Source organism: Rutidosis leptorrhynchoides, chromosome 5 (assembly GCF_046630445.1).
Source record: "Rutidosis leptorrhynchoides isolate AG116_Rl617_1_P2 chromosome 5, CSIRO_AGI_Rlap_v1, whole genome shotgun sequence".
NCBI classification, from domain to species: Eukaryota; Viridiplantae; Streptophyta; class Magnoliopsida; order Asterales; family Asteraceae; genus Rutidosis; species Rutidosis leptorrhynchoides.
This window is the reverse complement of record NC_092337.1, coordinates 32,345,366-32,417,454: the sequence shown is the minus strand read 5'-3', so window position 1 is coordinate 32,417,454 and position 72,089 is coordinate 32,345,366. Positions and strand designations below refer to the sequence as shown.

At 33.7% G+C, this 72,089-nt stretch overlaps 1 protein-coding gene across 1 annotated transcript; it reads left to right on the top strand.

Annotated features, from left to right (window-relative positions):
• The first annotated feature begins 30,309 nt into the window (after window positions 1-30,309).
• LOC139848507 (uncharacterized) lies at window positions 30,310-30,786 on the top strand. The gene has a single exon (XM_071838236.1). The coding sequence runs from the start codon at window positions 30,310-30,312 to the stop codon at window positions 30,784-30,786; it is 477 nt and encodes a 158-aa protein (XP_071694337.1).
• Window positions 30,787-72,089: the final 41,303 nt, after the last annotated feature.

Sequence of the window (72,089 nt, the reverse complement as noted above, 5' to 3'; positions counted from 1 at the left end):
TTTCGCAATGCGAATTAGTTTTTTTTTTAATCTATGTAATCGTCAATCTATGTACTTTTAAATTCTTATAAAAAATTAATTATGTATTTTTTTTATTAATGTTATTTATTTTATTTTGTTGTATTTATTTACCATTTTAATGTAATTTATTTTATTTTGTTGTATTTATTTACCATTTTAAATCATTTGAAAAAAAACAAAAAACCTGGTGGACCCTACTGAATTTGACACTGGCATTTGACATTTGGGTTATTGGGGGGTCAAAATTTGACACTGCCATGTCACAGGCAGATGCACTTTTTGAGCCAAAAAGTACAAATCTGCCTGTAATATCACAGGCAGGGTTAGAAACAGTCTAAAAGGGATTGTTGTGTTGTTGTGGTGTTGTGAGGGGTGAAATTTTTGCTGACGTGTCATTGTTGTGAGACTGAGAGGGCGCGGTAATAAATGTATTGTTGTGATCTTGTTTGGTGCTGATGTGACATTTATTTTTCATTTTTTATTAATTTAATTAGACAATAGACATTAGATATTATAATTAAATAGATAAGTAAATATAATTAAAAACACTCAAATTTATTAAATTAAAATCCTAAAAAGAAAAAAAAAATACATAATTTAAATTTAAAACTTAAAAAAAAGTACAAAAGATTCGTCAAACTCATACGGTGATGTCTTACTTCCCAAACGCCAAAATGCCAAAACATTGGGTGTCCCAAACACGAAAAGATTCGTCATGTTTGTTTCGGAAAAAATAATCGAATTTGTTAGTAAAAAATGAAAGGTTTTGACTATTGAGGAATTGATTCTTTGAATTTTCTTGATTATCAGATGACGAAGCCATTTTGATTATTTGAAAAATGGAGGAATGTTTACGAAAAAATGAATGAAAGAATGTTTAAGAAAAATGAATGAAAGAGTGTATATATAGAAATAAAGATTTAATTTAATTTTTTTTTTATTTTTTTTTATTTTATTAGAATTTGAATTTGGTTCAACGGTAGGAATTTTAGAAACTGGTCAAACCTCAAAACCAATCCTACACTATGTATGGCTTAATGGAGCGTTGTATGTTTCGTGGTTCCAACCGACAACGACACAACGAACGAGGACACAGCGGCTCCATAGAGCCCGTTGTGATCGTTGTGGTGCAACGAAAGTGACTCGTTGTGCAACGTAGGGAATGGCCTATACACGTGTTACAAAAAACACTCACGTGAAGAACCGGTTATCTAAATGATGTTTTACTGATGGCCGATGGGAGTCCAATTGAAAATGACGATGTATGTATCATATATTCATTATATTGAGAGCAAATTGAGGGCCTTCATGTATTTTCTTGCTCTTTTCCATGATCTATTCACTGCAAATCTAAATACTGACACAAATGCAATGAACATTATTTATTCATTATGAGTGCATGGGCTCATAAATATTTAAATATTATATTTCATAAAAAATGCACAAATTATTCATGCTTCTATACATTTAAAGACACTTAATATGCCAGCTTAAAACAAGTTTAACTCTAGTGATGAACCAAATAAACAATTGCCGATCATCTTGTTGGGGATAATCGGTTAACGGCTTCAAACTAAAGTTCCACATTTGGACATAAAAGAAGCTAATATATACATATAAGCTTATGATAATTAACCTCCCTCTATCACCAATTAGAATTAGTTTTAGAGTACAACGGAATAAATTTATTTGTAGCACATGATTTTGGTTTAAGAACAATCCTACAGATGGTAAGGGGGCATATTTGATATCTTTATCTTTATACAACATTCAACCAAATTGTTTGTATTAAATTTTTACATATATGTACAAGTTTTAGACACTCCTGGATATATAAAAGTTTAAATAATCTCAACGTGGTCATTTGAATCTTAAAGACAGATTTCATCAAAGAAATCGTGATTAAAATAATCACATCATATCACATACTCCGTATCATATCATACAAAGTAAACATGAAAATGGCTACTACATGTGGTAATGGGAGGTATGTAGTAATGTTTTTAATAGTTTTATTTGAGAAGCTTATAAATTATAATGGATAATGGCTCTCATTTTCAAGAAACATAGGAGAATAACTCATGTTTTAGGGTCAAACCTTTTTTTATGTGGTAGTGGGGGTGGCGGTTTAATTAAGCCTAACATGATGACTTGTATTCTTAAAATTTAAAAGAGTAAAAAAAAGGATGTCCTTTTAATTATGAATTAAGGTCAAGCAACCATGTTTTTTTAACGGCAGGTCAAGCAACTATGTATTTCAATCTATTATAATACTATTGACGTTTAAAGAAAATGATTTACATTGATATAAATTATAATTATAATTCATTGTAAGTTGGTCGATCAGTTACATACATCTGAATGCCGTTAATAAAAAGTTACATACATCTGAAAAAAAAATATTCGTCTTTTTAGATAACTTAACCTAAAAGAATGAAGACATCATTCGTTTACCTTTTTTTCTTTGCAAAGTTAACATATAGGATTTCAATATCCAGTTGAATTTTTTGTGTCGTGATCTAGCTAGTTATAATGGTGTGTAAAGTTAAAATTATTATTTCTAAAGTTTAGAATATGGAATAGAAGTTAAAATGATGATAATGAAGTATAAGTTCACCCATGGGTTATCATGAACGGGTGTCAACAAGCTATAATTGACCCATGTCACCACATGAAATTGTAAAATATGGGGACAACATGAACTAGCTACGCAACTAGCTATTGATTGTAGTGTCGGTCCTGAAAATTTAATTATCTAAAATGAGGTGGAAAAAAGTCATTATCTCATAACGAATAATATAAGCCTTTTAGAAAGACGCCCTTGAGCTTTTCTAGAATGCTATGAGACTTTGGTTTTTTTAATGGGGCCTTTGATGTTGTTTTTGGGCCTATTATACTTCATCTTCGCTGTTCCGATCGCGTTGCCCTAGTTTTCATGTTTCTCAAATATCTAAATATATCTGTATATATAAAAAAGATTAGACCCCTAAAAACCTTGTGCTTCGAATGGTCGATCGAGTTGCTCCCCTCCGAGCCTCCCCTGAAAATTTAGTTAGGTATTGAAGGTACACGTCATATTTCAATCCGTAACAATTTGAGACCGTCGGTTAAATTCTGAAAAAAGAATAAATAATATTAATAATTAATAATAATAATAATCTTAAAGATGTTTAAATATGATACAATACAAATTATGAAATGATCTCTACTTAAGTGCTCATGAAAAAAACATAAAAGGTGATTTGATCGTTTCATATTTTACATTTACATTTGCACCTATGTGAGATAGATTAATGGTAAAAACATGCTTTTGTGTTACTTTTATGATGATTGAAGATTCAAGAATAACTCTTAAAAAAGATGTAAAATTGAAGAGAAAGTGCATTTTTATCAAAACCATAAAAATATGGTTATGGCCGTATGTATATGGCTTTGGTAAAAAGAAAATCAAGACAAAGCTATTTGGGCCATATCTATACAGCTCTGGTATACGATTTGGGCTTCAAATCGTATGCATACGGTTCTGGACCGTATGTATACAGTCGGGTAATTTTGGTGATGTTCAATTTTTAAGGGATTTTAACTTAGGGGATAAGTTATCTCACATCTGTAAACACCAGTCCCTAAGCCAGGGGCGGAGCTAGGATATTCGGTCGATGGTGTCACTAAAATGTCTTTATGATTTTTCTTTTGTTGATAAATCGAAAATTCATAAAAAGTTTTTCATGAATGCTATTTTTTGTTGTAAAAATTACTGCACAAATATAAATAAATGGTTTTTTTTTTGACAGCGATTGGACAAATATAAATAAATGGTTATTTGATAAGCATTAAGTGTTAAGTTGCAATTCATTAGTACTAAAATTTAGGTGTGACCCCATAGCTTACTTTTGAAAATATATAAGTGGGATCCATTTATGTAGGAGTCTAAAATTTGAATGAAACTACATAGTAACTATGTAAAAATAGTTTGACAAAAACTATACAGAAAAAGTCTAAACTACATAGTAACTATGTAAAAATAGTTTGACAAAAACTATACAGAAAAAGTCTAAGTGTTAAGTTGCAATTCATTAGTACTAAAATTTAGGTGTGACCCCATAGCTTACTTTTGAAAATATATAAGTGGGATCCATTTATGTAGGAGTCTAAAATTTGAATGAAACTACATAGTAACTATGTAAAAATAGTTTGACAAAAACTATACAGAAAAAGTCTCGAACTAGAGAGTTTGCATTCATTCACTTAGATCTCAAACCAGTCAGCTAGCATGACATATCATTACGTTTATAACATGTATATTATATATCTAATCAAAATTTGAGTGGGGTCACTTGACCCCATAAGTTTACAAGTGCCTCCGCCCCTGCTCTAAGCCACAAATTTTATCACATACTCCGTACCTTTTATCATTTTTGAAGTTAGAAATCAAACCCTAACACAAACATACTAAACTTTTCAAAATTCAAAGCGTGTTCATCATTCTACTTCAAAGGCTCATACTGTTTATCATCACAAGCATATGCTTGGCTAACTTTTCTTTCTTTATTTCTTTCAATTAACAATTGATGTATGTTTATTCATTCAAATACTTATGTTGTTTCATTATTTTGTAAGGATTATATCTTTTGAGTTATGATATTGTAAATCGTTCAATTTAATGTTTAATGCAATTTGTTTTTATTATTGCAAGAAGTGTTATTGTGATTTAATAAGTGTGGTTGATTCAACTTAGTGTTAATTTAGATTACGGGTAAAGACAAAGTGTTAAGGTTGCATAATCATGTACAAGATAATTACTTTAACGAATTTAAGAATTGATGTCTAGTAATCTATAACTTCTATTAAATCTCTAAAATGATGATGTCATCATTTCACAATTTAACTCTTTATTTTGCTAAAAATTGTCATTTATAAAAATATGGATGATATCATTAATCTTAATTAATTTATAATTAAAATATAATTATTTACTAAAAATCTATCTATACTATATAATAAATCTCTATAATGATAATGTCATAAATAAAGATTATTCAAGCTTAAACAAAATTCAAAAATAAAATGAAAAATTCTAAAACTCACATGATGATGTTGTTAAAATAATTAATTGTATTTAATAATAATATTAACATGTCAATTGTATAATACATGAAGCATTATGTATAACCTTATGATAAAAACCTCTATAACCATATGTACAATATTTGAAGTATTATGTACACTCTTATAATTTTTTTTTTTTTTTGAAAAGCAAAATATATTATTATTAATGGAATATTTAATTACAAGATCCTATACTCATCTATACAATGAAATGGAGATACATGTTGTGGGGAACTAAATTATGAGGGTAGCCGTCGGATACCATAAAGACTAGCGAGGGCATAAGAACTTGAAAAAACAAGCCGGGGTAGAGAGAGGAACAGTGACGATCAAGCGCCAACAAAGTTACTACAGACTAACCCGATTAATCGAACCCTCAGTAGAAGATATAGTATTCGAGGGCTACGCTTGAGAGTAGGAGCGTATCAACCGATGCCGACACGATATGGGGGATCCGCCACAAAGAATGAAGGATTGATGAGCCATTGGTGCCATATGATAGGTTTCTTTTTACTCAATCTTTTGGAGATCCAGCTAAAACTTTGAGATTGAATTTCGGAGAGGATCGATGCAATGGACCAGACTTTTTTGGAGAATACTTTTGCGTTTCTATGTTTCCATAACATGTAACATGTAATCCATTTGGTTGCTTGCCATATTGAAGAGCCGAGATTGTTGTGTGTGAAAGTTTGCTTATTGATGATAGCGTCATTAAGGTTTGAAATTAGTGAGTGGTCTTGGTTCCACCAATCTAGTACGTGTTTCCATATTTGGGCCGATTTTGGACAAAGAACAAGAGAATGCTCAATGGTTTCTATGTCCGATTCGCATAAAGGGCAAAGGATGGAGTCGAGATCAATACCACGTTTGTCTAATTCGAATCTAGTAGGTATCTTTTTTTGAAATGCTCGCCATATGAAAATGAAGACTTTTTGTGGTAGTAGATTGTTGCGGGGAATCGTCATGTTGAGGGTATTACCACCAAGCTTAAGGGAGTTTATCAAGTGTGCCATAGATTTGGTGGTGTAAGTGCCCGAAGGGTCGAGAGAACATTTCCAAGAGTCGGGTTTTTCGGACAATGTCACGGAGGAAATTATATTGTTTAGTTCAGTTAATTCATTGAGAACACGGCCGTATGGAGATCGTGACCAGCACCAATTACCGAGTGAAAGTCCATTATTTTGCGTGATTCTTTCAGCGACTGTTGCTTCTTTATTGGACTCGAGCATGTATAACCTGTGGAAAAGTGTGCTGAAACGTTCCGACCCAAACCAAATGTCATTCCAAAATTTAATAGAGTCACCATTTCCGAGGCATTTTGTGATGGCAGTAGAGAAGGAAGTCCCGCATTTGTTCGCAACCTTGCCAGCTTTGATGATTTCTTTCCAAACTGTGCGACCTGAAATATTCCTGCAAGAAACGTCAAATTCCAACCCCCCCCTTTCCCGTATATACTTGTGATAATTTTAACCCAAAGCGCATTTTCCTCGTTTTTAAAACGCCACCACCATTTGCATAGTAGTGAGATATTTTTGCTAAATAGGGAACCCACGTTTAACCCACCGTTTTCGTAAGGAAGTAGAATTTGATCCCATTTTACCCAATTAATTTTGTTTTCAGAGGATGTCCCACCCCAAAAGAATTTGCGTCTTTTGGCCTCAAGGAGATTAAGGATGGAGGTAGGTGCATGGAAGAGAGAGAAGTAGTAGAGCGGTATACTACTTAGTATGGATTTAATGAGGGTGAGTCGACCTCCGAAAGATACGGTTTTGGCAGCCCAATCGGAAAGCCTTTTATCAAACTTTTCCACAATAGGATGCCAAGATGAAGGGTGTGATGAGGGGATACCGATAGGAAGGCCGAGATATGTGAAGGGAGTGATACCGGTAGAACAGTTAATGTAGTTTGCCATTTCTTCGGTTTCGGGAGGGGAAGTTCCGATACCGAAAAGTTTACTTTTTCGGAAATTGACTTTGAGTCCAGAGATTTTCTCGAAGCATTTAAGGAGTTTGGAAATGTTTTTGGCGTTCCTTTTACTCCATTCCCCGAAAAAGATGGTGTCGTCGGCATACTGTAGGTGGGTGACCGTGACGTTGTCATTCCCTACATTGATACCATGAATATGGCCATTAGAAAGTGCCCGTTTAGTAAGAATGTTGAGTCCTTCCGCGACGATGATAAAGAGAAAAGGTGAGATGGGATCACCTTGGCGAATGCCCCTTTCAGGGGAGAATTCCATTGTGGGAGAGCCATTAACAAGGATGGAAATGGATGAGGACGAAAGGCACGCACGAATGAGATTAATCCATTTCGGACCAAATCCCATATAGTGCATGGTATTAAACAGAAAGTTCCATTCGATGCAGTCAAAAGCTTTTTCAAAATCAACTTTAAAAATCAGACCTTTGCATTTTTTTCGTTTAAGTTCGTCGATAATTTCGTTTGCAATAAGAACGTTGTCTAGGATGTTGCGACCTTTGAGGAAGGCTGTTTGTTCTACCCCAATGACCTTGTGGATGACTTTGGCGAGGCGATTAGAGAGGATTTTGGTTAGAATTTTATAATAACTGCCGATAAGACAAATAGGACGGTATTCGTTCAAACCGATGGGATTAGGTTTTTTGGGTATGAGGGTGAAGAAAGATGCATTGCAGCCTTTGGAGATTTCGGAATTGGTCCAAAACCATTCGAGTGCTTTAATGAGATCGTGTTTAATAAGGTCCCAGTATTTCTTAAAGAATTTCATATTAAAGCCGTCGGGACCGGGCGCCTTAGAGCTATCACAATTGGAGAGTGCGTCCCAGATTTCTTTTTCGTTGAGTTCATATTCGAGTATGAGATTATCCTGGGGGGAGATGTATTGAAGGTGGGGAGCATTATCGAAGGGGCAATGGTTATTAAGGTTATTGGATTTGAAGAGGTTTTTGTAGTAGAGGTATGTTTCTTGTTTTATGACGTTGGGGTCTTCGATCCAGGATCCGTTAATGGCTATGCCGTGTATGTTGTTTTTACTTGTGCGTTTTTTAATGTAATTATGGAAGTATTTTGAGTTTTCATCGCCTTCGAGGGCCCATTTAATTCTTGATTTTTGTTTTAGCATGTTGGTTTTAGTTTTTTCTTTTTCGAGGTGAGAGAATTTTTCATTTAACCAATTATTTTTCTCTGTTTCGGACAAAGGTCTAGATTCAGCAATGGCTTCCCATTCGTTGATTGCATTAAAGTGATCTTGGATTTGGGAGTCGATGTTATCAAGTTGTGTACTATGTTTTTTGAGTTCCATTTTTACATTTTTGAGTTTGTTACGAAATACACAGTCAGGGCGGTTTCCAGTCGTTGGGAGTGACCATGCCCGAGTAATGACGGAATCAGCATCTTTAAGGTCGAGCCATGTGTTAAAAACGCGAATAGGTTTAGGTCCGGAGTCAGCAAAGGTATTCCTAAGGAGTATGGGGCAGTGGTCCGAGAGGTCACGGTCAAGAGTTTTGGAGGAGATGTTAGGCCACAGTTTGAGGATTTCATCGGAGACAAGGAATCTGTCTAGTTTACTAAACTTCATTCTTTTTATACAGATTCGAGTGAATTTTTTTCCGCCGAGTGGCAGATCAATGAGACCGGAATTGCTAATGAAATTGTTAAAGTTATTAGCCCAATGTTGATTAAATTCACAGTTCATGCGTTCAGAAGTATTTCTGACTTCATTAAAATCACCGAAGATGATGAATGGGAACGTGAGAGAGTTTACGAGAGAGGATAGTTCTGACCATAGTCTAATTTTCTTGGATGGGGAATGTGGGCCGTAGACGTTGATAAGAGCGATCTTTGAGTCATACCCCGCCCATGACCCGCATATAGCAAGGAAAAATTCTCCCTCGATAGCATAATCGAAGGAGAATATATTACAATCCCATATCGTAATGATACCCCCTGAAGCACCAACCGAATCTTTTTGTACGAATTTGAAATCCGAGTTTCCCCAGAATGATTCAATGATATTATCTTGGGTTTGTTCGCATTTAGTTTCTTGTAGCCCTAGAATTGTGGGTTTCTCTTTATTACAAATACGCTGTAGCCAACTGATTTTACCCATTTGCCCAATACCCCGGATATTAAGAGAGATCGTACACATTTATAACAAAAAATTATGAACGAGGAGTAAGGAACGAGATTACCTTGAGTTCCAACGGATACCGATGCTTTGCCCGAATTCGTTTGTGTCGAGGCTAGCGTCTCTTGAGGAACCTGCTGAGGCTTTGGTGTTGATACGCCTAGAAGTGTTCTCCGAGCTGTGGGTTGGAATTTTGCCGCGATTCGATAATTGAGAAAACCTTAATTTTTGTCCACTCCTGGCAAGGTGTTTGATATAGAGCATGTTCGATCTAGGACGAGTTTTTGGATTAGGATGAGGGGCCACAGGTGGGATATGGTTCGAGGTGTTCTTCTTAAGGATATCGTCTTTGATACATCTTTTGAAAGGGTGATCTTTATCTTTTGGGATCAAGATGGATTTTGCACGTGCAGTGGATTTTTGTTTCGTTTTGGTTCTGGCTTTGCCAATGGAGAGTAATTCGTCTAGGTTAAATGGATCAGAGGATTGTGTAGGAGGTGGGTCAGGCATGAGGTTCACAGGCGAGATGTGCTGATGCTGTTTCGGGGAGTTATGATCGTTTGTAATTGATTCAGGGTTAGGAGTGTCTGGATAAGGTGGGTCGATAGTGCTCGGGATGGTGGGAATAACAGGGATGTGGTTTGATGGGCTATTGTTATTGGGGTGTGGGGTGTTGGGTGAAATGTCCCGTTCTTATTGATTAAAAACGTTCCATATTAATTGATTTCGTTGCGAGGTTTTGACCTCTATATGAGACGTTTTTCAAAGACTGCATTCATTTTTAAACAAACCATAACCTTTATTTCATCAATAAAGGTTTAAAAAGCTTTACGTAGATTATCAAATAATGATAATCTAAAATATCCTGTTTACACACGACCATTACATAATGGTTTACAATACAAATATGTTACAACAAAATAAGTTTCTTGAATGCAGTTTTTACACAATATCATACAAGCATGGACTCCAAATCTTGTCCTTATTTAAGTATGCGACAGCGGAAGCTCTTAATAATCACCTGAGAATAAACATGCTTAAAACGTCAACAAAAATGTTGGTAAGTTATAGGTTTAACCTATATATATCAAATCGTAACAATAGACCACAAGATTTCATATTTCAATACACATCCCATACATAGAGATAAAAATCATTCATATGGTGAACACCTGGTAACCGACAATAACAAGATGCATATATAAGAATATCCCCATCATTCCGGGACACCCTTCGGATATGATATAAATTTCGAAGTACTAAAGCATCCGGTACTTTGGATGGGGTTTGTTAGGCCCAATAGATCTATCTTTAGGATTCGCGTCAATTAGGGTGTCTGTTCCCTAATTCTTAGATTACCAGACTTAATAAAAAGGGGCATATTCGATTTCGATAATTCAACCATAGAATGTAGTTTCACGTACTTGTGTCTATTTTGTAAATCATTTATAAAACCTGCATGTATTCTCATCCCAAAAATATTAGATTTTAAAAGTGGGACTATAACTCACTTTCACAGATTTTTACTTCGCCGGGAAGTAAGACTTGGCCACTGGTTGATTCACGAACCTATAACAATATATACATATATATCAAAGTATGTTCAAAATATATTTACAACACTTTTAATATATTTTGATGTTTAAAGTTTATTAAGTCAGCTGTCCTCGTTAGTAACCTACAACTAGTTGTCCACAGTTAGATGTACAGAAATAAATCGATAAATATTATCTTGAATCAATCCACGACCCAGTGTATACGTATCTCAGTATTGATCACAACTCAAACTATATATATTTTGGAATCAACCTCAACCCTGTATAGCTAACTCCAACATTCACATATAGAGTGTCTATGGTTGTTCCGAAATATATATAGATGTGTCGACATGATAGGTCGAAACATTGTATACGTGTCTATGGTATCTCAAGATTACATAATATATAATACAAGTTGATTAAGTTATGGTTGGAATAGATTTGTTACCAATTTTCACGTAGCTAAAATGAGAAAAATTATCCAATCTTGTTTTACCCATAACTTCTTCATTTTAAATCCGTTTTGAGTGAATCAAATTGCTATGGTTTCATATTGAACTCTATTTTATGAATCTAAACAAAAAAAAGTATAGGTTTCTATTCGGAAAAATAAGTTACAAGTCGTTTTTGTAAAGGTAGTCATTTCAGTCGAAAGAACGACGTCTAGATGACCATTTTAGAAAACATACTTCCACTTTGAGTTTAACCATAATTTTTGGATATAGTTTCATGTTCATAATAAAAATCATTTTCTCAGAATAACAACTTTTAAATCAAAGTTTATCATAGTTTTTAATTAACTAACCCAAAACAGCCCGCGGTGTTACTACGACGGCGTAAATCCGGTTTTACGGTGTTTTTCGTGTTTCCAGGTTTTAAATCATTAAGTTAGCATATCATATAGATATAGAACATGTGTTTAGTTGATTTTAAAAGTCAAGTTAGAAGGATTAACTTTTGTTTGCGAACAAGTTTAGAATTAACTAAACTATGTTCTAGTGATTACAAGTTTAAACCTTCGAATAAGATAGCTTTATATGTATGAATCGAATGATGTTATGAACATCATTACTACCTTAAGTTCCTTGGATGAACCTACTGGAAAAGAGAAAAATGGATCTAGCTTCAATGGATCCTTGGATGGCTCAAAGTTCTTGAAGCAAAATCATGACACGAAAACAAGTTCAAGTAAGATCATCACTTGAAATAAGATTGTTATAGTTATAGAAATTGAACCAAAGTTTGAATATGATTATTACCTTGTATTAGAATGATAACCTACTGTAAGAAACAAAAATTTCTTGAGGTTGGATGATCACCTTACAAGATTGGAAGTGAGCTAGCAAACTTGAAAGTATTCTTGATTTTATGAAACTAGAACTTTTGGAATTTATGAAGAACACTTAGAACTTGAAGATAGAACTTGAGAGAGTTCAATTAGATGAAGAAAATTGAAGAATGAAAGTGTTTGTAGGTGTTTTTGGTCGTTGGTGTATGGATTAGATATAAAGGATATGTAATTTTGTTTTCATGTAAATAAGTCATGAATGATTACTCATATTTTTGTAATCTTATGAGATATTTCATGCTAGTTGCCAAATGATGGTTCCCACATGTGTTAGGTGACTCACATGGGCTGCTAAGAGCTGATCATTGGAGTGTATATACCAATAGTACATACATCTAAAAGCTGTGTATTGTACGAGTACGAATACGGGTGCATACGAGTAGAATTGTTGATGAAACTGAACGAGAATGTAATTGTAAGCATTTTTGTTAAGTAGAAGTATTTTGATAAGTGTATTGAAGTCTTTCAAAAGTGTATAAATACATATTAAAACACTACATGTATATACATTTTAACTGAGTCGTTAAGTCATCGTTAGTCGTTACATGTAAGTGTTGTTTTGAAACCTTTAGGTTAACGATCTTGTTAAATGTTGTTAACCCAATGTTTATAATAACAAAAGAGATTTTAATTTATTATATTATCATGATATTATGATGTACGAATATCTCTTAATATGATATATATACATTAAATGTCGTTACAACGATAAACGTTACATATATGTCTCGTTTCAAAATCATTAAGTTAGTAGTCTTGTTTTTACATATGTAGTTCATTGTTAATATAATTAATGATATGTTTACTTATCATAATATCATGTTAACTATATATATAACCATATATATGTCATCATATAGTTTTTTTACAAGTTTTAACGTTCGTGAATCACCGGTCAACTTGGGTGGTCAATTGTCTATATGAAACCTATTTCAATTAATCAAGTCTTAACAAGTTTGATTGCTTAACATGTTGGAAACATTTAATCATGTAAAAATCAATCTCAATTAATATATATAAACATGGAAAAGTTCGGGTCACTACAGTACCTACCCGTTAAATAAATTTCGTCCCGAAATTTTAAGCTGTTGAAGGTGTTGACGAATCTTCTGGAAATAGATGCGGGTATTTCTTCTTCATCTGATCTTCACGCTCCCAGGTGAACTCGGGTCCTCTACGAGCATTCCATCGAACCTTAACAATTGGTATCTTGTTTTGCTTAAGTCTTTTAACCTCACGATCCATTATTTCGACGGGTTCTTCGATGAATTGGAGTTTTTCGTTGATTTGGATTTCATCTAACGGAATAGTGAGATCTTCTTTAGCAAAACATTTCTTCAAATTCGAGACGTGGAAAGTGTTATGTACAGCCGCGAGTAGTTGAGGTAACTCAAGTCGGTAAGCTACTGGTCCGACACGATCAATAATCTTGAATGGTCCAATATACCTTGGATTTAATTTCCCTCGTTTACCAAATCGAACAACGCCTTTCCAAGGTGAAACTTTAAGCATGACCATCTCTCCAATTTCAAATTCTATATCTTTTCTTTTAATGTCAGCGTAGCTCTTTTGTCGACTTTGGGCGGTTTTCAACCGTTGTTGAATTTGGATGATCTTCTCGGTAGTTTCTTGTATAATCTCCGGACCCGTAATCTGTCTATCCCCTACCTCACTCCAACAAATCGGAGACCTGCAATTTCTACCATAAAGTGCTTCAAACGGCGCCATCTCAATGCTTGAATGGTAGTTGTTGTTGTAGGAAAATTCTGCTAACGGTAGATGTCGATCCCAACTGTTTCCGAAATCAATAACACATGCTCGTAGCATGTCTTCAAGCGTTTGTATCGTCCTTTCGCTCTGCCCATCAGTTTGTGGATGATAGGCAGTACTCATGTCTAGACGAGTTCCTAATGCTTGCTGTAATGTCTGCCAGAATCTTGAAATAAATCTGCCATCCCTATCAGAGATAATAGAGATTGGTATTCCATGTCTGGAGACGAATTCCTTCAAATACAGTCGTGCTAACTTCTCCATCTTGTCATCTTCTCTTATTGGTAGGAAGTGTGCTGATTTGGTGAGACGATCAACTATTACCCAAATAGTATCAAAACCACTTGCAGTCCTTGGCAATTTAGTGATGAAATCCATGGTAATGTTTTCCCATTTCCATTCCGGGATTTCGGGTTGTTGAAGTAGACCTGATGGTTTCTGATGCTCAGCTTTGACCTTAGAACACGTCAAACATTCTCCTACGTATTTAGCAACATCGGCTTTCATACCCGGCCACCAAAAATGTTTCTTGAGATCCTTGTACATCTTCCCCGTTCCAGGATGTATTGAGTATCTGGTTTTATGAGCTTCTCTAAGTACCATTTCTCTCATATCTCCAAATTTTGGTACCCAAATCCTTTCAGCCCTATACCGGGTTCCGTCTTCCCGAATATTAAGATGTTTCTCCGATCCTTTGGGTATTTCATCCTTTAAATTTCCCTCTTTTAAAACTCCTTGTTGCGCCTCCTTTATTTGAGTAGTAATGTTATTATGAATCATTATATTCATAGATTTTACTCGAATGGGTTCTCTATCCTTCCTGCTCAAGGCATCGGCTACCACATTTGCCTTCCCCGGGTGGTAACGAATCTCAAAATCGTAATCATTCAATAATTCAATCCACCTACGCTGCCTCATATTCAGTTGTTTCTGATTAAATATGTGTTGAAGACTTTTGTGGTCGGTATATATAATACTTTTGACCCCATATAAGTAGTGCCTCCAAGTCTTTAATGCAAAAACAACCGCGCCTAATTCCAAATCATGCGTCGTATAATTTTGTTCGTGAATCTTCAATTGTCTAGACGCATAAGCAATCACCTTCGTTCGTTGCATTAATACACAACCGAGACCTTGCTTTGATGCGTCACAATAAATCACAAAATCATCATTCCCTTCAGGCAATGACAATATAGGTGCCGTAGTTAGCTTTTTCTTCAATAACTGAAACGCTTTCTCTTGTTCATCATTCCATTCAAATTTCTTCCCTTTATGCGTTAATGCAGTCAAGGGTTTTGCTATTCTGGAAAAGTCTTGGATGAACCTTCTGTAGTAACCAGCTAGTCCTAAAAACTGGCGAATGTGTTTCGGAGTTTTCGGGGTTTCCCACTTTTCAACAGTTTCTATCTTTGCCGGATCCACCTTAATACCTTCTTTGTTCACTATGTGACCGAGGAATTGAACTTCTTCCAACCAAAATGCACACTTTGAAAACTTAGCGTACAATTCTTCCTTCCTCAATACTTCTAACACTTTTCTCAAATGTTCACCGTGTTCTTGGTCATTCTTTGAGTAAATAAGTATGTCATCAATGAAAACAATGACAAATTTGTCAAGGTATGGTCCACACACTCGGTTCATAAGGTCCATGAACACAGCTGGTGCATTAGTTAAACCAAACGGCATGACCATAAACTCGTAATGACCGTAACGTGTTCTGAAAGCAGTCTTTGGAATATCATCTTCTTTCACCCGCATTTGATGATACCCGGAACGTAAGTCAATCTTTGAATAAACAGACGAGCCTTGTAGTTGATCAAATAAGTCGTCGATTCTCGGTAGTGGGTAGCGGTTCTTGATGGTAAGTTTGTTCAACTCTCGGTAGTCGATACACAACCTGAATGTACCATCTTTCTTCTTGACAAACAAAACAGGAGCTCCCCACGGTGATGTGCTTGGTCGAATGAAACCACGCTCTAAAAGTTCTTGTAATTGGCTTTGCAGTTCTTTCATCTCGCTGGGTGCGAGTCTGTAAGGAGCACGAGCTATTGGTGCAGCTCCTGGTACAAGATCTATTTGAAATTCAACGGATCGATGTGGGGGTAATCCCGGTAATTCTTTCGGAAATACATCGGGAAATTCTTTTGCAATGGAAACATCATTGATGCTCTTTTCTTCAGTTTGTACTTTCTCGACGTGTGCTAGAACAGCATAGCAACCTTTTCTTATTAGTTTTTGTGCCTTCAAATTACTAATAAGATGTAGCTTCGTGTTGCCCTTTTCTCCGTACACCATTAAGGGTTTTCCTTTTTCTCGTATAATGCGAATTGCATTTTTGTAACAAACGATCTCCGCTTTCACTTCTTTCAACCAGTCCATACCGATTATCACATCAAAACTCCCTAACTCTACTGGTATCAAATCAATCTTAAATGTTTCGCTAACCAGTTTAATTTCTCGATTCCGACATATATTATCTGCTGAAATTAATTTACCATTTGCTAATTCGAGTAAAAATTTACTATCCAAAGGCGTCAATGGACAACTTAATTTAGCACAAAAATCTCTACTCATATAGCTTCTATCCGCACCCGAATCAAATAAAACGTAAGCAGATTTATTGTCAATAAGAAACGTACCCGTAACAAGCTCCGGGTCTTCCTGTGCCTCTACCGCATTAATATTGAAAACTCTTCCACGGCCTTGTCCATTCGTGTTCTCCTGGTTCGGGCAATTTCTAATAATGTGGCTTGTTTTTCCACATTTATAACAAACTACATTGGCATAACTTGCTCCGACACTACTTGCTCCGCCATTACTCGTTCCGACACCATTTGTTCCTTTCGTTCTATTAACCCCTGGTCCGTAGACCTCACACTTCGCCGCGCTATGACCATTTCTTTTACACTTGTTGCAAAATTTGGTGCAGAACCCCGAGTGATTCTTTTCACACCTTTGGCATAGTTGCTTCTGATTGTTGTTGTTGTTGCGGTTATTATTGTTGTTGGGATGATTGTTGTAGTTGCTGTTGTTGTTGTTGTTGTTGTTGTTGGGCCGTTTGTTGTAGTTGCGATTGATGTTGCGATTGTTGGGATAATTGTTGCGATTATTGTTGTAATTGCTGTTGTTGTTGTATTGGTGATTCTTATCACCGTTTTCCTCCCACTTTCTTTTGACTTGCTTTACATTGGCCTCTTCAGCAGTCTGTTCTTTAATTCTTTCTTCAATCTGGTTCACTAGTTTGTGAGCCATTCTACATGCCTGTTGTATGGAGGCGGGCTCGTGTGAACTTATATCTTCTTGGATTCTTTCCGGTAATCCTTTCACAAACGCGTCGATCTTCTCTTCCTCATCTTCGAATGCTCCCGGACACAATAGGCACAATTCTGTGAATCGTCTTTCGTACGTGGTAATATCATATCCTTGGGTTCGTAACCCTCTAAGTTCTGTCTTGAGCTTATTGACCTCGGTTCTGGGACGGTACTTCTCGTTCATCAAGTGCTTGAATGCTGACCACGGTAGTGCGTACGCATCATCTTGTCCCACTTGCTCTAGATAGGTATTCCACCATGTTAACGCAGAACCTGTGAAGGTATGCGTAGCGTACTTCACTTTGTCCTCTTCAGTACACTTACTTATGGCAAACACCGATTCAACCTTCTCGGTCCACCGTTTCAATCCAATCGGTCCTTCGGTTCCATCAAATTCCAAAGGTTTGCAGGCAGTGAATTCTTTGTAGGTGCATCCTACACGATTTCCTGTACTGCTAGATCCAAGGTTATTGTTGGTATGTAGCGCAGCCTGTACTGCGGCTATGTTTGAAGCTAGAAAAGTACGGAATTCCTCTTCATTCATATTCACGGTGTGTCGAGTAGTCGGTGCCATTTCCTTCAAAATAGTTAAATGGAACAAGTTAATCATACAGAATATTAAGAGTAGTTAATAGTATTTCGTAGCATAATATGAACTCATTTATAAAAGCTTTTTCTTCATATTAGCGTTTTATAAGTTTAAATTCGGGTAGTACCTACCCGTTAAGTTCATACTTAGTAGCTAATATACAATTCAACTACTACAATTCTATATGAAAAACTGATTATAATAATATTTCGCGTTCAAACTTTTATACAATATTTTACAAACTTACAATACCGCTTATTTTACATAAAGCATGAAATATAGCACACAATAACTTTGATACAAGATAGTTGTGAAGACAATTCTAGCTAGTACACAAGTCGTTCAGCAAAGGCAATAAATACACGTAATTCATACGTCCAGAAACAAGTCATGCATTCTGGTTTTACTAGGACTACTTCCCATCCTTGGTCTTGTGCAACATAACCGTTATGGCCATTGATAAGACAGCGTGTTGTAACGTCATCAAAGGGACGAGGGTTACGTAATGTCCAACAGTCCCGTAATAATCTAAAAACCTCATTTCTTACCCCAATTACCGACTCCGTCACTTGTGGAAACGTTTTGTTTAATAGTTGTAGCCCGATGTTCTTGTTCTCACTTTGGTGAGAAGCGAACATTACTAATCCGTAAGCATAACATGCTTCTTTATGTTGCATGTTAGCCGCTTTTTCTAAATCACGAAGTCCAATATTCGGATATATTGAGTCAAAATAATTTCTTAACCCGTTGCGTAAAATAGCATTTGGGTTCCCCGCAATATATGCGTCAAAGTAAACACATCGTAACTTATGGGTTTCCCAATGTGATATCCCCCATCTTTCAAACGAAAGTCTCTTATAAACCAAGACATTCTTGGAACGTTCTTCGAATGTCTTACAAACTGATCTCGCCTTAAATAGTTGTGCCGAAGAATTCTGGCCGACTCTAGACAAGATTTCATCAATCATGTCTCCGGGTAGGTCTCTTAAAATATTGGGTTGTCTATCCATTTTGTATTTTTAAACTGTAAAATAGACAAGAGTTAGATTCATAAAAAAAAATACTTATTAATACAAGCAATTTTTACATATATCATAAAGCATAAGAACACTATATTCCATATATTACACCACACGAATACAACTATCTTATTCCGACTCGCTCGTTTCTTCTTCTTCGGTTTTGGTTCGTTTTGCCAAGTTTCTAGGGATATATGATGTTCCCCTAATACGAACCGTCGTTGTCCACATTGGTTTAGAAAAACCTGGTGGTTTAGAGGTTCCCGGGTCATTGTTACAACTTAAGGACTTCGGGGGTTGACGATACATATAAAATTCATCGGGGTTGGAATTAGATTTCTCTATTTTTATGCCCTTTCCCTTATTATTTTCTTTTGCCTTTTTAAATTCAGTTGGGGTAATTTCTATAACATCATCGGAATTCTCGTCGGAATCCGATTCATCGGAGAATTGGTAATCCTCCCAATATTTTGCTTCCTTGGCGGAAACACCATTGACCATAATTAACTTTGGTCGGTTGGTTGAGGATTTTCTTTTACTTAACCGTTTTATTATTTCCCCCACCGGTTCTATTTCTTCATCCGGTTCCGATTCTTCTTCCGGTTCCGATTCTTCTTCCGGTTCCGACTCTTCTTCCGGTTCCTCTTCGGGAACTTGTGAATCAGTCCACAAATCATTCCAATTTACATTTGACTCTTCATTATTATTAGGTGAGTCAATGGGACTTGTTCTAGAGGTAGACATTTATCACATAATATCAAACACGTTAAGAGATTAATATATCACATAATATTCATATGTTAAAAATATATAGTTTCCAACAAAAATGTTAAGCAATCATTTTTAAAGAAAACACGGTCGAAGTCCAGACTCACTAATGCATCCTAACAAACTCGATAAGACACACTAATGCAAATTTTCTGGTTCTCTAAGACCAACGCTCGGATACCAACTGAAATGTCCCGTTCTTATTGATTAAAAACGTTCCATATTAATTGATTTCGTTGCGAGGTTTTGACCTCTATATGAGACGTTTTTCAAAGACTGCATTCATTTTTAAACAAACCATAACCTTTATTTCATCAATAAAGGTTTAAAAAGCTTTACGTAGATTATCAAATAATGATAATCTAAAATATCCTGTTTACACACGACCATTACATAATGGTTTACAATACAAATATGTTACAACAAAATAAGTTTCTTGAATGCAGTTTTTACACAATATCATACAAGCATGGACTCCAAATCTTGTCCTTATTTAAGTATGCGACAGCGGAAGCTCTTAATAATCACCTGAGAATAAACATGCTTAAAACGTCAACAAAAATGTTGGTAAGTTATAGGTTTAACCTATATATATCAAATCGTAACAATAGACCACAAGATTTCATATTTCAATACACATCCCATACATAGAGATAAAAATCATTCATATGGTGAACACCTGGTAACCGACAATAACAAGATGCATATATAAGAATATCCCCATCATTCCGGGACACCCTTCGGATATGATATAAATTTCGAAGTACTAAAGCATCCGGTACTTTGGATGGGGTTTGTTAGGCCCAATAGATCTATCTTTAGGATTCGCGTCAATTAGGGTGTCTGTTCCCTAATTCTTAGATTACCAGACTTAATAAAAAGGGGCATATTCGATTTCGATAATTCAACCATAGAATGTAGTTTCACGTACTTGTGTCTATTTTGTAAATCATTTATAAAACCTGCATGTATTCTCATCCCAAAAATATTAGATTTTAAAAGTGGGACTATAACTCACTTTCACAGATTTTTACTTCGCCGGGAAGTAAGACTTGGCCACTGGTTGATTCACGAACCTATAACAATATATACATATATATCAAAGTATGTTCAAAATATATTTACAACACTTTTAATATATTTTGATGTTTAAAGTTTATTAAGTCAGCTGTCCTCGTTAGTAACCTACAACTAGTTGTCCACAGTTAGATGTACAGAAATAAATCGATAAATATTATCTTGAATCAATCCACGACCCAGTGTATACGTATCTCAGTATTGATCACAACTCAAACTATATATATTTTGGAATCAACCTCAACCCTGTATAGCTAACTCCAACATTCACATATAGAGTGTCTATGGTTGTTCCGAAATATATATAGATGTGTCGACATGATAGGTCGAAACATTGTATACGTGTCTATGGTATCTCAAGATTACATAATATATAATACAAGTTGATTAAGTTATGGTTGGAATAGATTTGTTACCAATTTTCACGTAGCTAAAATGAGAAAAATTATCCAATCTTGTTTTACCCATAACTTCTTCATTTTAAATCCGTTTTGAGTGAATCAAATTGCTATGGTTTCATATTGAACTCTATTTTATGAATCTAAACAAAAAAAAGTATAGGTTTCTAGTCGGAAAAATAAGTTACAAGTCGTTTTTGTAAAGGTAGTCATTTCAGTCGAAAGAACGACGTCTAGATGACCATTTTAGAAAACATACTTCCACTTTGAGTTTAACCATAATTTTTGGATATAGTTTCATGTTCATAATAAAAATCATTTTCTCAGAATAACAACTTTTAAATCAAAGTTTATCATAGTTTTTAATTAACTAACCCAAAACAGCCCGCGGTGTTACTACGACGGCGTAAATCCGGTTTTACGGTGTTTTTTCGTGTTTCCAGGTTTTAAATCATTAAGTTAGCATATCATATAGATATAGAACATGTGTTTAGTTGATTTTAAAAGTCAAGTTAGAAGGATTAACTTTTGTTTGCGAACAAGTTTAGAATTAACTAAACTATGTTCTAGTGATTACAAGTTTAAACCTTCGAATAAGATAGCTTTATATGTATGAATCGAATGATGTTATGAACATCATTACTACCTTAAGTTCCTTGGATGAACCTACTGGAAAAGAGAAAAATGGATCTAGCTTCAATGGATCCTTGGATGGCTCAAAGTTCTTGAAGCAAAATCATGACACGAAAACAAGTTCAAGTAAGATCATCACTTGAAATAAGATTGTTATAGTTATAGAAATTGAACCAAAGTTTGAATATGATTATTACCTTGTATTAGAATGATAACCTACTGTAAGAAACAAAAATTTCTTGAGGTTGGATGATCACCTTACAAGATTGGAAGTGAGCTAGCAAACTTGAAAGTATTCTTGATTTTATGAAACTAGAACTTTTGGAATTTATGAAGAACACTTAGAACTTGAAGATAGAACTTGAGAGAGTTCAATTAGATGAAGAAAATTGAAGAATGAAAGTGTTTGTAGGTGTTTTTGGTCGTTGGTGTATGGATTAGATATAAAGGATATGTAATTTTGTTTTCATGTAAATAAGTCATGAATGATTACTCATATTTTTGTAATCTTATGAGATATTTCATGCTAGTTGCCAAATGATGGTTCCCACATGTGTTAGGTGACTCACATGGGCTGCTAAGAGCTGATCATTGGAGTGTATATACCAATAGTACATACATCTAAAAGCTGTGTATTGTACGAGTACGAATACGGGTGCATACGAGTAGAATTGTTGATGAAACTGAACGAGAATGTAATTGTAAGCATTTTTGTTAAGTAGAAGTATTTTGATAAGTGTATTGAAGTCTTTCAAAAGTGTATAAATACATATTAAAACACTACATGTATATACATTTTAACTGAGTCGTTAAGTCATCGTTAGTCGTTACATGTAAGTGTTGTTTTGAAACCTTTAGGTTAACGATCTTGTTAAATGTTGTTAACCCAATGTTTATAATAACAAAAGAGATTTTAATTTATTATATTATCATGATATTATGATGTACGAATATCTCTTAATATGATATATATACATTAAATGTCGTTACAACGATAAACGTTACATATATGTCTCGTTTCAAAATCATTAAGTTAGTAGTCTTGTTTTTACATATGTAGTTCATTGTTAATATAATTAATGATATGTTTACTTATCATAATATCATGTTAACTATATATATAACCATATATATGTCATCATATAGTTTTTTTACAAGTTTTAACGTTCGTGAATCACCGGTCAACTTGGGTGGTCAATTGTCTATATGAAACCTATTTCAATTAATCAAGTCTTAACAAGTTTGATTGCTTAACATGTTGGAAACATTAAATCATGTAAAAATCAATCTCAATTAATATATATAAACATGGAAAAGTTCGGGTCACTACATTGGGCTGAGAGGTGGATAAATTGGGCTCAATAGGATCTGATAGAGTGGGTTTAAAGCAATTAATTGGGCATGGCGTTGCCTGGGCTATGGTTGGATCAGAGTTAATTGGGTTATCAGTAGGGTAAGATGATGACTCGGGTACTGTGGAGTCGCGGGTATTAATGGTATCATTAATGTCATCGTGGGTAGCGGCATATGAGGGGACAGAGACGTTAGGGCAGTTAATGTGGGGAGTTGGGGAGTTAATGTTGAAATTGCAGGTATCCATGCGTTTCGAAGGTTGGGGAGAAGGTGTATTTTCCGGTAAAATGTCACCGGACTTTAGATCAAAGTTGTTTCCAGGATGAGGTGTTTCGTGATTATGTACCGAGGGATCAAAGTGAGGAATATCATCGACTGGATCATCATCATCCATATTCGAATCCTCGTCAGAAATCGGTTCGTTAATATCTGATCCATTATCCGAATTGGATTCGTAAGGCAAGTCATCGTGATAGTTAAACATCGAGAAGTTTTGCACTTCTTTAACAAAAGTCGAGACATGCTTGGATTCATCATGGATAATAATAGCTTGCCCGTCAATAGGTTTGAAGTCCGTAGTTTTAATGATAACCGAGCCGTGAGATAGATCTTGGTTACAGTCGTTGGTAATAGAGCAATTAAAGGTTTCGACGACCTGACCCCAATTACAAGCAATATCACGGAATGTAGACTCCAACCAACATGTGATCGGGACACCGAAAATATTAATATAAGCTAGCCGGCCAGAATTGGAGTATTCTTCCGGGTCCCAGGGGGTAATATCATCTAGCCAATTCCATAATGGGTGCCTCGGGTTATTAAGCATATCGAGGGCCGGGCGTTTATCCTCGTACACAAGCATAATATCATGGCCCCCGAGATATTTGATAGTGAAACCGTCAAGGTTTTCGCTTTGACAAATCTCGTGGAAATATTCAAGATATTCTAGGTCCTTGACTTTACCAATAACCGCGTGGCCCAAAAGATCGATAAGAGGTTCGTTGTGGTTTACCTTAATTGCAGGGATTTTGGATGTAGCAGACTGTTTATTGGTGGTTGCTTCCTTGTAACTACGATCGTCGGTGGTATTGAAAGCGTACGGTTTTGATTGCCGTGGAGTTACAGGTTTGGCGGTATGTTTATGGTTAGTTTTTGTGTTGGCATTAGGGTTATTATCCCATGCCTTGTAGACTTTGAGAAGGAAATCACCAACAACAACGAGACTTAGACGTCTTGCAAGCGAATCCTTGTGATACTCAGGCACATCTATAAACCGAACAAAACCGAATTTTTTGCCACTTTTGAGGGTTTTTTTTGGGATGTAGACTTCATGTATGTTGCCATATTGCTTAAAGATATTCCAGAAGTCAACCGAGGTCCAATTATCGGGAAAGTTATGAAACATGTACGAGGTGATACGGGTCTTATCAATGGGTTTCAATGATGGTGCCGTGTTGGTATTAGGTTTGCCGTGTTGTTTGATGAGGTTAATAGCGGCTTCCCTCTGTTTGAAGTGGTTGTATATTAGGTTAGAGGAAGAGTTTAATTTGGTAATGTTGGGTTTCGAATTGTGAGGGCTGGAGTTGTTGGAAGATTTAGATGGTGGTTTTCGATTATTTCTATCAACGGTAACCCAGATGCCCTCATTGACAGGGCGGTAATGGATGTGATTGGAGGTGGTGCCGGAGGTGTTCGACCGGCGGCCATTGGTATTAGGTGTGAATGGAGATGTGTGGAATGGATACATGGTGGAGTGTAGATCGACAATAGGAAAGGAAAACAGAAAATAAAAACAGAACAATAAGAGAAAAAAAACAGTAAATTAGTTACCGGAATAGGTTGCCGGCGGTGAAGACAATAGATGGGAGAGAAGAGAGCGCATTTTGCCTTTACATCAAATCAATTATTGCATATACTTATATAGCTGGGGACCCTTGTCATCATAACCAGCAACGAGAAGCGAAACACCGAAAGGTCTTACACCACTACACAAAACTTGAAGAGTTTGTGAAACTCTAATCTCCAATTGTATTTCGCTTTGCCGTTTGGGTTTGCGAACCATAACCCTAGAACCCTATTTCATTATTCGATATAAATCTGCATCTGACGATCATAACATTAGGGTGAATGTTTCCTGCAATCCCTATAATTAAAAGACTTGATAATGAATTCGATTGCAACTTAAGAACCCTAATTTGATTTTGACAAGAGGAGTGTCTGTGTTTTTGGTTAGACTGCAATGCAATATATATAATTGTGAAACACCTCATGACCATATGTACAATATTTGAAGCATTATGTATAACCTTGTGATAATAAACTCTTATGATCATATGTACAAACTTTGTAACAAACTGTACAATCTTTTACAAAACACCTTATGAAAATATGTACAAACTTTGAAGCATATTGTACAACATTTATATAATAATTATATTTTAATTTTTTAAATAATTTCAATAGGCATTTGTTATTACTAATAATTATTATTAAAAATATAAATACTTCGTTTTTAAGCAAACTTTATTATTATAATTATAACTATAATTATTATTATTCAAATACATGTTTTCTTTACGGTATTAATTACGTTACATATTTATGCGAAACACGTGTTTTAATATAATGTTGTAATGTAGACTTTTACGACAAAAAAACATAATAATCGTAATAAAAATTGGAAGAGAATGGTGGAAGAAGAAATGTAGTTCATTTATCCTGACTAAATTAAGTACAGCAATATGTTTGTAAAAACAATGAGAAGTTTCTTAGTCGAAATCCGTGGTTCAACAGGTCATTAAAGTAAATAACTTAACATCTACATTCACTTAATACCTAAAACATATTATTAAACTGTTTCGTTTAAACAACCCCGTAATTTCACGGGTCATTTTACTAGTATTGACATATAGGCGTAACACTCCTTGCTTTCACCAATATTATTTAAATCTCCTCCAATCTTGTTTTTAGATCTAATTTTAAACATTGAATTTTTGGCGTATGTGTCATTTTCTTTTAAATTTAACCTATAAATAAATAAATAAGGAAAGCCAATTTAACCCAAGCATGGGTTGGTAGTGCAATATCAAAAAACATGCATATGGTCCATATGGAGCATCGATGATGAAGGTATCGTCTCAAGACAGCGTACCCGTCAAAAATTGTGGTACCAATTCACATGCAATCTGATAAACAAAATGTGTTCCACTTTTGCCCCTATATGAATGCAAAGTGCTACAAATAGTACAAAGTAGGTGTCGCATATGATATGCTGGAAAATAATCACTTTATATACATGTTTTTGACACTCTTTTGGTAACGTATATTTTCGTAAAAGGATTCGTGAGGCTCCTTTTGACTCAGCGAATAATCTTGTACATGTAGGATTAATGTGCAAGGTATAACATATAACTATATGGCCAACTTCATTTGAGCCTTCGGGGTCACACACATATACACCGAGACGTCAAATAAAATATATATATGATGTATATATATTACTCAAGTAACAAAATAGTAAATCGAAATTAATTCATTTACTATTCACATGAAAGCGACATGATAGAAATTATTAATTATAAGTTACATAACATACCCCTAAAGTATTTGAGAAATACGACTTTTTAAAATTATATCAAATGCTCCGTATCTTTTTGTGATTAATATAAATTGATTTTAAGTGATCAATCAATATGGTATCTTATGGATTTTGTTTTTATCCTCTTAGATGTATACCAAAAGGATATGCTTAGCTACCTTGTAAGACCATATATATATATATTCTAATATGTGTTGTTTCTTTTTGAGATACAAAAACGGGAAAACAAACTAGAAAAGAGATTACAAATATTGAATAGAAAGATATCCTATTATTCCATTTCAATATCATCCATAAACACATACGGAGTATTATTTTGGGTTCATAATATTAATTAATCAAAGGTTGATTAATTATTACTTGGGTTTGGACTAGCATCCATTGACGTTGTTTGAAGTGTAGTGTGGACTATCCAAAGAGACGGTCACACTTTTGATCGTGGGTTTCTCTCCGTTCTTCAAGAAAGGTATATCGTTTACTCACTTTGTGAATTAAATATTTTGACAATTATTAGTGGTGTAACTGGATCATTGGGATAAATTAATCGTGTGCATGTTTCATTAAATATATGAATATTTAATCTTGTAAATGTTTTATGAAATAATAAAAGATTATTATTTTAACTATCCGCTGCGTTAATCTGATTTAAAAATACACACGATTTTTCAACAGTGCCACCATTACATAACAAGGTCATTAATTTGTTTTTTTTTTAAGGCAATCAAACATTTTATTAGAAAGAAACATGAGGTACAAAGCAAGCATAGAATTTGATGACAATGAAGATGCTCATAATCGTGAAGATAACTCGGACGGTTACTGTCCCAAGCCTATCAAAGCATATGGTAAGATCTTGAATCCCAAAAAACATCTTAAAAATAAGGAGAAGGAGGTATTTGGGAATTTTTTGAAGAGTATGTTCGATAGTAGTGAACGACCGAACAAAGCTAAACCATGAAGATTGCTACGTGGAATTCTAAGGGGCTCGGTTCATCCATTCTTGAATTCTCCCATGATTGTTATAATGGTCTAGGCATTAAGGGAGAAAGATTTTGGAAGTTAATTTGGCCGGATTGTTTTGGGTGATTTGGCTTGTTAGAAACGTATTGGTGTTCATCGGATCATATTAGTGTTGGGCCGTGGTTGTATATTGAATTAAGCTTATAGTCTTCCCATGGCTAGTTAATCCTAAAAATGTGAGAGCCATCAAATATATGTTTGGAGGACGCAGCCTTGGTTGCTTCAGTGAACAAATTGCTCTTCATGTTTCATACTTGTTTCTTTAAATTTCTATGTATCGAATGTTTTGTTTGTATGGGAATCGTGTGAGCTTTGTCCAAGATTTCTATGATATTGGGTTATAGCAAGTGGGTTAGCTAGTTGTAAAGCCCAGCTTGGCTTTTTGGTGTAATCCTAATTTTTCACCTTTTTGGTGAAAAATTTTATTTATTTAATTTCAGTTTTTTGCTAAATTAAAAAAAAAAAAAAAAGCAAGCATAGAATTTATGCTTCTGAATGAAATTACAATACATTATGGATCATGGCCAAGTGAATTCGGCCAAGACATCACGAATTTAGACTACATCGAATAGAAGACAGGAAGAGTTGACTAATGCAGCCACCTCAACCATTATCAAACATTCGAGGATTTAAAAGACATTGATTCCAGTCGAGAGAAATCTTCTTCGAGAGATTAACTATCCACATGAAACTTTTCACCTGGATTTCGTTTACCACCATCGGGATAGTCCATTTTGCTTTGCCAAAAACCGTTTAAGGATAATTGGATAAAAAGATCTCTTAATTACTGTATGATATATTGTAGAGTATCTAGCGGATACATGTATAATGAGAAATTCTAGTCATATATAAATTCTACCAAAAAGTTGATTGCATAATGTGTCACAAATAAGATTTGGAGAAATAAATAAAAAGTGAAAAAATTAAACCACAATATAACAATTAATTTTGTAAACTTCGATCTGCATAGAATTTCTCATGTATAATATCCATCACACCTACTTTTGGCTGTGTTCGCATTTTATAAGATAGTATCGACCGTTTAATAAATTTGAATCTACACGAAACCTGACATATATATGTTTACTACAACAACACGAATACATAATCCATGAATGTGATGTATGGCCGTATGAGCAAGGTGTGGTATAAACAATCATATCATTCATTTACCCTAAAGTAAAGAGAGTTGTTTTTTTATTCGAAACACAAAAAGTCACCCCAATACCCTAGTATGGAAAGACTGGCTGGTGAAGGACAAATATCTAATTTAACATACGTACGTTTGGTTAATGTCAGTAAAGAGATGCAGAGCACACTCGTATGAGCTAACTTTACTAAAATTTATAGAATCGCAAAACTAGCATGATGGTTTGGTATCATCATCATATTTAATTACTAGAGTAGTACGGAGTATTTAACTTCTAACCTATCTATACACAAACGTTGGTGACTACTAGTATCGATATGCATATTGTACTAGCAATTTATGCACAAACTTGCTATCGAATGGTCTAGTACAAAGTATGCACGGTCGTTGCACATGCTAGTAATTGCCATTGCTTTCGAGTTTGGACGACTAAAAAGTACAGTAACTCCATAAAAATATAAGAATATGTTGGAAGAATAATTGTTTAGAATTTGATGAGCCAAAAGTATTTTATTATGTCTAAGTATTATGAGTTTGAGTATCACGGACCTCTGACATAAAGTGAAGAATTTAGACTCTGACAAGAACTGTAAAGCATATAGACTCTGACAAGATCAAAGTCAAAATTAACGGCTCCATACGTTTTGAAGACTTAAGAGATAAGAATGAAGAGATTTCATTTAAGCTAATGTTTCGAAATTCTGTTAAATACTTTATGAATTGAAGATATGATTGATATAATTTTATCTTGTTTCTAACTATATCGTAGAAGTAGTTTAGGAAACCGAATATCTAGACTTTGAGAGGGATTACGCTTCCTTTAAATCTCAAGTCTATGAAAGAGGGTAGACTTGTTAGCTTATTCGGTTGTTCATTTCGACGAATGTTGATCTTCCTTATAATTGTGTATTCAATACTATGATACTTTAAGATAATCAATTGTTAAATTCAATTAATTTCGCAGTTAATATTGTTTGAATCATTTCAATGATTTGTTAATATTTTAAATAATTAAATATTTAATTATTAGATCGATATGGGGAAAGATCATATCCCAAAACATTTTTTATGTTTTGATAATTATCAAAGGACTATTTTTTAAAATGTTTATATTATTCGTTATGTTTTAAGAATTTTTTTTAAATAGCTTATATTATTCGTTGCAGTCTAAAGGCCTTCTTTCACCTCGTACTTACATTTTCGGAACCTGACTCTTATAGACCATATAGAGACAGTTGACTAACAAGATAATATGTAACAAACTTTAGAGTATTTCTAGCAATTGAATATTTATATTTATATTTTGTATTCTGTCCCTAAATAAAGGGATACTAGTTACCAAAGTTATAGGATCAAAACCGTGTACTCTTGGGTTATTTATACCCATCGTTATTATGCAATGAGACAGAGATTACAGTTTATCATGGTATCAGCGTAAAACACAAAGATCCATACCTTTCTTCTTCACCCTTTTTTACACAGCAGCTTCTTTTCTTCCACAAACAATGGCTGAATCCAGCAAATTCCATCCTGCACTCACTATAACAAACATTAAAAATACAATTCCCATCGTCCTTGATATGGATACTAGCAAATACCTATCGTGGGAAGCATTCTTCAAAACCCACTACCGTGCATATCAAGTACTCGATCACATCACTGCCACTCCAACAACCACTGATTCCTCTTCTTCTACAACGACACCATCTTCAGAACCTAAAAACACAGAAACTTGGAACCGATTGGATGCAATTGTACTCCAATGGATTTACGGGACCATCTCCGCCGATCTGTTGGATATTATTCTCAAAGCTGATCAAACTGCCCTTGATGTGTGGGATCGTATCAAGTCTATTTTTCATGATAACAAAAATTCTCGTGTTGTTCACCTACGACACAAATTTCCTAACATTCGTCTTGACACCTATGAAGCCCTTCCATCATTCATTCTCCCACACAAAACCCCTTCCATCATTCTATGAAGCCCTTCCATCGACAATTATGAACCCCTTTCATCGACAATTATGATCACGTCGGTTATCAAATCTCCCACACAAAACCCCTTCCATCATTCTATGAAGCCAGATCAACTCTTATACTTGAAGAATCGCGTAAGATGCAGCAAGCAGCCAACACCGCAACTTTCGCCGTAAATTTTGCTCTCATCACTCAATCTCCACATAATCCGCCATCAATAGTCAACAATCGAAACCCTAATTTATCTAATCGTGGTGGTCGTAGTCGTGCACTGTACAGGGGAAATTACCGGGGTCGCTATCAGAGTAATCGGGGAAGAGGAAACCCACGACCCTATTCAGGTGTGTCTAATGGAGTTCATGAAACGTCCCGTCAAATTAACCTTGACGACCAACGTTTACTTGGTCCCATAACCTTGATCGAAAAATCTATATGAACATTTTTAAACAATCATTGCATTCATTTATTGAAAGAGATTACCCAAAAAGGAAATCCAACATTTTAAATGTTTTAAAGTCAAACCAAACTTAACAAATGTTGATCAAAAAGTCGACCTACAACCATAATAATAAAATGTATGAAAAGTGAATGCAACAGCAGTAATTGTTTAAATAAAATCTGCGACACAATATGCAGACTCTCTATCCAGCGGAAGCAAATAATCATATTACTTATGTACCTGAGAATAAAACATGCGAGTAAACTGTCAACATAAAAATGTTGGTGAGATATAGGTTTAATAAAACAACTTGAATATCATTAGACCACAAGATTTAATGTTGAGAAACGTCTTAAAAATATTATTACATCTATCTCGTGAGTACCTGGTAACCCAACTTAACTCGGTTTATCTACCCTTTTATGGATCATACACTGAACAGGTGTATCTTCTACGAAGGACTATACATTCCCTTGAAAACTAGCGCGACTAAGAAGGAATTGGGTGGTCAGGCCCGATAGATCTATCAATAGGATTCGCGACTACGGTACAGAGCCCGTAGCTAAAAGTTACCAAGCTAAGGTATATTTTTGTTCAACTCACAAATGAATAATTTACCATTTTTGATTACTTGTATCTAATATGTAAAACAAAAAGCATGTATCCTCATCCCAAAAAGATTTAAAACAGTAGAAAAAATGAGACTATAACTCACCTTAGAGTGCAAAGTAGATAGTAATCCAACTAGCACAAGATAAAATGATCACGGATGATCAAAGACTCCAACCTAATTATGAAAGTAAGTAAGTAAAAGTCTAACTTAGGTCAAGTCAATGCATGATAGTCCTAGTGCTTGAAGTAGCTTTGGAATTATGTGACGAAAGTTTGAATAAGTATTTATTTTGATATATTATAAGTTTAATAAAATTAGATTAATTTAATTAATTTATCATAAGCTTAATGACATAGTAGATATATCATAAGTACTTAATTAATAATTAAATATTAATTATATTATTAATATTTTTAATTAATAATGAGTTATTAATTATAGTATAAGTATATTAATTAATATTAGAATATTAATCACAACATAAGTTTTAATTAAATTATTATATCATAATTATTCAAATATATTATTAAAATATATTATTAAAATCCATAAACATTTAATAATTAAATTAAATTATATCATTAGTATTTAATTAATTTAAGTCATAAGTATTTTATATTTAATTATCATTAACATAAGTGTTATTAATAATAATTAAATTATTAGTTATCATAAGTTTAATTATTGACATAATTAAATTATATAACATAAGTATTAAATTAAAAGATTTATTAAATACAAATCAAAAGTTTTAAATGACAAAAAAATATTAATTTTTATAACCTAAGTATTAGATAATATTAAGAGATATTATTTTATTCTAAGTTAATTCAAAAAGTTTTATTCAGAAAATCAACAATCGCGGTCAACAGCCAACTTCAAAAAGTCAACAGTCAACATGACCCAAAAATGATCTTTAAAACTCATACACACTCATATTCTAATGATATTGCTATAGTATAGGTCCCGGTAGTTGATATACTTGACTAAAATACAAAACTTAAAATTTTACAAAAATGACTAAACTGCCCACTTCGTTATTTTCTAGAAAAATCAGCGGGTTTCAGTTTGACAATCGGCCAATGCTTAGAGTGACTTATAAAACTTAAAAATACTTGACTAACCCAACCTTATTACTATCACTAACTTAAAATTATAATCACAAATTGAGATTACTAATTGGAATGATAATTGATACATAGGTAAAAGGCATCTAAAAATATTAAAGCTTACAAGTAAAACTGTATCCCAAATGGAAATATCTTAAAAAGGAACTAAAACTTAAAAAGGCGTCGCAAAATTCTAAAGCACCTATATCTTAGTCTAAAGAAAAAGCACTTAAGGGATTTTACGACAGAGCCTAAAAATCTAGAAATAAAAATAACTATGGCAAAAACTATGAATTAAAACTAAATACGAGCGAAAAATACAAAAGTTACGCTAAAACAATTAAAAAGGGACAAAATATAAAAATATACTAAAAGTTGTAAAAAATACAATTTTTATAAAAATATTATTTTTATATTAATTATTTTATAAAACTATTAATTTTAAAATTTAATTAAACTAATTAAACTAAATATATAAATTAAATCTAAAAACTAATAACTAATTAAATAATAAAATCTAATTAGGGTTTATTAAATAATAATAATAATAATACCCGTAATTAATGCAGTTTTAGGGTTGCAGTTGGCGTGTCAGACACTCTCATGCGATCGCATGAGTTTATGCCTTCGGGCTCATGCGATCGCATGAGCTGAGGTTTTGGGCCAGGTTACGGGCTGCTACAGTAGCATGCCCGAGTGTTTTTATATTTTTTTTTTCTGTTTTGAATTTTCTGTTTTATATATTTATGTAATATATTTATATAAATTAAATAAAACTTATATTTTTATAAAATAAAGATAAAGAAACTTTTATAGAACTTAAATATTTAACAAACTCTTAAAAATATTTATATTTTTGTTTTCTTTTTATATTTTCGAATATATAAAAAAGTATTTTTTACAAAAGTGTATTTTAATAAAAGTAAACTAAAAATAAAAATCTTTTTTTTTATATTAGCGTTGCGCTTCCGGCTTTTAAGCTAGATGTTTCCCCGGCAGCGGCGCCAAAAATACTTGATAGTTAAAGCTAAGGGGTATATAATACTATTAAATTTTACAAGGAAATACTATTAAATACGATACAATTTTACACAAGATATTTATTTATTTATTGAATGGATATACTTAAACCTTGCTACAACACTTATAGGTAGTGTACCTAATCGTACAGTAGTGTAGTTTTTAGTTAGTCCGGTTCGTTCCACAGGGAATCTTTTAATCAAAGCTTAACGCTATATTAGTTTAATTTATAAAAATACGAATATATATATAAGTAATATTATTATTTTAAAGGGGGGTTTTTTACCGTTTAATGACCGGTTTGTCGATTTTAAAACTTTAGTCGCAGTTAAAACCAAATGTAAAATATTAAATAAATAAAAGACTTAATTTAAAGCGTAAAGTAAATAACGATAATGAAATTGCGATAAATAAAAGTGCGATAAAATAAACTTGCGATAATTAAAAAGTACGATAATTAAAAGTGCAATTAAATAAAATAACAAAAAATAGAAGTGCGATAATTAGAAGTGCAATTAAATATAAAATAAAGAAAATTAAATATGAAATAAAAGAATTATGCTTATTTAAACTCCCGTAATCATGATGTTTGACGTGTTGATTTTAGTTTTATGCCCATGGGTTAATTGTCCTTTGTCCTGGATTATTTAATATGTCCGTCTGGTTTTTGTCCATAACAGTCCATCAGTCATAAATATAAAGTGCGAGTGTCCTCGTCAAATTATCCTTATACCCGAAGTTAAATATTCCAACTAATTGGGGACTTAAACTGTAACAAGATTTTAATACTTTGTTTAATAATTACACCAGGATGTCGACTGAGTGTAACCCAAGGTTTTAATACTTTGTTATCAATTATGCCAAGTGTCCTTGTACATAATTTCACCCCTGTTTTAATAATTCTAGTGGCTATTAATCCATTCCCGTGTCCGGTTAAATGAACGATTATTCGTACATATAAATACCCCGCCCATCGTGTCCGATCAAGTGTAAATGGTTATTTATAGGGACGCCCAATTGTAAATCTTTATATTAACATTAACAAACTATCATTTAGTTAAACAAATATAAAGTCCATTAATAGCCCATAGTCTAATTTCCACAAGTGTCGTTCTTTTGTCCAAACCCCAATTATGGTACAAAGCCCAATTATAATATTTTTAGCCCAACATCATGATTACTTCGGATTAAATAAGCATAATAATAACTTAGCTACGAGACATTAAATTAAAAAGGTTGAACATAACTTACAATGATTAAAAATAGCGTAGCGTTACACGGACAGAATTTCGACTTACACCCTTACAACATTCGCTAACACACCCTTATTATTATAAATTAAAATTAAAATTAAAATTATAATATAAATATAAATATTATACGTTGAATGAGGAGAAGAAAAAGATGTGTTTTGTGTTACACCAAAGCTAGATTTTTATAGGCATGTGGGCTGGAACTGTGCATGTAACACCCCAAATTTCAAGATATTTTTCTAGTAATTAATAAGTAACTTTTATTAACGTTTTATATGTATGATCTAAGAATAAATGTATAAGAAAGGTTAGAAGTGACTTGAAATATTATTATTTTTAATAATAATAAGTGTTGGTGGTCGTGGGCCAAAAATAGTAAGTCGAAATGCTTAACGGTTAACTTTTCGATAAGTTGTTATTTTGGAGCTGTTTTGTAAAACGAGCATAACTTGCTCATATTTTCTCGGATTGAGGTGATTCAAAAACCCAGACGTCCGTAATTAAATATGTGACAACTTTCGTGTTTTAAGTTTTTCAAAATTCTGCCCCGATTAACGGGAAACGGGTCAAATATGAGTTAAAGTGGGGTTTGACAGCTTTTGTATATTGAGGGACTAGTTGTGTAAAAGTGCCAAAAACATTTTTGAGCACCAAAATCAGATTTTGGAGCTCATTTCCAGCTTTTGTATATGTGTGTGGGATGGGTGACGAACAAGGAAGGGCAAGAGGAGCAAAATTGAAGCTCAAATCTTCCATGCAATCATAAATTTGTAGTCTAGAGCCCCTTTCAACAAGTATACAACCCACTAGTTCATCACCATCTCTTCTTTGTGCACAATTAGGGTTCTCAAATCCTAAAATTTAAGGTATGAACTCTATGCTTGAAATTGGGTTAAATGTATGTTTGATTGTGTCTAAACCATGTTTAATTATGAAGTTCATACCTTATAAAAGTTAATTTCATGTTGTTTGGTTGAATTGATTTAGTTTATGCACAAAATTGAACAAGAACAAGTCTTGTGTGAAAATGATGATTTTAAAGAGTTGTGTTTTGCTAGATATGTGAAAATGTACATCAAGTGTTTGTTAAAATGCCTAAGAGAAGAACTAGTAATGTCATGATGTTATTAGCCTTGTATGATGATTTAGTTGTGTTAAAAACTATTTCTAATAGTGTTATTAGTACATGAAAGTAACTTGGCTTTGTTGGGGATGTTTAGGTGTTGAATTGGTTTAAGTATGATAAAATTCGTAGCTAAGAAAAACTGCACAAAACTTGATTTTGTAAAAATCATATAAAATCAACCGTAGCTCCGTTTAGGGCGTGTGAGCACTTTTCGGAAAGGGCTTTGAGTGTCCTTTCCAATGAACAAGTATTTAAATGCTGAACAGAGACTTAAATGGGTCAGAATCTGCTGTGAATGTAGGGCTGTCCAAATGGTGGAATTGTGTAAAATTTGTATAAAGTATTATTGTTTGGAATTTTGGGCATGTTGTAAGTGTTCATGTTATTAGAGAGTTATTTGGACATGAATTACCACTTGAAGTGTAGTGGTTCAAGTCCCTTTCTTGAGTTAAAATCGGTCAAAAGCTTAATTGGGTTAAAATTAAGCTAGTAGCCACTTTGATGCCTAATGGCGTTATGAGCGGATTTATGTGTCAAGCAAGTTATTAATATGATTGGCATTGTGATTAGGATCTAATCAAAGGAAGGAAAGAGGCCAAGTGTGCAAAAGAGGCCAAGGTGAGTACATAGGTAAATTTATGTTTGAATAACGATTTAATTATGTATTCGATATTATGATGTGTTTTTCGTTATATCATGAATATTATGATTGAGAAGACCAAGTATTTTGTTTAAGGTAAGTTATCAAGTTAAAGATTTTGATGAACTTAATTTTATTAGTCTATGTTATGGTTGTTAATGGGTACTTAATGATGAATGCGGTAGATGATATTATGATGTGTTAAGTTTGCTAATATAATTTCAAGATGTTAAAGAAGTCTTTCAAGAATTTTAGTAGTAAAGGAATTCGGATAGAGTGACGAGATATGAGTCTATGATAGACCAATGAAGAAGGAACTACACCGGGACAAGTCGATCATGAGGGTCACGACAGGTAAGTGGGGATATACTTGTACATACACAGGTGCGCAAGGTAAGTATTATGTGATTGATGATTTACGATTATTGTGGAGTTCTTTTTATGAATGTAATATGTTGTAGATATGTGTTGTTATGATGTATTAGTGATGAAGCGTATTATGTGTTCGTGAATCAAGGACATACAAACTCTACTAAAAGAGATTAGCTACCAAGAAGACGGTTCACGGAGGATAATTATCACTATTTATAGTGTGCCAAGTTTATGGGCACTTATTCTTAATTCTCTATGTTACTCACTAAGCATTGAGCTTACCTATATTCGTTGTTGTCATGTATGTAGGTACTTGAAAAGCGGCAAAAGATCATAAGTGGACTTCATGAATGTATTGGGACAAGTGAAGAAAATGAATCTCCCAAGTTCTTAAAGGTATATAGTAAGTGTTGAAGATGTAGCGATTTCACACGAAACTTAAGTAAGAAGTTAGCTCAAGTAAGTAAAAGCAACTTTCTAAATCTTGCTTTTATTATGATTATGACCTATGTTATTGAATGCGGATGATCATGTGTTCAAATGTTCGCAATCCAAGGTTGTTTTGCTTTAGAGTTTTCAAGTATGACCAAATTGGTTTTATAAGTGGAATTGTGAGTCTCAAAAATTGAATCATGCTTTAGGTAATTACATGTGTTGACGTCTTTAGTTATGTCGTTAAACAATTTGGAGTAAACATGTAGTCAAAGATTTTGTAATAAGGTTAATGAAAGGTTTAAGTATGTTTAGATGAAGTGTGATAGATAATGGAACGAGCCAAATGGGTCAAGTTTGACATATAAGCCGATATGGGTCAAAACGATACGTTAATTGGTGTAATAGGTCGTGCGTGATCGAGTAACTTTAGTGTCTCGTTAACATATTGGTGAAAATGTGGTTTTGATAATAAGTTGCAGATCAGTACCAGCAGCCGTGTAATGTCGCGCCGCGACATATCGAATGTTTCAAATACAGAAGGGCTGTTAAGCAGGAATGATTTCCTTTGAAATGTCGCGCCGCGACCAAGGGATGCCGCGCCGCGGCATATCACTTGGTCTGGGCGGACATTTGTTTAAAAAAAAAAAAAAATTCGATCGTTTCATGGCGTTAAAGTGCACCATGCGATCGCATGGATTTATGCCTTCCAGGCCATGCGATCGCATGGCCAGCTGGGGAGACTCACATGCCTTTGTTTTTTCTGCCGACGGTTTTTAATAATATAATATATAATATATAAATAATTATAAGAATTATTTAAATATTATATTATATTTATGTGCATAGTTGACTTGTAATTTTTAGTCCGTTGCGTCAAGCGTTGAGAGTTGACTCTGGTCCCGGTTCCGGATTTTCGAACGTCCTTGCGTACAATTTAATATCTTGTACTTTGCGTTTTGAATCTTGTACTCTTGTAATTTTGAGACGTTTCTTATCAATAATTGGAACCTCTTTGATTGTCTTTTGTACTTTTGAGCTTTTTGGTCGTTTGCGTCTTCAATTCGTCGAATCTGCCTTTTGTCTTCACCTTTTATTATTTAAACGAATATCACTTGTAAATAGGACAATTGCAACTAAAAGTTTGTCTTTCTTGAGGAATAATGCTATGAAATATATGTTCGTTTTTAGCATTATCAAATATTCCCACACTTGAGCTTTGCTTGTCCTCAAGAAATATAGTCTTGAAATACTTGAATCACTTCTTTATTCTTCACACTTTGTACATCAGTGATTTCTTTACGGCAGTATAAACAATGGTAGTAACGATGTGGTTTACAGTCCCACATGACTATAAAATTTAGATCCATTAAGGAAATTGGATCTTTATGAAAACATTTGATCTTTTGAAAATTAAATCTAGCTTTTACCCTAGATAAGTTTTCCGGAATAACCCTTCACCGGTGTTTGCAAAATATTTTTGTGGGTTTGGTGGGTTTCAGATTTGAAAATTTTAGCTCAAAACTTGTGGTTTTGTGTCACCCACTTGCTAACCTTGTATTAGGAAAGTAACACGTCCAGTATACTTGCTCCGTATATTACCTTTCGGCAAACTACCGTCCGGTTGTAAAGGAAAGCGTTGAACAAGCAACTGTTAAGGCAATGTCCCCTGACATGCTTTTAATTATGGTCTATAACGTGTCGGACGCAATTACTATCCTTGGTAGGAGCAATAGTAAAGCTCACCCTTATGATTTTTTGGTCTGGCACAAGGTCCTGTCTTTGACCATGCTATGCAACCACCGTTCTTACGGTTGACACCCGATTTGGTTCAGTTGACCTAATGAATTCCAGGTGAATTCCTAGGATTTTACGTTCAAAGGTAATGAACGCATTGAAAATAGGGTTTTCAGAAAACAAATCGGTTTATAATTTGATCAAAATATTTTCTCGTTCAAGCTCGAGTTTAGATATCATTGAATTCCATGAGTTTGTAATTCTCAATCTTTAAGGTCAATCTCTAGGATTGCGTAATATCAGTCTTAAAAGCTAATTTTTTATCTTTAAAGGAGATTATCCTTTCTGGGGATCTGATTTATTAGTCTTATCAAGCTAATTTGCACGGTTCCCCCCCATTGTACGAGATAAATCCTTCTCATGGTTAGGATAAATCTGACCACTTGGCAACCCTGTTTGATGCTGAGGTCCGTGGATTTCCTGCTGATTTTAGAGATGACTTTTCTAAATTTTTCATCAACCTACAGCTGGTCTGAACGACAACTTCATGACCTAAATCAAGAAGCGTGTGTCTTTTTCGGAAGACTTTACTTCCTTTTAATGATGAAATTGATTCATCGTGTAGATCCATCTTTTCTTTTCTTTCATCGGGTAAAACAGTTAATTATCGTCCAAAACAAAAGTATTTTCAATTATTTGTACAAAAATATGTGATATATATATTTTGAATAACTCGGTGAAAATTTTCCACACTTGGCTTTTATTTTCCTTTTTATTATCCTCTATTCCATTTTAAATGAATTTTAACATTTTGGTTTGTTTCTCAATTTATGTCCTTTCTGAGGTAACAATAATTTCAGTGTTAACACCTAGTTTTATCGTTCATAAATATGTATAAACATGATTTTGAGTTCATTTAATTGAAAATTTTGAAAAATTTTACTAGAATTGGGTAGTCAGTATATAAGACTAGGGCTGTTCTTTATTATCAGAGAGCACTAGATTCTAATACAACTACTACTTTACTAGTATTTCTAATGGTAACCAAGTGTATAAAGTAAAAATTTTAAAATTCGAAAGAATTTAACCTCTTCCCACACATAAGATCTTGCAATGCCCTCATTTGCAAGAAATCAGTAACAATTTAAATTATTGAGGGTGATTAGCGTAGAAAAATGATTAAATTTTACCAAAGTTTCCAAACATATTGGCGTTTGTTTGCTGAATGATAAATGGTGCATATCATTTGTTCATTCCGTCTGTTGTTACATCACATTTATTTGTCATCTTGTCGTCAAAATTAGTAGCTTTTGCTGAACTTAATGCCAGTCTTTGAAAATGCGCTGTTTTACCCTGTTTTGTACAATTTACAATATACATACATACAAATATAAACATGCATGGCAATTTGAAATGGGACTTAATATCCCACTTTTAAATCCTAAATGTGAAATATTAGTACACAATAATAATAAAAATGATAAAGATTACATAAGTATATTCAATAACATAAGTTTAAACATGAATAAGTAAAAAGATAAAAACATAAAAATCATATAAATAACCAAATGGAACCAAATCAGTCTGGATAGGGGTTCCAGTTCATCTCATCAGGTGGGTTCCATTGTTGGTTATAGGTGTCCTGATAGGCTTGGTTATAGCCATACCGGTTAAAGGGTGGTCGGATATCGGGGCTGTGTGGCGGAAAATGAGCAGGTCGAGTAGGTACATAGTTATTTGGTACCTGATATGATAGCTGGCTCATGATTTGGTGCTGATGAACTACCCAGCTATCGTGTTGGCGTCACCTATAATCCTCGTATACTCGTTCGGAGTTCCACTGCTCATACATACTATGTCTGGCCGCGTTCGTCATTGCTTCCTCATCTATACGAACGTGGACGTCAAGAATAGCATCTCGAAAGACATCCCTAATGTCTTCTGCCTCCTCCATTTCCTCGTCTGAGCCTCTCTTTACCTGAGGATGAGATCCCTCATAGGGTACTGCCTGGTTACGTCTACTTTTCAATACCTTAGCACCCACATAAACTTTCAATCCTAAGGGCTCAACCTGTTCTCTACAAAGCTGTAATGGACCCCCTTGGTTCCTATCAACACCTAAATACTCTCCAATGAGAGTAACAAAAATACCTCCTCCTATTATACTCCCGTCCTGCATTCCCTCTACCATTTTAGATAAATAAAAAGCAACACAGTAAGGGATATTGACAAAGCTTCTAGGATCCCGAATACACTTTAGGTAGAATAAATCATGTAAGGTAATTTTTTCTTTATTGTGACCTCTCTGTGTAATTGAGTTAGCCAAAAATCTATGAATAATACGAAGCTCGGCTCTGTCAATATGTGTATAGGAGTGTCCTCCTGCTCGTGTAAAAACATCAAAATGTGACATACGCCTCCAAATGGCGTCAGCGTCAAAGTTACTATCTACCCTTTCACCATAATGAATCAAATTTGTACAATCGGGTAATAGTAACCCACCAGGAGTATATATCTGTAAGGCCCTGGCCATGTCCAGCATGGACATTCTGTACATCCTACCGCCAAGGATAAACCTAAGAAATCTTCTATCATCTATTCTAACTATATTTGTATCAAGTGATACAGTACTCATCAACTCAACACACCATTCCTTATATACAGGCCTACGAATGGTGAAAAGACGTTCCCAATCTGTAAAAGAAGAACTGCCATACCTTTGTACCAAAAGCTGTCTAACACGGACAGCTAGATGGACCGTTTCCAAAGGGGCCCAATCGATTACCCTTGGCACCTCTACATTTTTTGTTACCAATTTGAATTTGTTCCTTTGATATGTCTCGTAATCTCTCTATCTCCTATCAAATCTCATATTAGGATGCAGAGTGTGCTCAGGAATCGTTGGGAATTCTACTGGCAGCCTCATTGAGAATACTATGAATTCATCAACAAACTGTACCGGATCGTAATAAGGTATGTGCTGATTAGGCTGTTGTTGTGGTTCTTGTTGTGGTTCTTGTTCGTGTTGCATTTCTGGTTATGGTTCTGGTGCTGGTGCTGGTCATCTAGATGATGATGCTCCTGAACCTCCAGTATCGGCTTTCTGCAAAACACATTAAACACAAAATTTGTGCATCCAAATATGCATTAGTGTTAGCAAAATAACAACTTAAAACAATCACTATAACATGTTAAATCAAAATTAAACTTATACACATTTTCACAATTCTACACTTTTCAAATAAGCACATATGAAAATGTATACAAAATTCATAAGCATTTAACTCAAATAACATGTCAAAATAGTCATTACTAATAATTAAACAAGTCTCAAATGGCAAATATATCAAATTAATCATGTTCATGAATTTTGGACTTAAAAAGTCCACTTTAATCTCTAAAAATCATGTTTAGGATCAATGTTTGGATCATTTAACTATCTAAACATGTTACACTACTCAATTTAGCAATAATTCATGACAAAAATCGGCCATAACCTGTTTATATCAAAAAGCCCCAAATTGCTAAAGAACACAAACCCTAGATTTCTAAAAATTTTGAAGTTTTTGGCTTCAAATCATGTTAAATAGCATCAATCTAGGTTATACATGCATAAAATACTAACAATTTAACACTAATTACACTAGAAATTAACAAAATTGCATTAGGTAAAAAATTGGTAATTATCACAAAAACTAGGAATTTATAGAGTTTAGGGGTGTAATTTTTACCATTTTGCTGAAGAATGAGAATCTAGGCATGATTAGAGCAAGAAAAATGACGAATTACGGTGGAAAATTGCGAATTTTAGAGGTGATTTTGGGGTTAGTTCGTATATGTGTGTGTGTTTTTTGTGCAGAACAGCGAGCTGTTCTTTTTATCAAACTGGCCTGGAATCCAGCCTCATGCGATCGCATGAGGTTGAAGAGTAAACCCCATGCGATCGCATGGGGTTCCGGGTACAGTACTTTCAGGTTTTTTTTATAAAACCTTATTCTTAATAAAACATAAAATTAATAAAATTTTAAAAATTTGTTTCTTTTTAGGATGAGGGCGTTTCAGATCGATGTCCTAGTCTGTCCCTCGACAAAATTTTTAAAATTTTTTAAATCAAAGCGCGGTTTTAAAAGTAAAGATTTTTGGATTTTTTAATGTTTTTGGCATACTTTAATTCAATAAGACTAAAAATAATGATAATAAAAGTTCTCGTCCCTCCCTCGGGTAAAGCAATTTCGGTGCAACAACCTAGTCTTCAACTCACGACGAATTTTAAAAATCATATTTTTAACTTAGCGAAATAAAGTAAATTTTTGTTTTTAAATTCACACAACTTAAATTTAAAATATTCATAAAATTAAAAATTCACATTTTTTAAAAATTAAAAATTCACACCAAACTTATATTATATTTTTATTTTTATACATACAAACTTAAAAATATCAATTGTTCAAATATTTATAATTTTAAATATATTAAATTAAAAAGTTTACAATATTAATTTAAGATTTATATATTAATTTTAAAAACATGGTAAAAATAAAATTAAAAATCTTTTTGGTCTTTTATCCCACTTTAATCAATCAAATATTATCAAAAATATGCGCCCCTCTTTTCGGTAAAGTAATTTTGGTTCCATGACCTAATTTAACTCATGACGAATTTTTGAAATATTTTGGGTTGATTGATTAAAGATATTTATACCTTAAGAATAAACGTTAAATTTTGCAATGATGTAATAAATTTTTGTATGATATCAATAATTTCGGTCGCCAAACCTAATTTTATTCAATACCAATTTAATACTTTATAGCGAACAATTTAGCGTTTGTTATCAAAAGGTTAAAAATAAAAATAAAAAAATAAAAAACTGTACAGACTTACCTGTGAGATAGTATTCTTAGTGATACGATCTATCCCATTCATAAGATAGTCGGTTTAATTGATTTTCCATGGCTACATAGGCGTAACCTCGAGCATTCAGTGTTTTTTCTTCTAAACATATGAACGGTCCGTCTCTGCATAAAGTAACAAATTCAGTGTTTGAATAGGTTTGATTATTTGAACATTTACCTCCATGTGACCATTTTCCGCATTTGTGACATCTTTCTAGGTGTCGTGCTCTTCTTTTCGCTGCGGATTTTGATTTTCCTTTACCAAATTGTAACTTATTATCTTCGCATCTGGATTCTTTTCTTACTCCGTCCAATCTTTCTCTGATTACTGATACTAGTTCACTCAGAAGTGTGTAATTATTACGTTTAGTGATCAAAGCGTGTAGCATTAGACCATGGTTTAGTTCACAGGCAGTCTTCATTTCGTAAAAACCTAAAAAAAAATAAAAATTCAGAATGGGGAGAGAAGACTAGTTCTTTAGGGTCTGCTAGGGAAAGACCATTCGGGTTCCATTTTCGAGAACTACACGAAAACAGAAAATCTAACTCTAACAGAAATACATATTATCCTTTAAAGACTTGATTCTCCCCACACTTAGTTAGCTGTGGTATCGAAATTGTGATTAACTTCATTGTCGACTTCCATCAGATTATCTATGTAATGTTTAACTCTGTGACCATTAACTTTAAATTCAATTCCATTTGAATTTATTAATTCTATCGTTCCGTATGGGAAAACTCTTTTGACTATGAATGGTCCAGACCATCTTGATTTCAATTTTCCAGGAAATAGCTTGAATCGTGAATTGAAAAGAAGAATTCTATCTCCTTCTTTAAATTCTTTTGAACTTCTGATTCTTTTATCATGCCATTTCTTCGTTCTTTCTTTATAGATTAACGAATTTTTGTATGCTTCATGTCTTAATTCTTCTAATTCATTTAGTTGACTTAATCGTAGACATCCAGCTTCATGTAAATCAAGATTACATGTCTTCAAAGCCCAAAATGCTTTGTGTTTAATTTCTACTGGAAGATGACATGCTTTTCCGTAGACGAGTTTAAAAGGTGTGGTTCCAATTGGAGTTTTGTAGGCTGTTCTAAAAGCCCAGAGTGCATCCTCCAATTTAATGGACCATTCCTTCGGATTTGATCCTACGGTTTTCTCTAGAATACGTTTTAAAGCTCGGTTGGTATTTTCAACTTGTCCACTTGTTTGTGGATGATATGCGGTGGAGATTTTATGAGTTACTCCATATCTTTTAAAAACTTTCTCAAGTTGATTATTACAGAAATGAGTTCCCCGATCACTTATTAAAGCTTTCGGTGTTCCAAACCTTGCAAAAAGACGTTTTAAAAAGTTGACTACAACTCGTGCATCGTTAGTTGGGAGAGCTTGTGCTTCCGCCCATTTAGATACATAATCAATGGCGACGAGAATATAGAGATTATTATGAGATTTTGGAAATGGACCCATAAAGTCAATACCCCAAATGTCAAATACTTCACATACTTGAATGACATTTTGTGGCATTTCATCACGTTGACTTATTTTTCCGGTCTTTTGACAAGCATCACTGGATTTGCAAAGAAGGTGTGCGTCTTTGTAAATTGTAGGCCAATAGAATCCAGTATCATAAACTTTTCTTGCTGTTAGTTGAGGCCCATAGTGCCCTCCTGTTGGTCCTGTGTGACAATGGTTTAAAATTTTACTAGCTTCATCTCCGAATACACATCGGCGTATTATTCCATCAGGACAACTTTTAAACAAATGTGGATCTTCCCAGAAATAGTGTTTTATATCACTGAAGAATTTCTTTCGTTTTTGGTACGATAATCCTTTTTCAAGAAATCCACATACTAAGTAGTTTGCATAGTCTGCAAACCATGGAATTTCAGTATAATCTATCTTCAATAGATATTCATCAGGAAAGTTGTCTTGTATGGCCGATTCATTTAGAACTTCTAATTCGGGATTTTCAAGACGAGAAAGATGATCAGCGGCGAGATTTTCTGCTCCTCTTTTATCTCGAATTTCAATATCGAACTCTTGTAAGAGTAAGATCCAACGAATTAATCTTGGTTTGGCATCTTGTTTCGAAAATAGGTATCTAAGAGCAGAATGGTCGGTATAGACCACCGTTTTTGCTAGAACGAGATATGAACGAAATTTGTCAAAAGCAAAGACAATAGCAAGGAGTTCTTTTTCAGTAGTTGTATAGTTCGTTTGTGCTCCTTGTAACGTCTTACTAGCATAATATATAGGTTGAAATCGTTTTTCAATCCTTTGTCCTAAAACGGCTCCCATTGCAAAATCACTTGCATCGCACATTAGTTCAAACGATAGATTCCAATTTGGTGTTATCATGATTGGCGCAATAGTGAGTTTCTCTTTAAGAATATTAAAAGATTTGATGCATTCATCTGAAAAGATGAATGGAGCATCCTTTTCTAGGAGTTTATTCATAGGAGTGGCAATTTTAGAAAAATGTTTTATGAAACGTCGGTAAAAACAGGCATGTCCTAGAAAACTCCTAACTCCTCTAACATTGGTGGGATGTGGAATTTTAGCAATTACATCTACTTTAGCTTTATCCACTTCAATTCCTTCTTTTGAAATTTTATGTCCAAGAACGATGCCTTCGTTAACCATGAAATGGCATTTCTCCCAATTAAGAACTAGATTTGATTGTTCGCATCTAATAAGCATTCGTTCCAGATTAACTAGACATGATTCAAATGTATCACCGAAGACTGAAAAGTCATCCATGAAAACTTCCATGCATTCTTCTATCATGTCGTGAAAAATCGCCATCATGCACCTTTGAAAGGTTGCAGGGGCGTTGCAAAGTCCAAATGGCATGCGTTTGTAAGCAAAAGTACCATAAGGGCACGTGAACGTGGTTTTCTCTTAATCTTCGGGTGCTATTGGAATTTGAAAATATCCGGAAAAACCATCAAGAAAACAATAGTAACTATTTCTGGCTAATCTTTCTAACATTTGATCAATAAAAGGTAAGGGAAAGTGATCTTTTCTGGTGGCGTCATTTAATTTTCTATAATCAATACATACACGCCATCCTGTTACAGTCCTAGTAGGAATAAGCTCATTTTTTTCATTTGTAATGACAATCATGCCACCCTTCTTAGGCACGCATTGAACTGGGCTTACCCATAGACTATCAGAAATTGGATAATTTAGACCTGCGTCTAGCAGTTTAATAATTTCTTTTTTAACTACATCTTGCATATTCGGATTTAGTCTTCGTTGGCGTTGCACATACGTTTAATGACCTTCTTCCATAAGGATTTTATGTGTGCAATACGAAGGACTTATTCCTTTAATATCATGAATCTTCCATGCAATGGCTGGTTTATGAGCTTTCAACACAGAAATGAGTTGTGATTTCTCATTTTCAGTAAGAGAAGACGATATTATTACAGGTAATTCAGATTCACCATGTAAATAAGCGTATTCCAAATGGTTTGGAAGTGGCTTTAACTCTAATGTCGGAGGTTCTTCTATCGATGATTTATATCGATATCTGTCTTCTTCTTTTAGCATTTGAATTTCTTCTGTTGTTGGTTCATATCCATTTACTATAAGTGTAGCTAACATTTCAGCTTCATCAATTGGTTCATTACCTTCTCCTAAAGAACATTCTCCTGTTCCTTGTAATTCTGGAAATTCTTCTAACAATTCTGCATGTGAATCTATAGTTTGAATATAATAACATGTATCATCTGCAGATTGTGGTTGTTGCATTGCTCTATCAACTGAAAAGGTAACACTCTCATCCTCTATACTTAGGGTCAGTTTCTTACCAAACACGCCTATCATTGCTTTAGCCGTGTTTAAGAATGGTCTTCCTAATATGAGAGGAACTTGAGAATCTTCTTCCATGTCCAGAACAACAAAATCTACTGGAAATACTAAAGTACCAACTTTAACTAGCATGTTCTCCATTATCCCTCTAGGATATTTTATTGATCGATCGGCTAGTTGTATACTTATTCCTGTTGGTTTCAATTCTCCAAGGTCTAGTTTAGTGTATAGTGAATACGACATTAAATTTATACTAGCACCTAAGTCTGCCAATGCTTCTATTGAACTAAGACTACCCAGAAAACATGGAATTGTGAAACTTCCTGGATCAGATAGTTTTTCTGGTATCTTATTCAACAGCACTGCTGAATAATTAGCATTCATAGTAACAGCCGAGAGTTCTTCCATTTTCTTTCTTTTCGTGATCAGATCTTTCAAGAATTTAGCATATCTAGGCATTCCTGAAATCACATCAATGAAAGGAAGATTTACATTTATCTGTTTAAACATATCCAAGAATTTGGATTGCTCGGCTTCAAGTTTCTCTTTTTTCATTTTACTCGGGTAAGGAAGTGGTGGTTGGTATGGTTTAACATAAGGTTTATCCTTAACTGTGTTATCTTCATTAACCTTTTCAACTACCGGTTCTTTTTCCTTATCTTGTTCAAGTTGTGGTTCTTGTGGAGTAGGAATAGCTTCATCAGAAGTTACAGGTATTTCAGGTGGTTTAAGTGTTGTACCACTTCTTGTGGTAATGGCTTTAGCTGTTTCATTCCGGGGGTTTGCATTTGTATCACTAGGTAAACTTACCGGTTTTCTTTCACCTATTAACCTTGCTAGGTTACTTACTTCTTGTTCCAAGTTTTGAATAGAAGCTTGTTGATTTCTAAATGCTTGAGCATTTTGTTCATTAGTTTGTTTTTGAGATGTGAAAAACTGCGTTTGAGTTTCAACTAGCTTCGTCATCATATCTTCTAAATTCGGCTTTTTATCATCGGGTTGTGGTGGTTTGTTTTGAAAATTAGGTCTTTGCTGATTGTAAGTATTATTGGATACTTGTTGATTGTTAGGACCTTGTTGGTTGTTGTATGGAATATTTCGATTATAATTCTGGTTTTGATTGTAGATCGGTCTTGGCGGTTGATAATTATTCTGATAATTATTTCCAGGCCTTTGGTTTAGATATGAAACATTCTCTCTTTGTTCCATTGTTAATTCAATACTGAGACAATCTTTTGTCAAATGTGGTCCTCCACACTGCTCACAACTAATTCGTATTGAGTGGATATCTTTAGTCATCTTTTCCATTCGTCTCTCCACAGCATCTATCTTTGCGGAAATGGAATCTAAGTCATGGCTAGAATCGGCTCTAGCTGCTTTAGATGATCTAACGATATCTTTTTCTTGGTGCCACTCATGTGAGTGGGAAGCAGTGTTATCAATAATTTTATAAGCATCAGTTTTGGTTTTCTTCATTATGGAACCACCAGCTGCTATATCTATGTCTTTTCTTGTAGTGATGTCGCATCCTTGGTAGAATATTTGTACTATTTGACAGGTGTCTAAACCATGTTGCGGACATCCTCTTAATAACTTTCCAAATCTTGTCCACGCCTCATATAGAGTTTCATTCGGTTTCTGTGTGAACGTAACAATTTCTCCTTGAAGTCTTACAGGTTTAGATGCCGGAAAGCATTGTTTAAGAAATTTTTCAACTAAAACGTTCCATGTATCGATCGCCCCTTCAGGTAACGATTCCAACCAATCTTTGGCTTCTCCCTTTAAAGTTCAGGGAAATAACATGAGATATATCTGTTCATCCTCCACTTCTCGGATTTTAAATAGTGTGCAGATCCTATTAAAGGTACGAAGATGTTCGTTTGGATCTTCCTTCGGCGCACCACTGAATTGGCATTGATTAGTTACCATGTGTAGAATTTGTCCTTTGATTTCATAATCTGGCGCATTAATGTCTGGATGAGTAATTGCGTGACCTTGGCCAGTGCGTTTAGCTCTCATTCGGTCTTCCATACTTAAAGGTTCCAGATTCTCCATAATTGAATTTGTTGAATCGGAATCACTAGAGGATTCTGATTTAATGGTTCGTTCTTCAACAATCTCTGTTTGAATGATTGGTGGTTCCGGAGAAAAATTTAATGGTTCAGGATCTATGAATCGTCCCTGAATATTCTCCGGATTCTCAATTGTGAGGTCGGGTTCAAAAAATGGATTATCGGAAATTTGAATTGGAGTACTTGGTTGATTGGATGACGATTCTAAAGAAAAATCAACGGTGGTAATATTAGCTAGATGTCTTGATCTAGTTACAGGTGGTGAACGTACAAAAGGTGGTGAACGTCTTGCTCGGTGCATTCACTGAATATCCTATTAGTTTTTAAAAGGAAAGAAAAAATTATATAAGTTATCCAATTAATAGACTTTTCTGATTTTGCCCACGTTTCGAATAGCCAAAAGATGTAGCAGAGGGGCAGGATTCGTTTGGTCTCAATATAATTGAGGACTGTTTGGCTCCAATAACCCGGTCCACGTACAAATCTAACTATTACTACGAACCAGAAAATTTTGACGTCTATCAATTTAACCACTTAAAATAAATTTTCGTAATTTTAAGAAATTTAGATAAGAAGTAGAAAAAAAATCTATGTCCTAAAACTAGAATGACGAGAAATAAGAAAGAAAAAGAGCGCGTCGAAAAAGGTCGAAAAAGAAAAGATCGAAAAAATAAGAAAGAAAAAGAGTGACTTATAAAACTTAAAAATACTTGACTAACCCAACCTTATTACTATCACAAACTTAAAATTATAATAGCAAATTGAGATTACTAATTGGAATGATAATTGATACATAGGTAAAAGGCGTCTAAAAATATTAAAGCTTACAAGTAAAACTGTATCCCAAATGGCAATATCTTAAAAAGGAACTAAAACTTAAAAAGGCGTCGCAAAATTCTAAGGCACCTATATCTTAGTCTAAAGAAAAAGCACTTAAGGGATTTTACGACAGAGCCTAAAAATCTAGAAATAAAAATAACTATGGCAAAAACTATGAATTAAAACTAAATACGAGCGAAAAATACAAAAGTTACGCTAAAACAATTAAAAAGGGAAAAAATATAAAAATATACTAAAAGTTGTAAAAATTACAATTTTTATAAAAATATTATTTTTATATTAATTATTTTATAAAACTATTAATTTTAAAATTTAATTAAACTAATTAAACTAAATATATAAATTAAATCTAAAAACTAATAACTAATTAAATAATAAAACCTAATTAGAGTTTATTAAATAATAATAATAATACCCGTAATTAATGCAGTTTTAGGGTTGCAGTTGGCGTGTCAGACACTCTCATGCGATCGCATGAGTTTATGCCTTCGGGCTCATGCGATCGCATGAGCTGAGGTTTTGGGCCAGGTTACGGGCTGCTACAGTAGCAGGCCCGAGTGTTTTTATATATATATTTTTTTCTGTTTTGAATTTTATGTTTTATATATTTATGTAATATATTTATATAAATTAAATAAAACTTATATTTTTATAAAATAAAGATAAAGAAACTTTTATAGAACTTAAATATTTAACAAACTCTTAAAAATATTTATATTTTTCTTTTTATATTTTCGAATATATAAAAACGTATTTTTTACAAAAGTGTATTTTAATAAAAGTAAACTAAAAATAAAAATCTTTTTTTTATATTAGCGTTGCGCTTCCGGATTTTAAGCTAGATGTTTCCCCGGCAGCGGCGCCAAAAATACTTGATAGTTAAAGCTAAGGGGTATATAATACTATTAAATTTTACAAGGAAATACTATTAAATACAATACAATTTTACACAAGATATTTATTTATTTATTGAATGGATATACTTAAACCTTGCTACAACACTTATAGGCAGTGTACCTAATCGTACAGTAGTGTAGTTTTTAGTAAGTCCGGTTCGTTCCACAGGGAATCTTTTAATCAAAGCTTAACGCTATATTAGTTTAATTTATAAAAATACGAATATATATATATAAGTAATATTATTATTTTAAAGGGGGGTTTTTTACCGTTTAATGACCGGTTTGTCGATTTTAAAACTTTAGTCGCAGTTAAAACCAAATGTAAAATATTAAATAAATAAAAGACTTAATTTAAAGCGTAAAGTAAATAACGATAATGAAATTGCGATAAATAAAAGTGCGATAAAATAAACTTGCGATAATTAAAAAGTACGATAATTAAAAGTGCAATTAAATAAAATAACAAAAAATAAAAGTGCGATAATTAGAAGTGCAATTAAATATAAAATAAAGGAAATTAAATATGAAATAAAAGAATTATGCTTATTTAAACTTCCGTAATCATGATGTTTGACGTGTTGATTTTAGTTTTATGCCCATGGGTTAATTGTCCTTTGTCCTGGATTATTTAATATGTCCGTCTGGTTTTTGTCCATAACAGTCCATCAGTCATAAATATAAAGTGCGAGTGTCCTCGTCAAATTATCCTTATACCCGAAGTTAAATATTCCAACTAATTAGGGACTTAAACTGTAACAAGATTTTAATACTTTGTTTAATAATTACACCAGGATGTCGACTGAGTGTAACCCAAGGTTTTAATACTTTGTTATCAATTATGCCAAGTGTCCTTGTACATAATTTCACCCCTGTTTTAATAATTCTAGTGGCTATTAATCCATTCCCGTGTCCGGTTAAATGAACGATTATTCGTACATATAAATACCCCGCCCATCGTGTCCGATCGAGTGTAAATGGTTATTTATAGGGACGCCCAATTGTAAATCTTTATATTAACATTAACAAACTATCATTTAGTTAAACAAATATAAAGCCCATTAATAGCCCATAGTCTAATTTCCACAAGTATCGTTCTTTTGTCCAAACCCCAATTATGGTACAAAGCCCAATTACCCAATTTTAATATTTTTAGCCCAACATCATGATTACTTCGGATTAAATAAGCATAATAATAACTTAGCTACGAGACATTAAATTAAAATGGTTGAACATAACTTACAATGATTAAAAATAGCGTAGCGTTACACGGACAGAATTTCGACTTACACCCTTACAACATTCGTTAACACACCCTTATTATTATAAATTAAAATTAAAATTAAAATTATAATATAAATATAAATATTATACGTTGAATGAGGAGAAGAAAAAGATGTGTTTTGTGTTACACCAAAGCTCGATTTTTATAGGCATGTGGGCTGGAACTGTGCACCATGCGATCGCATGGATTTATGCCTTCCAGGCCATGCGATCGCATGGCCAACTGGGGAGACTCACATGCCTTTGTTTTTTCTGCCGACGGTTTTTAATAATATAATATATAATATATAAATAATTATAAGAATTATTTAAGTAACATCACCATTAGCCCGTAGTATGATATTGTCCGCTTTGGACACAAGCCGATCACCGACGGGCTACCCGCGCACGAGTACAACTCCGGATCGCACTTCTACCTCACGGATTTGCTTCTCGGGTAAACACCCTCAAAACGCGTCATACCAGAAGAGGTATCCACACCCTTATAAGGAGTGCTTTGTTTTCCTCTCCCACCGATGTGGGACGAGTCTGTTACAACTCTCCCCCCCTTCGGGACACTGCGTCCCCGCAGTGCACATCGATGCGGGCCCCAGCTCTGATACCATAAGTAACATCACCATCAGCCCGTAGTATGATATTGTCCGCTTTGGACACAAGCCGATCACCGACGGGTTACCCGCGCACGAGTACAACCCCGGATCGCACTTCTACCTCACGGATTTGCTTCTCGGGTAAACACCCTCAAAACGCGTCATACCAGAAGAGGTATCCACACCCTTATAAGGAGTGCTTTATTTTCCTCTCCCACCGATGTGGGACGAGTCTGTTACAACTCTTCCCCCCTTCGGGACACTGCGTCCCCGCAGTGCACATCGATGCGGGCCCCAGCTCTGATACCATAAGTAACATCACCATTAGCCCGTAGTATGATATTGTCCGCTTTGGACACAAGCCGATCACCGACGGGCTACCCGCGCACGAGTACAACCCCGGATCACACTTCTACCTCACGGATTTGCTTCTCGGGTAAACACCCTCAAAACGCGTCATACCAGAAGAGGTATCCACACCCTTATAAGGAGTGCTTTGTTTTCTGTCACACCCCCAAAATAGGGCCTAGGGTATTTGTGACTAATTATATCAAATCACAGTTGTATATACGAGAACGACTCTATATGAGACGTTTTGAATAAAACATTTATTAATAAAACAGCGGAAGCATTAAAAGTTTTACATCAAATTTAAACTGAAATAATAACAATAGTCTTAATGCAAAGTAAATGTAATGAAATGAAGACTCCATGTAGCAGCATTCAATTCATCAGGTAGCAATCATGGCAATCATTTTATTCGTCACCTGAGACAAAACATGCTTAAAGTGTCAACCAAAAAGGTTGGTGAGTTCATTAGTTTATCAAAATCAATCATTTCCGTTATAATAATAGGCCACAAGATTTCAGTTTCATAAATATCCGTACACTAGCAAGTGTATAAAAGCATTCTATAAGTTGTAGGCACCCGGTAACAAGCCTTAACGTTCATGTTTTACCCTCTGAAAGTACACCGAATCAGGTGTGTTATATAAACCTCGAAGTACTAAAGCATCCCATAGTCAGGATAGGGTTGTCAGGCCCAATAGATCTATCTTTAGGATTCGCGCCTACCGTACATAGACAGGTAGTTTAATGTTACCAAGCTAAGGGTATATTTCTGGTTTAAACCCACATAGAATTAGTTTTAGTACTTGTGCCTATTTCGTAAAACATTTATAAAACAACGCATGTATTCTCAGCCTAAAAATATATATAAAAGGGGAGTAATGAAACTCACCTTAAATAGCAGTTGAAGTATTCCACGCAAGAAAGGAAAGTAAAGCAAGTAAGTGACCGAGATATCAACTAGAAGTAGTTCTTAAGAGAGAAATGAGAGATTAAGGTGTAAGTTTGAAATGAGAAATGTATGTGGTATTTATAGTTGAAAATGTTAGGTAAAAAAAAATTAAAATAAAATAAGTAAATCTTAAAAGTTAAAATAAGAAAAAGTATTTTGTATTTTTATTAAAAGTAAATCTTAAAAGTTAAAATAAGAAAAAGTAGTTTGTATTTTTATTAAAAGTAAAATCTTAAAAGTTAAAATAAGAAAAAGTATTTTGTATTTTTATTAAAAGTAAATCTTAAAAGTTAAAATAAGAAAAAGTAGTTTGTATTTTTATTAAAAGTAAAATCTTAAAAGTTAAAATAAGAAAAAGTAGTTTGTATTTTTATTAAAAGTAAAATCTTAAAAGTTAAAATAAGAAAAAGTAGTTTGTATTTTTATTAAAAGTAAATCTTAAAAGTTAAAATAAGAAAAAGTAGTTTGTATTTTTATTAAAAGTAAATCTTAAAAGAAAAGTAGTTTGTATTTTTATTAAAAGTAAATCTTAAAAGAAAAAGTAATTTATATTTTTGTATTTATTTATTAAAAGTAGGTATAGTTTTTATTTTTATTTTGTATAAAATTCTAAAAAAAAAATTGTTTAATATATTTCTAAACATTTTATTTCTATATTTGTTTAATTATTAAATACGAATTTTATATAAAAATTATTATTATATTTAGTTTTTATAAAAATTAAAATTTATGATTATTAATTTATAGTTTTTATTAGTTTTATAAATGTTATAATATTATTTATTATTTAGTTAATTATATATTCTATTAACTAAATAACAAAAGTAATATAAATATTATATATATATTCATTGATGTAATTATGTTATATTATATATCATAATCTTATTTATAATATTTATAATTATATTATTTATTTTAAGCGTACGTTTATTCGGTCAACGTTAAATTTATTCGTATATAACAACTCTAGGTATTTTAGTAAAATCGGAAGTCAAAAAGTGAGGGTTGTTATAGTACCTACCCGTTAAAAGAAATTTCGTCCCGAAATTTAGTTTTTGCCATCAATCGGCGTTGTTCGTACCTAGACGAGGATATTTACGTTTTATCTGGTCTTCACGTTCCCAGGTAGGTTCGGGGCCTTTCGTGAATTCCAACGGATAGAATATTGTTCTGTTTCATGCATTTAAATAATACGAACCCTAATTTCTTACAGGTTCTTCTATAAAGTGCATTTTATCATTAATGCGGAGGTTATCTAAAGGATTAATAAGAGTGTCATTTGACTAGGTTATCCTCAAAAGGGATGATGGTGTTATACGAGCATTTTAGTAAACTGAACACATGAAATGTGTTATGAATAGTATTGAGCTGATTTAAAACTTTGAGTGTTTATGTCACAATATTAGGGTAGAAAAAAAAACAGAGAGCAGTTCATGAAAATTATAGTCATGAAGTTTGATAGAGATCATCATTGTTTACAACAAGAATATTGTAATGATGAATATAAGTTGAAAAAATAAAGTTTTATCACTACTGACTAATATGGATAAAACGATTTGATTATAGGAAGCGTATAAATGAAGCTATTGTAAAAGAGTGAATGAGAAATTAAATGTTCGCCTTAACTTTTGACGTAGTCACGATTGATTTCCGAAATTCAAGGGATTAAAGGAAATCTTCGTAATCCAGGGATTAAAGGAAATCTTCGTAATCCATAAGATTTGATTCTCCGGTAATTAAGGAATTTGAAATTTTCTTTGATTAAATGAGGTGAATTGCTTCAATTGCTGTGTTTGGAATTTTGCTATAAATTAACTTCTTCCGTTTCATTATCTTCACCACTTCTATACTGTCTTCCTCAATTCATACTTCCAAAGATTGTGAGAATGCTCCATCCAGTTCTTATCCTGGATATTTTTCTGACTATCATTTCAGTCATTCTTCTTTTTCATTTACCACCAGAGGAATTTGTTTTCTTCTACTATTACCTTGGGGTTATAGTGTTTTTAATTCTCCCATGTCTTTACGTTGCAATACGTATTGATATACACAGTTTGTAATTTCGGTATCGTTATCGGGCTACATATTTTCCCTTATATGTCGGAGCTCTTTGCCTTTTTATTCTCCTCTCGACTCTAAGTAAAGCGAGTAATGGTCCAGAATTTGTAGGTATGAAGTTTCGAATGGACATACTGTTCTAAGCGTAATATCACGATTTGATTTGGTAAATTACCAGAATTACTGAGGATAGAACTATCAAAAATATATTTTCTTGATATGTTCAGAGATTAAGTAGAATGTAAGAGTCGTGTAACATGGCAAATGATGATTATAAAGTCTATGAATCATCATCTTCCATTAAAAATTTAGCATGACTTACTGTAATATAATCACGTTGGCCTGACGTCATTATATTATACTAACTCATGCTTCAATTCTCAACACTACTTCAAATCATTCAAAATTTGAATTTAAATTTTACGGAATATAGAAACTTAAACAGTTTTCCTTTATGATGTAATAAAGATATTGCAAAGAGATAATTAATTGCGGACAAGAATCGTTATGAAGATATCTTTAGAAATATCGAGGATATTTATAACGAAACATACGATGATATTTTAGAATTTCTAAAATCGATGGATAATGAAGAAATTCTTCTGTAAGGATTTAGAATGCGTAAAAAGATCTTCTGTGATTTCCTTCAGAAATCGAATCATCTAGATTCTTTGGTTATAGGTTTAGTCCTTGGGATTTGTCCTTGGTCTCCTTCATGTTTTGCTCAATCCATCTTTCAATACCAGATTTTCTTTTGAGCTTTTCCAACACACAATTCTTTATTATCAAGCTTCTGATCATTAAGGCCATCTACAGCTTTTGCTGCTTCATCAGCATTCTCAAGGTTAACTGATCTGAATCATTGATTATCAATCCGATATGTTTTCAAGGATTTTGAAGAATGTACAATGTAATATATTAATGTGAATGTTAGATATTTCTTGGGTATTACCTACCCGTTAAAATATTTTCACAATCAACAGTTTGTACAAAAGAATTTTTAAATACAATCTTTATGAAAATATACATACATATATATTTTCTTCAGATGTAATTATGGATTAATAAGTTAATATAATATTAAACTCATTTGATTTACGGTTGAAACGAGAATAAATAATCTCCAAAACTTTAGAGATTACATAATCGTCGCGGAATATTTCGTTAATGAAGTTATGAATCAATACTTCATCGTTCTTTGTTATTAATATACCTCAGTATATGATGTTGATGCTCGTGGATTTCTTGTGAAATTCATAAGGCACAAATGATGTTTTCGAGAAATTTTCGAGTACATCGAAAATAGGAGTGTAAAATCACACATGCATTTGAATAATACACTTAGTTTATTATGAAATGGAGTTTATTGTACTGAAGCAGTGATTAATGATTGTTAAGTCATTAATGAAAGATGTACATCATAGCGTATTAGTGATATGAATTAACCAAGTAGTACATACTAGTTAAGATTCACACGTAATAGTTTAGTACGAAAAGATTTATTATTGTTCCAAACCATATATATATAAAGTATACATATATAATTCTTCAGGAAGAATGAGTCAATACATCTTAACTCATTATTACTAATATTCCTTAGTATCTATGGGCGTATGATGTCGATGTTTGAGGTACCGATTATGATGTTGAGACGTGGGATGCTGATGTTGTTGTTGGTGAAGCTGATGCTGTTGGTGGTGATGCTGATAGTACTGGTGGTGCTGGTGTTGCTGTTGGTGCTGCTTGTGGTACTTGGTTAGTAAGTGTGAGCCTAGCTACCAAATCGCGCACTATTTCCTCCAGGGTTTCTACTTTACGCTCGAGTCTATGGATTTGTTCTACCCATTCCTCTGTAAGGTTTGTCAATTCTTGATATTTAGTTGGAAGTCTTTTAACTTCTTCTAATAACCCTTTCTGGTTAGAATTCGGGAGTAGAGGACGAATATTGTCGTTGGTTACATCGATTCGACCTTCGAGGCGGAAAATCCTTGCGAAAAGAGTGAAAACGGTATTGCGAACAAGTTCGCCGGTAAGTGGATCGAGTACTCCGACGTTTGGTGGTAAGTTTGGCTCGTGATAAGGAGTACCTTCTTCATTTCTCCATAGGGTGAGTATTTCGCTAACCCATCCCCATTTTCTAAAGAAATCACGGTAATTGATCGGTGGGTGTGCTCCTGTCATGCTATCTTTGGAGCTAGAAGAACTTGAGGAATCAGGTGAGAAATCCATATTATGTGTTTGGAATAGGGTTTGATATGAAATGGGTGTTGAATATTGAATGATATATTCGTCTCCTTGAATACGTATATATAGTAGAAAGATTTCCGTAATTTACGGAGGAAATTTAGGAAAAGTGTTAGATAAGGTCTATTGGGAATAGATATGCTAAGATATGATTTGTCTATACTCCAATAATGGCAGTATGACGTGTCGAGATTATAAAATGATAAGTATGTAATCTAATAATCTTTCGATTAAAGACTTTCAATTCGTATACTGTGATAACCCAATGACATTTCTCGATTCGCAAACCGATGCATAAAGGCATAAGGCATATAGGTACGTGATATAACAGGGAGTTATATACGTTTGAGTATGAATTATAGGAGTTTCAAAAATCTTGGATAATATTTCATGTAATACATATGTAATACACAAAACCAGGATAGATGACTAAGTGAGTTGTTCTTAATAAGTTCACCACTTATTAAGTACGTAAGTGACTAAGTGTTGTATGATCACTATAGTCAGGTTTGATATTGTGCACCATACCCATACATCTATGCCACCGCCGAGTCACTTGAATGATCAATTGTTACCGGTTGGCCCAGGAATTCTCGACCAAAATCTAAGTTTGGCATTCGAAATCCACAAGCGTCCCATAGTGGTACCAAGGATCACCCTAGGCCTTAAGTAGCGTTGACGTTCGAGTAATTTCACATTATCGTGTATGTTATAATCTTAAGATTTAAGTATAGTTTCTAAGGTATAGTGTAGCATTTATCAATTAAAGGCAACAATTAAAGGCACTATGGTCAAGGAAAGTTGTAGTCCTACATTGCTAAGGTACCTAATTGTATAAGGCACACATAAAATGCAATCCTGGTTCTCTACAACAACCTGCTCTGATACCAATCTGTCACACCCCCAAAATAGGGCCTAGGGTATTTGTGACTAATTATATCAAATCACAGTTGTATATACGAGAACGACTCTATATGAGACGTTTTGAATAAAACATTTATTAATAAAACAGCGGAAGCATTAAAAGTTTTACATCAAATTTAAACTGAAATAATAACAATAGTCTTAATGCAAAGTAAATGTAATGAAATGAAGACTCCATGTAGCAGCATTCAATTCATCAGGTAGCAATCATGGCAATCATTTTATTCGTCACCTGAGACAAAACATGCTTAAAGTGTCAACCAAAAAGGTTGGTGAGTTCATTAGTTTATCAAAATCAATCATTTCCGTTATAATAATAGGCCACAAGATTTCAGTTTCATAAATATCCGTACACTAGCAAGTGTATAAAAGCATTCTATAAGTTGTAGGCACCCGGTAACAAGCCTTAACGTTCATGTTTTACCCTCTGAAAGTACACCGAATCAGGTGTGTTATATAAACCTCGAAGTACTAAAGCATCCCATAGTCAGGATAGGGTTGTCAGGCCCAATAGATCTATCTTTAGGATTCGCGCCTATCGTACATAGACAGGTAGTTTAATGTTACCAAGCTAAGGGTATATTTCTGGTTTAAACCCACATAGAATTAGTTTTAGTACTTGTGCCTATTTCGTAAAACATTTATAAAACAATGCATGTATTCTCAGCCCAAAAATATATATAAAAGGGAAGTAATGAAACTCACCTTAAATAGCAGTTGAAGTATTCCACGCAAGAAAGGAAAGTAAAGCAAGTAAGTGACCGAGATATCAACTAGAAGTAGTTCTTAAGAGAGAAATGAGAGATTAAGGTGTAAGTTTGAAATGAGAAATGTATGTGGTATTTATAGTTGAAAATGTTAGGTAAAAAAAAATTAAAATAAAATAAGTAAATCTTAAAAGTTAAAATAAGAAAAAGTATTTTGTATTTTTATTAAAAGTAAATCTTAAAAGTTAAAATAAGAAAAAGTAGTTTGTATTTTTATTAAAAGTAAAATCTTAAAAGTTAAAATAAGAAAAAGTATTTTGTATTTTTATTAAAAGTAAATCTTAAAAGTTAAAATAAGAAAAAGTAGTTTGTATTTTTATTAAAAGTAAAATCTTAAAAGTTAAAATAAAAAAAAGTAGTTTGTATTTTTATTAAAAGTAAAATCTTAAAATTTAAAATAAGAAAAAGTAGTTTGTATTTTTATTAAAAGTAAATCTTAAAAGTTAAAATAAGAAAAAGTAGTTTGTATTTTTATTAAAAGTAAATCTTAAAAGAAAAGTAGTTTGTATTTTTATTAAAAGTAAATCTTAAAAGAAAAAGTAATTTATATTTTTGTATTTATTTATTAAAAGTAGGTATAGTTTTTATTTTTATTTTGTATAAAATTCTAAAAAAAAAATTGTTTAATATATTTCTAAACATTTTATTTCTATATTTGTTTAATTATTAAATACGAATTTTATATAAAAATTATTATTATATTTAGTTTTTATAAAAATTAAAATTTATGATTATTAATTTATAGTTTTTATTAGTTTTATAAATGTTATAATATTATTTATTATTTAGTTAATTATATATTCTATTAACTAAATAACAAAAGTTATATAAATATTATATATATATTAATTGATGTAATTATGTTATATTATATATCATAATCTTATTTATAATATTTATAATTATATTATTTATTTTAAGCGTACGTTTATTCGGCCAACGTTAAATTTATTCGTATATAACAATTCTAGGTATTTTAGTAAAATCGGAAGTCGAAAAGTGAGGGTTGTTATATTTTCCTCTCCCACCGATGTGGGACGAGTCTGTTACAATTTAAATATTTTATTATATTTATGTGCATAGTTGACTTGTAATTTTTAGTCCGTTGCGTCAAGCGTTGAGAGTTGACTCTGGTCCCGGTTCTGAATTTTCGAACGTCCTTGCGTACAATTTAATATCTTGTACTTTGCGTTTTGAATCTTGTACTCTTGTAATTTTGAGACGTTTCTTATCAATAATTGGAACCTCTTTGATTGTCTTTTGTACTTTTGAGCTTTTTGGTCGTTTGCGTCTTCAATTCGTCGAATCTGTCTTTTGTCTTCACCTTTTATTATTTAAATGAATATCACTTGTAAATAGGACAATTGCAACTAAAAGCTTGTCTTTCTTGAGGAATAATGCTATGAAATATATGTTCGTTTTTAGCATTATCAAGTGACTAGACACTCGGCCGAGTGAGTGTAGATAGTCGGCAGCCTGTCTATGACAGTCGGTCGAGTGTCTTTGGCAGTGAAATATTTTACTAAGTGTTGATTTTTAGCCGTTATGCTGCCCGTTTGTATTTTGATGTTCAGGATGTAAATTTTGAAAGTGCAAGCAAAAATTTTTAGCGGACGATTTTTGATACAAAAATTTCTGTACTGTGTTATTTGATGTTAATGGACAGTAACTAACTTGATTTGCCTTATGTCCAGGTGATATGGATAAAGAAGCCGCTCAGTAGTAGATTATCTGAGCTGGTTGCTGGTAATTGGTGAGTGAGACTAACTGGAGAATATAGTATAGAGTAGCATGTTATATTATGATTGTCATGCTTGTTAGATATACTTACTGTTGTGTTAGTTAGTACATTATGATGACTGCATGTTAGTTGATGCTTGTCTGCTGGAGCCCAGTGCGTCCCTATTGTGTGGTAGCCTCGGTAGGAGAGATCAATCTGCGGGTTGGGTTCCTCATGTGGTAGCCTAGACAATCGAGGTATATATATATATGTGAATAACGCGTCCGTCACGTGTGGATTATATATATACACACGATGGTGGAGGAACTTCTGGTAAGCGCCAGTTCGATCAGCTGGTGGTTAATGGTTTGGCCGAGCCGCCAGAGTCTCTGTAGATGGCCCTTGAGTGATGTTTGTGTGTTAGCCTTTTTGTGACATTATTAGTAAGACAGTTCCTGTATACTATCACCTGTAGTTAGTCGTACTCACTTAGCTTCGTGCTAATACCCCTCCATCTCCTCCCTGCAGGTTGTTAGCTTTATAAATGATGCTTTTTGGGGAAAAGACAGGCATGTGAATGTTATGTTTAACATGAGTCAACTCTGATGTGGTTTTACTATGTTTAAACTGCGATCGTTTTGGAAACATAATGTAATTATGTCTTTTCCGATTAAATATGTATTTTGTATGTTGTCACATGACACTGGTTAGTGTAAATGGTAATTAATTATTAAATGCTTCCACCACGTATACGTAAAAAAAAAATTTGGCAGTGTCACAAGTTGGTATCAGAGCTTAGTTTGGTAGCATGTGCATTGTATTTAAATGTCATGTTCCCAAACTTAGTAGAGTTATGTCAAACATAACATCATGGGGATGGGTTAAGTGAGTAATAGGACAGGTAAGTGTTAGTTGTTAGTACTAACAGAGTTTATACTAAGCTTTGGTGTGAGTGTTGTGGTAGTGCAGTAATGGCAGATAATGAAGCAAATGCTACTGGCCCCACTGTCCCTGGGACTGGTATTTTTAGAGCACTCGAGGAAGATGGACATGTGTCATCTGAAGAGGAAACCTCACAAGAAGTTATAAAACTTGAAAGTCGATTACTGGAAGCTCAGGAGAAAATTAAAGAATTAGAACAAGAACGAGCGCAATGGAACCATAATACCACTGCGTTGAACACAACTTTTCCTTCAAACCTTTATACTCAAGCCGGTGGCAGTTCCCAATCATAGTTTCCACAGAATACCTATCAAAATCTCCAAATGCCATTCCCGTTTAACCAGTCATTTCCAAACCAGATGAATACCCATTTCAAGTTCCTGAGACGAGAAATAAGTGTTCATATAAACAGATTCTGGGCTGTAAACCTCCCGAGTACAGTGGTCACACAAACCCTACAATGATACTCAATTGGTTAAGAGAAGTAGAGCAAGCGTTGGAAGCATGTTTCTGTGAACCTGAATCTATGGTACTGTTTGCTAGTAGGCTTCTCAAAGGTGATGCAATGGAATGGTGGGACTCTATCACCGCATATTTATCCAAAGAACAAATCAGTCAAATAACCTGGGAACAATTTGCTGCTAAAGTTCGTGAGCAGTATTGTTCTGAGTATGAGATAGAAAGATTGAAAACCGAGTTTTTGAGTATGAAGATGACAGAAAGTATGACGATTGATGAGGTTTTCAGAGATTTCACATCTAAGCTAAGGTTCGTTCAACAGTGGGTACCAACTGAGAAAGATAAGATTCAGCATTTTATGCGGGTGATTAGGCCAGAGTACAGAACCGTTGCGAGATTTGCAATGACTTTGTCACAGGCTCATGAGATGGCTAAGATTACTGAGGGTGACATCAATGCAGCGAAAAGAGAAAGTTCGAGAGGTGGATCTTTTGGGGGAAAATCAGAAAGTTAATCTGGTGGACAATCGACTCAGCAGTAGGGTAAGCAATCCGGTTTTCGTGGTAAAAAGTCATGCGGGTTTAAACAGAAAAGTAAGTCTGGTATGAGCGGAACGGGTTCAAGTCTGTCAGGGTGGTGTAATGTTTGCAAGTCGACCCATGTCGGTCCGTGTTCTCCAATGACCAGAAGGTGTTTGAAATGTGGAGTGCTAGGTCATGAATCAACAGCTTGTTCCTTTAAGTCTAATGTTTGTTGGAGTTGCCATCAAGAAGGACATAGATCAGCGAATTGTCCATCTGCGTCAAGAGCCGGTTCTGGGGCAGGGTCAGGGGCGAGGTCAGTAACTTCTGGGGGATCTTCTGCGTCTACAGCAGGGCAGAAGAGAAAGAATCCCCCAACAGCAGAGGCAAGAGCATTTCAGATGATGGTAGACGCTGCAACCGCTACCGATGACGTCATTACCGGTATGTTCTTGGTTAATTCCTTGCCAGCTCGTGTGTTATTTGATTCATGAGCGAATCGATATTATATGTCCTTAAGCTTCTGTGATAAGTTGAAGTTGCCTGTTAGGATGTTAGATTCGCCTTTAGGAATAGAAGTAGCTGATGGTAAAATAGTTCCATGCACATGTAAAGACCCGTCCTAATCCATAAGAACGAATACAATAATATTTGGTTACATCGCGAGGTACTTGACCTCTATATGATACATTTTACAAACATTGCATTCGTTTTTTTAAAAGACAAACTTTCATTACATCGAATGTTGACGGCATGCATACCATTTCATAATATATCCAACTATAATTGACTTAATAATAATCTTGATGAACTCAACGACTCGAATGCAACGTCTTTCGAAATATGTCATGAATGACTCCAAGTAATATCTCTAAAATGAGCAAATGCTCAGCGGAAGATTTCTTTCATACCTGAGAATAAACACGTTTTAAAGTGTCAACCAAAAGATTGGTGAGTTCATTAGTTTAACATAAATAATCATTTCCATCATTTTAATAGACCACAAGAATTTCATTTCCAGTTCTCATAAATATATGTCCCATGCATAGAGACAAAAATCATTCATATGGTGAACACCTGGTAACCGACATTAACAAGATGCATATAAGAATATCTCCTATCATTCCGGGAAATCCTTCGAACATGATAAAAACAACACCGAAGTACTAAAGCATCCGGTACTTTGGATGGGGTTCGTTAGGCCCAATAGATCTATCTTTAGGATTCGCGTCAATTAGTAGATCGGTTTACTAATTCTTAGGTTACCAAGCAAAAGGGGCATATTCGTCTTCGATCATTCACCCATATAATGTAGTTTCAATTACTTGTGTCTATTTCGTAAAACATTTATAAAAAATTGCGCACGTATTCTCAGCCCAAAAATATAAAGGGTAAAAAGGCAAATGAAACTCACCATACTATATTTTGTAGTAAAAATACATATGACGACATTAAACAAAATGCAGGGTTGGCCTCGGATTCACGAACCTATATCATGTATATATATATTAACACATATAATTGAAGTCAAATAAATTTAGGTATTATTATTAATATAATTGTTATTTTTAGTTATTCATGTGTTTCATTATTAACTTAAATATATTTACTTTATATACTTTAAATAAATAATTTATAAAATGTAGTTTTATTAATTATATTTTTATATAACTAACCTTTATTGTAATAATAATAATATTAATAGTAATATTGATAATAATAATAATAATATAGTTGTAATAATAATAATGGTAAAGGTAATAATAATGATAGTAATAATATTAAAAATGATAAAAAAATATTACTAAATGATGTTAATACTAATAATAATGATGATAATAAAAATATTAATTTTAATAATAACGATAATAAATAATAAAAAGTTGTATTATTTTTACAATAAAAAAAATATAATTTTGATCCTAACTCTTAATTCTAATAATAATTATTAATAATACTTGATAGTAATTAATGTAAATAATAATAATAACAATAATAATAATAATAATAATAATAATAATAATAATAATAATAATAATAATAATAATAATAATAATAAGTAATAAGTAAACTACCTCATGAAGTAGTCCCTAAAAAATGCCCAAGTCCGGGTTTGAACCCGCGACGTCCCGCTAACCCGTAAACATGCTAAACCTAATCACCCTTAATCATCGTGATATTTTTCATCAGATCTTTATCATCAGATCATCATGATCCTATCTTGCCGTATCGTTAATATTAATGTTTATCATCATTTTCATATCATAACCATATTATTATTTCCAACATCATCATCCTAAAATTTTTAACGAATTCATTTTCATCAAAATACTCGTATATCATGTATCATTTCCATAATCGAACACCAATATCACAATCATCATCCCGTTATCATTTTATCATAGAATCACCAACGTCTCAACATTTCGTCATCATCATCTAACATTATTATAATCATCTATCATGATCATTATCTAAACATCATCATCTTTTTCACATATCATCCTAATTATCATCATCCTTTCGATCATCATCAACATATCATTTTGTCATCAACTTAAACTACCACCATCATCTTCATCATAAAACATGATCATAATCGACATCATCTTCAACATACGCATCATCGTATCATCATGATCACTTCTCATCATCCTCGTATTAAACTCGATCATAAAAAAATGTTATCGGCCTACAAGCATAATCACGAGCCCAAAATAGAAACTGAAACCTAGTAAACTAATCATAAGTTTTCGGCCCAAAAAGTGAAGGAGAGTTCACGGCTCAAAACAATTCATTTTAAAAGTATAACCATCGGCCCAACTCTTTATATAAACAACTGATTTAAATGAGATGTGTCTGTTGGTTTGTAATTGTGGCTGTGGATATAAAAAGAAACTCCTCCACGTCATTTTCTATTATCCCAATCATAAACATTACCGACACTTTACTAATAATATCAATATCTTTATAACCACAAGTGGTGGTCTTCGGCCCACATCAGGAAAAATTAACACTCTTAATCGATCAAGTGGGTAATTATAAATCAAAGTAGAGAATAGGAAAAACATAAAGTTGAATCATCTTTATCGCATCATGTCATCGATATCCTTCACCATAAATAAACAAAGTAAAGCAGTAGCAAACAAGCATTTGGATAGCGTAGCAGAAGGTGGGTCTGGGGGTGGTTCTTGGCTTGTCTTCGAACGGAAAAAGGAAACCCAGATGCAATAGTTGACAGCTTGTAGCAGGTGAATGAGTACTTATTTTAAGTGGTTTTTCGAAGGTGGTACTTGAGTCGAACTATAACACCCCTGATTTTTTTTTTTGATTTTTTTTGTCACAGCGGAAGACCTGTTTATAAAATTAGGTACATAAGTATAAAAGACACCTATATTTAATTTCATTAATATCATATCAAATATTAAAAGTCCATTACATATATTAAAAATCGGGTGTTAAGTTAAACAACGACATTAGTAACAAAAGATGCGACATCAGAGTTCCAACTTGTCAAACATATCTTCCAGCATCTCATCTCCACTCTGATATCTAACATGGAAAAGTACTGAACCTGCAAGGGTGGAAATGTGGGGGATTAGCACAACTGCTAAGTGAATGGAATCTATCTAACAGATCAAGTCTAAGCATCAATCCAGAACCAACCACATAAAAGTATGCTAACGTCCTAACAGCATACAAACAAAGACGATGACAATATGAGGATCGACGGCTTGTACGAGCACACGACTCCTAGCTGATCGGGCTAGAGTCTATCGATAGTCCTCGCTACTCGATTCACAGTATAGTCATCCGGACGCAGGGGAGGTGTCATTCAAACTATACTCCACAATCAGTAGCCTTTTGACCCAACCTCCCCAGGCTCGGTTGACCTCATACGGACTCTAACCTCCACAGGCTCGGTTATGAGTCCCCAGCCTCCCCAGGCCCGGCTGGCGTCAAACACAATGCACATAATATCACACATTATCATCAATATGTAATATATCACTAATATGTTAACCATTTTCTAAACATGGCAATCGGATATAACACTAATATAATAAATAGAGTAAACAATAGTAGCACGTCTTGCTGCTCAAACTCTATCCGGAGATAGACCCACTCACCGATTACCTGTAAAACTCGGTAGTCTAATGTCACCGAGTTTCTCCTCGTCCGTATCACCTGAGGACAAATACTGAACAAGTTAGTAAATCGCACCACATTTACTAACAATATTGCATTATATATATACACCATATATATACACACACAACACTTCATACACAATGTCAAATCACACAAATGGGTCAACTGGACACTAATGACCCAAATGGATCATAATTTTCCCACTTTAACCCAAATCAGCTCAAAAAACCATTTTAAAATATCGAAACATGCATATACACTTGACACGACATTGTGGACGTATCAAAACCAACAAATACCCATTTTTACACAATAAAATCAAAGCGGGTGAAACGGGGACAAACGGACGAACAAAACAACACACGAACAACATAAAAAGTGTACGGGTCATCGGAGTGCGACCACGCCAAGCCGACGCGCGCCACGATGGGTGAACAACATCAAAAAAGCTGCGAACAGCAGCTAACAAGCTGCAAACAGCAGCAGAAGCTGCATATACAGCAGCAGGAAACAGTAGCAGCAGCTACGCTGCTGTCCTTCTTGGTTTCACCCACACAAATCGAGTTTCGAGTAGTTTTTTTTTAAACAAGTAACAAGTTCAATACATGAATATAACAATACACAAAGTATTCTAACAAACGAGTCAACGGTCAAAATGGGCGATCGCGTATAAATATATATATATACACCAATACGAGATGCCAAATACCGTATGACTGGGTCACAATTATAACAAAATATTCACACAATATGTACACTTACACCCCATTTTTTTCAACCCAATTAAAACTAGCAAATGGGTCAAGACTTAAAAATGGAGAAACTAAATTGCCCTAAATTAACATGAACGATTCGGGTCCAAATTGGTAAACCAACCCATCTCGTGCACCAAAAAAAACGACAACACCACCACCGGCCGCCAACAACCACCACTGACCGCCAGCTGTAGTCGGCAGCGGAGGTCAGCCGCCGGAACAGAAACAACAGCAGCACCCGTAGCTGCTGTCTTCACCATGGTGCACCCCCAAAATATTGTTTCTTGCAATTTCAAGACAAATACAAGTCCACAATTGCATGCAAACATGTACACATTCATAAACTAGCAAAAATCAAACACTCCCATTACAAAATCAATGATTTAAACACAAATTACAACTTTTTCTAATACTAGTCATAAACCCTATATTAAACATAAAAAGAATCATAAAAATAAAGATAAACCTTTGATAAATTGTTATAAAAGCAAGAACCCGTGAAATTAAGCTTGAAACTTCATCATCTTCTTCATTAATTAAAGCTAGGGTTTTATGGTTATGGTTGGTGACGAAGGGAACAACAAAGATGGAAGGGAAAAATCATCTATTGGAACCAAAATAACGAATTCAGATTATATGTGTACCATCTAATTTCATGAATCAAGAACTTAAAGCACAAAAATTCCAAGGGATGTTGATATGCGATGTGTGTGTTAAATGGTACCAGACAATTAGGGAAAAAGAAATAAAAGTTGATTATAACCACAAGGACTATCACGTGCATATGCATAACAAAAGCCACATCTCATTTATTTTTTATTTATAATTAACAGGTATTTTCTAGTTATCTGAAACACCATGCACCTCGTTAGGCAGTCATAACAAAGTCCAAATTACAAAAACTAATATTTTTTTGTGAACATCGTCACAAGCGTATTCATACGCTCACATAATAAATTATTAACACATAATTTATTATTTTACTCTTTATAATTAATTCATACAAATTACTCTTAGTTTAAATATAGTATTTAAATTTAAAATATAATAATATAAAAACACAATATATATATACATTTCGCCTAGACCACTAACCAGGGTGTTACAAATCTAACCCCCTTTAAAGAGATTCCGTCCTCGGAATCTGGTCGGTCTTTGTCAAAAAGGTCATGGGCACTACAAACCACCACAACGGGTCACAACGAGACCTAAGTCACAACATGCCTTACAATCACAAGCGTTATAAGGTTTCGTTCATTCCCTTTGGTCAAATGAAAACTCATTGGTCCAAAGTCGAAAACAATTGTCCGATAAGACTACTACCCGATGGTCAAGACCCGATATACACTGCTCTGCAAGTTTACTTACACCATACAATACCCGAATCATTCCCCACACTGTGGTCTAGATCATTATTCTCACCACTTGAAAAAGTGATCCAATATTGGAAATTTATCTAACAAAACTGAACGAGTCAAATTCCATCCGAATCCCAATCTGAAAAGTTAACAAGTCATCAGTCATTGCCTCCAGTAACAAACCATTTGTCCAATATCTTAAATTAGCTCACATCATTAACACTGTTTCGTCATCAATGTTATGTATTCCTACTATAAGTTTCAAACCAAGTCAGGGTTTATTCACTAGGGTTTATACACCGAAGTCACAATTACCGTTAACAATTCATTACCTTACTAATCAGTATAGTCCAAATAACCGGTCAAAAGCTATCACTTACCTTTAAATACACAAAATTATCTAATTTATTCATATTTTATTGCTAAGTGAATCCGGTTTACACTAAAATTACTCAAATTCTATAATTCAATACCCATTTCAAACCCGGTATTTAAGAATTTCGTCCAACTTCGCTCAACCATATTGATATTCACCCAATAATTTATTGACTAAATCGTGTTTCTGGTCCACTCAATCATAGTAGAAATGATTATCAACCCAAATTTCAAGCCAATTTAATCATTATGTTCCGAATCTTGAGTAAAGAATAACCGTCATTAAGTAAGTATCCAACTGTTAATTCTGTCAAATAACCTTAATTCATCTGCCCGACATTACTAAAGTTACTTCATAAATATCAACATTTGATTGAAATTCCGTCAGAATCCGCAATTCAAACCTATTTAACCAATAATTACACAAAGTCTAGGTACATTACATCCATCAGTACCAAGTTAGAAAAGTCAACTTTCGGTCAAAATCCTCCGAAAATCACAATAAACTGTCAATCACGACTACTCCATCAATCACTACATCTCCTCCGACTCTCGAAACCACTGTATGATTTACGACAATGTATTCCCGCTG

What these genes read in the sequence shown, in the direction of transcription:
- LOC139848507 (XM_071838236.1), top strand. Translation starts at nt 30,310, where the DNA reads ATGGCTGAATCCAGCAAATTCCATCCTGCACTCACTATAACAAACATT.